The following is a 72,089-nucleotide window of genomic DNA, read 5'->3' on the forward strand; positions in this document are numbered from 1 at the left end:
ACTTTGAGTTCCCAAATCTACCTGAGCATTGCCTACCAGCAGAAGCAGTCCTTCCTCTCCTGGAAGAGGGGAATCATGTCCTTTTACCATCACCAGGGCAGTTACCTAGCAAGACAGGAGCTGTTGGATACTACCCTGAGGACCTATCCCCATATCTCATCCTCTCCAGGTCCACAATGAAAGTTGGGTCCAAGCATAACCCAAGAAAAAATAAGCCTGCTACAAAAGGAGATAACCTACATACCTAAAAAAAAAAAGAAAGAAAGAAAAGCTTCCAAGAGCTTTGTAATGTGAATCAGCAGACATCTTGGAAGCATACATAATAGTAGATAAATTCTATATACATGAAAATGTAGTAAATAAACTAATAATCATCCAGGATGTGAAATCTACTGTGTTTCCCCAGTTACATGCCAGTAACAGTATGCTAGGTTGATTAATGGAACCTAGACTCATCCATAGTTTATAATCAGTGATACTGAAATGCTAGAATGTAAGTCCATGACCTTCTGTAGAGGAAGGAGCCCCACACCCTCACAAAGATGAGAATTATTGGCTGGATCTGTTTTGCAAAGCCTGTTCAGTCATTCCCCTAATCATAGTCCCTGGGAAGGCTCAGGGGACATACTTTCACAAGGACATTAAGAAATGCATTGGTGAAGGAGGCCATGACATCCTTGAAAAGCTCCTTGAGGTCTGTCTTATGCAGAGAATGGATGATTGGAGAGAAGCTACAAAGGAATCAGGCTCTCTGCCTTAAATGGTGACCATGGGATCATGACACAGGAGACACCAAGTAGAAGCACCTGACCCTTGGAGCCATATCAGCTGTACAAACAGGGCAGTCATCAGAATTTTTTGACCCACAAGATCTGTGGAGATAGCCAATTGATTACGAGGTACCAAGAAACAAAATCATAGTAGGTACAACTTAATATTTTTTTATTTACTTATTTATTTTTTTGAGACAGAGTCTCACTCTGTTGTCTCACTCTAGAGTCTCACTCTACCCAGGGGTAGAGTGCCATGGCATCATAGCTCACAGCAAACTCAAACTCTTTGGCTTGAGCAATCCTCTTGCCTCAGCCTCCCAGGCAGCTGTGACTACAGGTGTGCACCACTATACCTGGCTCATTTCCTTATTTTTAGTAGATATGGAGGTCTGACTCTTTCTCAGGCTGGTCTCAAACTAGAGGTTAAGCAATCCACCTGCCTCAACCTCCCAGAGTGCTAGGATTACAGGCATGAGCCACCATACCTGGCTGGCTTAATATTTATAAGTAGAAAAATTTAAGGTAGAATAGGTAAAAACCTGACTCCAGTCACTCTAATTGAAATTCTTGGGCTCTTACCCTGTTGTCAAGCTTGTACAAATTCATGGAGCCTCTTGGATGAAGAGAACTGGTTCCACAGATAAAGGACCTTGCATATTGGATATAACCACCATCATCATTCTAGCCAGCAACTTTCAACTTTGGGTACAAATAAGACTCACTTCAGGAACTTTTTAAAAATAATTATGCTTGGGCCTTACTTTCAGATCTTATATGCTGCATAAGGAATTGATCAAAAGAAAAACTAAAAGTGGTTGAAATTTGAAACAATAGAAGCAACATTCAAAAATACCAAAAATACAAACAAAAACCAGAAGCCAACATAAAGTGCTCAATGCTCAACTTTCTTTTTTTTTCGAAACAGTCTTGCTCTGTTGCCCCAGGCTGTAGTCCAGTGGTGCACAATCATAGCTCACTGCAGCCTCATACTGTAGGGTTCAAGCCGTCTTCCTGCCTCAGCCTCCCCAGTAGCTGGGATTGCCAGGATGCATCACAGCACCCAGCTAATTTTGTTTCAATTTTTTGTAGAGACGAGGTCTTGTTCCTTTATCCAAGCTAGTCTCAAACTCTTGGCCTCAAATGATCCTCCTGCCCTGGCTTCCCAAGGTGCTAGGATTGCAGTTGTGAGCCACCATGCCCAGCTTTAGCTTTTCTCTTCTCTAGGAGAAGCAGTTGGGTTATATCAGTGTAGTAGCAATTTGCAGAAAAAAGAGACATGAACGTGTAAATGGAGGAGGGAGGATTTGTGGGGGAATCCATCCTAATGTGGGTAATGCAATGATACATTTTTATACTACTAAGAATGGAGTATGAATGTTTTTGCCACAACAAATAAGTAAGCAAGGAGACGGTGATGTTAATCAGTTAGATGTGAGCCTTCCACATTGTGTATCAAATCAGCACATTGTACCCCATGAATGCATTAACGTACACAGTTATGATTTAATAAAGAATTTAAAAAAAAATAAAAGGATGATCAGAAAAAAAAAAAGAACGTGTGAAAACATTTAACTCAACAGAAATACATGAAAAGGAAAGCCAGGAAGGAATTATTAGAATGAATCATACGATTGGTGCCTGAAATTTTCTATTAGATAACTATGAAAAAACAATAGAGAAATTTCTAAAAAAAAATTGTTTAAAAGTCCCTCCAAAGTAGAATAAATAAAGTAAGAAACATCCTGGGAATTCACAAGTTTGGACTACTGATTACTATAAATCCACAAATAAAGATAGAGATGCTACTTAAGAAATTAAAGATAAAATCACAAAATGCTAAAATTTTGACCAAAATTATTGAAAATATTATCAAAACAAAATTAGTATAAATGGAAAAAGCCCATGTGGTATTTAAAGATTTTATAGTTATTTTTCATTGACTTTATATTACAAAATACTTTTCCAAATGTTAAATACATTTTGAGTAGGTAAAAATACCCAATGATTTTAGCTTCTGCTAAGTTGAAAGTTTTCTGGTGGTACTATTAAATAATTGATCGATTAAATTTTATAGAAATAATTATAAGCTGTTAACATCGTTCCATAATTTACACAAATTTAAAAAATAAAAGTTTAGAAGAAACAACAGTTTAGTCAACTGAATATAATTAATAAATTTTGTGAATTGAGTTTCTTCAAATTTATTTTAAGCTAATTGATTTTCAGTTTACTGATATGGTACCTGCTGCTTTAAAAGATCTTATGATCTCTAAAAACCTCAATTTGGCCTCCATCCTTTGTCACTTTAGGCTGCATTTCCACAGAATACAAATATCTAGATATGCCGATATAAGAACTGCTCAACTCTGAAAAATGTCAAATTAATTTATAGATAAAATTTCAATAACATAGAGATTGCATAGCCCCACCCGGATGTTCACTGCCACACAGTTGCATAGCCCCACCCAGATGTTCACTGCCACACAGCTGCATAGACCCACCCGGATGTTCACTGCCACACAGCATAAATCCAATCAAAAGGCAGCTGGAAGTTCTGGTGGTAACAACTGCCACCAGAAAACACATGTAAAGGATGAAGGCGCAAAGGATAAGGAGGAGAAAGAGAAGACATGGTTGTGGAAGGGAGGAGGAGAAGAACCAAATAGTGACGGTGTTACCTGCATTGGATCATTCATGTAAGGTAGTAATAACTTTATTTTTCAGATAAGGAAACTAAAACTGGATGAACTTATCAATAACTATACAAAAAGGCAATGGCAAAGTCAAATTTTTTTTTAGAAACAGCCTTTGGACCTTAAATGTCAATCTGAGTGTATAGCTGATAGCCTAACAAGCAACACTCCATTTTTATCATTTTACCTTGAGTCAGAGTTATGGATAAGAAAAAAAAAATCCATTTTAGGCTTCCTACAAGCTCCTAAAATCACAGGATTTGTGGTAAATATTAAACATTCAGTGTTTCCTACAACTGTGTTAAATACTCTGGCTCTACTGCCCCCACTTTTTGCAGAACGCAATGGGACACCCACCTGCAGGTTGGATGTGAGGTACTTTTGCTCAGGGGACTTTTCAGCCACAGCTGATCTGGATTCCACCAGGGAATTAGAATTCCAGCAGGGAGTTAGAATCCCTGCTCCAACTATGTAGCCGGGCAAGTCACTATGCCTCCCCAAGTTTGTGTCCCAAACTCCAAATGGATAAGTGATAATTGTACCAACATCACAGGCTATTTCAAGAAGGAAGGAAGGAAGGAAGGAAGGAAGGAAGGAAGGAAGGAATTATCTACTTAGTATTTTCCTCTCTAGAATACAATTAAGTTCTCAAAAAGTGTTATCTGTTAGCTATGCTTTAAGGAGGAAATATTTTTGTATTCTTGTCTAAAAGACTCTAACCCTCTCAATGTGATTCCAAAAATATACGCCATTAGCAGACAGCATGCAAAGTTCATGCTCTTCCAGAAACAAGTAGGTAAATCTTCAATAACATCCTTATCACACTTGGCCCTCTTCGTACACATGGAGAATATTACTTAAGACCATGTTGGATCATAGGCCTTCTATTGTGTAAGACTGCCTGTGTATGTGATTATAGATAGTCCTTCTCTCTAATCCCATCTGCATTATAGTCTGGACACTGTCATTAGCGACACAGTCCAGAACTGGGTCCAGATGGAAGCAAGAACATTAAGTAGTCTAGCACAAAAAATGCTACAAAAGAAGACTATTTAGTGTAGGAGATGTCTCTGACACTAACCCAAGTTTAGATACTTTGCTGTGTAAGTTTCATGTCCTTTTTTTACTTCTTACCTTTCCAATTATTGTAAAATATCTCATTCCTAAGCCTAGTAAGGACAGTATTATTAAAAAATTAATAAATAACAAGCCCACGTTATCATTCTCACATCTTCATCAGTGGAAGAGAAAAAGAAAGTAAAAGTTCTTAGAATGTTTTCTGTAAAGCCAAGACTGGGGATTTTAATATGAATAGCAAACCATGAGATCTTGGATGCCAATAAGAAATACAGCCCAAAACTGAAAAGATGTTAAAATATCTAAAAATGATTATTCTAGCAATGGTGTCAGTAGCCTTTGGTGATTTCTTAATTTTTCCTCATTTTTTTTTCTTTTCTTTTTTTTTTTTTTTTTTTTTTTTGCAGTTTTTGGCTGGGGCTGGGTCTGAACCTGCCACCTCTGGCATATGGGGCCAGTGCCCCACCCCTTTGAGCCACAGGGACCGCCCAATTTCTTAATATTTTAATAAGTACTCAAACCACAGCACATAAAATTGATAAATAAAAAATAGCTACTTAAGTATGTGACTCTTAAATATGTGGATAAATAGCAGAAGAACCTGATACAAAGTGTTGACAGTATTTACCAGTGTTTGCCTCTGTTAGAGAAACTGCATGAAGGTAGGGTCTGGTGGGAGCTTTTGTTTTTTTGTCATAAATCTTGAAGCACCATCTGATTTCTAACTCTGCATTTATCTCTTTGCTAAAAAAATTTTTAGTTGTTGTACTGCATCAGATGGCTTAGACACCGGAAGATGTGCTTTGATGGAAAGTACAATGTCATCCTGGCTAATGAGGATAGATATACAAATATTAATTTGCCACAAACCCTTAATAGGATATTATCCAGAAAATAATTGAATTCATTAACTATTTGTATTTGACAACCAGGAAGATACTTTCTCTTCGATTACATCAGAAAAATAGTACCCATAACATTCTTTAAGACGCCACAGAGGTAACTCCATGAACATCTCAACCCATTTACTTTCACATTACTCTGCTGTGCAAGTTCATCGTGTGTGCTGGGATTGTTTGGGGTTTATTGCCAGTTATATCTTCAACTTAATAAATGCACATAGAATGATTCAGTACACATTAATATTTAATAATTGAATGAAAACATTTCGTGTATCATTTTCCAGAGATCCATAGGCAACTTTCTCATCGGAACACTTCACTTCTCATTAATGTTCTCAAAAAAATCAGGGTAGGATTCGGTAAGAGGAGAAGACATTCTAGAGATCAGGGTTATCCAAAACAGGGAAATGGAAAAGTGGGCAGCATTTAACAAAGGGTAAAGGAAGAGAGAAACAAAGTATCAATGTCAATCCAGCCTCGAACAACCCAGAATGAGAATCTAAAGCCCAGATCCAGTTTAAGGTAGAAAGAACATTAATCCCCCAGCCCTCTAGAGTTCAGAGAAAAGGCTAGTAATTTTTCATTATAGACAGATAGATGATAGACAGATTGATAGATGATAAGGACGCAGGACAGGTGGCGCCAAGACCTGCCGCCTTAGCCCTGGTGGTGTTGGTGCAGCTGTAGCTGGCAGTGGAACCAGTGAGCTAAAGGGTGGGCAGGGGATCCTGGGAAGCTCCAGTAGCAGGAAGGGCTGGACACCTGCATGGGAAACACTGGCACCTTGCTGTCTCCTCCCATGTACTTCTGACTGGTGAATTTCATGTGAGTTCTAAGGCCTGAGAGTTCACTGCACAGCTCACTGTAACTGACAAAGACCCAGGCCCTAAAAGTAAACATTGAATTCTGGCAAAACAACCTTGCAACTATATGTACCCCTGAGCAGAGAGCCAGGAGACAGACTTCAGAGAGGGAGCAAGAGAGCTTGTTCCCTACATGGGTTCTCTCTGCCAGGAGCTTTGGGTTTTGTAGTTTTGTATTCTTTGTTTCTGTGAATAAATCCTGTCCTACCACTGATCTGTGGTCCTTCGATTCATTCTTCAAATCGCAGAGACCAAGAACCTGAAACTCCAGTATCATATTTGGCAAGCCAGCCAGGAGAGAAGACAAAGTTCCGGTATCAATAGAGTAAAAAAAATCTATTGACATTCATATGTAATTCCACAAAAATGAACCACATAATTGACCTTCAGATGACTGTGGTTAACTAATGATATGAAGTTTTGCTTACATCATTTTATATTACGCTTTGTGTTCAAAGACTGGTATTAAGGATAATCTTTTCCCAAAGCCTTTTCAGGGTCTAGAAAACTTTGGGGGAGGGGGGAAGGCATAATATATAATCTCAGTAATAAATAGATAAATAAATCAGAGACGTTATGATGTGCTCCTGGTGGAATGCTAGATTAAAGCAAAACCCAGTTATTTAGAAATCACAGACCTTGCTTAAGAAATAGGAAGTTTGGACAAGTTCTCAGGGGTTTAGTATCTATTTTTTCTGCCCAGAAGCCTGCTGGCAATACACCCTGCCTTGACCACAAGCATTCACATGAAGGGTAAAGGTATGTCTTATCCACCCTCACCAGGAATACTTATATAAGGGCTGGTTAAACGAAATAGCATGTGCTTACACAAGTTTTCCTTAAGCAAAAATGTGACTTAGTGTTTCATATTTGAAAAATAATTCTGAGCTCTCAAAACTTTTTAACCAATTCCCATAAAACATATCAAAATAAAAAGTAATGATTATCAAGTCTGAGAAACGGCTTTGAAATTTAAAAAGAGAAACCTCAATTCTACCTACCACTTATCTAACTCACTGGAAATCTGTAAGTTCTTTGTATCGAGATTCTCAAATGATCAGTGTTGAAGATGATGCTAATTTATCTTTTATTTATTTATTTATTTATTTTGCCTTGTTCACAATGTAGATTTCCCTCAGAGATCAATAGGAACTCCTGGTTCCTATTTTATTTTATTTATTTATTTTTATTAAATCATAGCTGTGTACATTAATGCAGTCGTGGGGTACAATGTGCTGGTTTTATATACAATTTGAAATATTTTCATCAAACTGGTTAACATAGCCTTCCTGGCATTTTCTTACTTATTATGTTAAGACATTTATTCTACATATAGTAAGTTTCACATGTACCCTTGTAAGATGCACTGTTGAAATGGAATTTTCTGATAAGATTTGCTGTTGCTTTGAATGATACCCTTTAACATGTGTCAGTGAATCAAATATTGTCCCTTACGGTTTTACATAATCTAATTTTTGACTAAGTAATCTTGAATAACATAAAAGAAAATGTATATAGAAATCAGAAAAAGTCAGAACTGAAAGGGCCTTGTAGGTCACCTGGCAAGCTAATCCTTTAGCTCCTCACTTAGCCTTAGTCATTTGGGGAAAGTAGTAAGACGTGGGCCATGAAATCAGAGACCCAGACTCAAGTCCTGTCACCAACCAGCCATGTTACCTGGGTTATTTACTGTCTCTGAATATCCTCTCCTCATTTATAAAAATGGAAAGAATAATACTTGTCTTATAAAGTTGATATGACTAATAAAAAAGATGTTACATAATATATCTAACTGATCATTAGACCAGAAAATCTATGAGAAGTTATAACTGTTTCAATTCCAGCTCTAAATTACATTGAAAATAACATTTTGCCTGGTCTTGTCTTCAGTTTCCCAAACTCTTTTCCCCCAAATTTTTTCCTTGTAAACTTCACCCCTTTATGCTGTGATTTGACTTGAGGTTGTTCTTATTTCAATAAAAAGAGTTTCCTTATTTTCACTGATACTTAAAAGGAAAGATCATTAAAAGTAATAGGCTATAATAAATTCCACTTGAGATTATTATTACTCTTATATTTAATCACAGTACAAATGTTGTCTTTCTTTTTATGCAAAAATGATCCTTTTCACAGTAGTACCCATGTGTAATCCCATAGCTACTAACACAAATGTGTGACCTGTCATATTTTTCTCAAATTTAGCTTATAGAACAAGCCTGTTTTAAAACTCCAGCAAAAACTATTTACTGCTTTACCAAAAACATGTTTTGAATCACTGAGGTAAGATTCAAATATGCAGATCTGTAATTGTTCTGTATTGTTTGCTTGTTTTAACACTCCTTTCTATATTGAGGTTTTTACCCAAAACAAAATAAGATTCAGATGTAATGAAAGAATATGTTTTTGGTTTGGTTTGGTTTGATTTTATTGGGTCATGTGTGTGTTTGTTTTTTGTTTTGTTTCTAATGCATTTGGAACCATGAGAAAGGAGATAAGAAGCTTTCAATTTATCTATAGACAATTATCTACTGTCAATACCTTACATTGGGTGGGGGAAGGAGAGGTAAACTGTTTAGCAGCTGCCCCAGAGAAACTGGGCCCTTGACAATTAAAAGAGAAAGTAAGAGAATTTCTCAACGTCAAGCACAAAGGAAAATAAAGACTGTACCCTCGATTCTTAGTTGAATATTTGCTCCCGCAACAAAGTTTGGTGTGTTCAACAGCACTCCCCAAATGAGGTCCCTGAGGATGTGGAAAAGGAAAGGATTTACCCCCAGAGATCCTGGGAGCAAGTAGCTTTAATCAGAAAGTTTACTTCTTCTATTGAGAAGAAACGACGTTAAGGAGAGTTAAGAATGCAGGCAAGTACACGGGTGGTGGGAGAAGGACACGTGGATTATAAAGAAGCCATGGACAGAAAAGCCTGTAGGTTTTCACACAGGTAGAACCAAATACATCTCAGAGCATTTGTTTCTGAATAGTAACTATTTGTATTCATAACAGAGCCCCGTTAACGTGTGACCTGGCCACACTGTCAGAGCTCCAGTCCTCTCCCATCATGGGCTGTGTATTGCAGCTGCCCCCGAAGATGTGAGCTCTCCCACTTACTCCACTACTGCAGGGGAGTAAATCCTACCTTGGACCGTGTCCACACTTGGACCTCCATTTCTGCCATTCATTTTATAATCTGGAGTATTGTGTTGACATATAGTAGCTGATAAAAATATGTGAATATTGCAATACTGGACCATGATAAAGAAGAGCATCAAGGGAGAGCAAGATGGCGGCCGAGTAACAGCTTTCCTGCAACTGGGCACCGTGAGTCTGGGGAGATAAGACTCCAGGCATCTCTGGCTGGTGGGATCTGCCTATAATCATCCCTTTGAGGATAAAGGGAGTCAGAGAGAGACTTCTGGACCCCAAGAGGAGGACAAAAACAGTGGAAAACCGGCAAGTGGTTGCATGTGTTCGATCGGTCTAATCCCGCCGGCAGCTGTATGTACAGCAGCAGTGAGACTGCAAACTGGGAAGGCCTTACCTGTGAGCTGTTTTGGTGTTTTTGGACTTGGTACTCAGTTGAACTGCCTTGGGGAAAGCTTGGGCAGGAGTGCAGAGAACTTTGGGCATTGTCTAGGGCCCCAGACTGAGCTGCTGAGTCAGACAGAGCTAATAGTGTTCGGCTGTGGGCTGCAGGGAGCCACTGTGAGAGAACTGCCCCAGAAAGCTCTGCCCTCAGGGCCACAGAGCAAGGATTGGGCAGGAGATAGTAACCTAGTGACTGAGCAGCCTGAAGGTGGGCACTGAGCCGCCTTACAGCCTTAACCCTCAGGGGCATAGCAAAACTGGTTTTGGCACACTGGGTAAGTGGATAGCCACTCCAGCAGTGATCTCAGCAACAAACACTTCCTGGGAAAACTTCTGCCTAGCCAAGTTTAAAAGTTTAAAGTGCCTATTAAGAGGGCTGAAGAGAGATTTAGGGTCTCCACCCTGTGGGGTTTGAGAAATCAGTGGAGGCCTCCAGTCGTATCAGCATTGTGATTAACATCTCATACCTCAGAAGACTACCTGTTGCCTAGACAATATTCAACAAGATATATATACTGCTTGATTTTGGTTGCTTGTTTGTTTTTTGGGGTTTTTTTTTGTTGTTGTTACTGTTTCATTCTTTAATTTCAACTTTTTCCCTACAGATTTTTTCTTTTCTTTCTCCATTTTTCTAGTTTAAATACAATTTTCCATTGCTGCCTTTTTCAATAATTACAACTTTTGCTAGTGTTTCTACCCCTATTATATGGTTTTTCACCCAATTTTATCCCATAAAGTTTTCCGTTTGCTTGTTTTGGTTTGATTTATAGCATTTTTGTCTTTCCTATTTGGTGGAGGTGGGGTACTGTGTCCAATCAAGTTAGCGAAGAGCTGCTTACTTCAAGGGAACCACCCAAATGGGCACCCCCAGAGGTTGGTTTTTTTTTTTTAAGGTGGTGTCAAAGTACCCTACTGTACACCTATATTGCTCTGTCTCCCACTTTCTGTGCCTCTCTTCTTTTTGCCTATATTCCCTTTTACCCAATCCCTCTCCTTTCTCATTTTCTTTTCTTTCTTTTTCTTTATTTTATCCCTTCTTGCTCTTCAACCTTCTCATCCTTCTGGTCCTGTACCAAAAGGACTCATCAAAACCTTAGTCCACAAGCACGGGAACTTAAACAGCAAGAGGAAGTGAAAGGAAAATTAGGGCAAGGAAACAGATAAAAGATATCACTCATGAGGAAGAATCAGCAGAAAACTCCTGGCAACATGAAGAACCAGTTAATAGCAACCCCTCCAAGGGACCATGAGGTAGCTACTGCAGAGGATTCCACCTATAATGAAAAGTTAGGAGTAACAGAAAAGGAATTTAGAATACACATGACTAAAACAATGAAGGAAATTATGGAAATAATGAAGGAAACTGCTAATAAAGTGGAAAATAACCAAAAGGAAATCCAAAAAAAGAATCAAATAAGAGGTGAACGATATGAAGAATATAAAAAGGATATAGCAGAGCTGAAGGAACTGAAGTAGTCAATTAGGGAACTTAAAGATGCAATAGAAAGTATCAGCAGAAGGTTAGACCGTGCAGAAGAAAGAATTTCAGAGGTAGAGGACAAAGTTCTTGAGATAACTCAGATAGTTAAAGAGGCAGAAAAGAAGACAGAGAAAGCACAACATTCACTGACAGAATTATGGGACATTATGAAGTGTTCCAACATACGAGTTATAGGTATCCCAGAAGGGGAAAAAGAATGCTCCAGGGAAATGGAAGCCATACTAGAGAATATTATAAAAGAAAATTTCCCAAACATCACCAAAGATTCTGACACACTCCTTTCAGAGAGATATTGGACCCCAGGTCACTTCAACTCTAACCGAGCTTCTCCAAGACACATTGTGATGAACCTGTCCAAAGTCAAGACAAAAGAAAAGATTCTGCAAGCTGCCAGGAGTAAGCAGCAGTTGACCTACAGGGGCAAATCCATCAGAGTGACTGCAGACTTCTCTAATGAAAATTTCCAAGCAAGAAGACAATGGTCATCTACCTTTAATCTACTTAAACAGAACAATTTCCAGCCCAGAATTTTGTACCCTGCTAAGCTAAGCTTTAAAATTGACAGAGAAATCAAATCATTTACAGATATACAAACATTGAGGAAATTCGCCACAACAAGATCAGCTCTACAGGAAATACTTCAACCTGTTCTACACACTGACCATCATAATGGATCAGTCTCAAAGTAATAACTCAGAAATCAAAGTACAGAACCTATCTTCCACACTGATGCAAAAGATAAAACTAAGCAATGGACTCTCACAAAATAAGATGAATAGAATACTACCACACTTATCAATTATCTCAATAAATGTTAATGGTTGAATTCCCCACTGAAGAGACATAGATTGGTTGACTGGATTAAAAAACACAAGCCATCCATTTGCTGTCTGCAAGAAACACACCTGGCTTCAAAAGACGAATTAAAACTCTGAGTCAAGGGTTGGAAGACAATTTTTCAGGCAAATGGAATTCAGAAGAAAAGAGGAGTTGCAATCTTATTTTCAGATACATGTGGATTTAAAGCAACTAAAGTCAAAAAAGACAAAGATGGTCACTTTATATTGGTCAAGGGAAAAATACAAGAAGATGTTTCAATTCTAAATATTTATGCACCAAATTTAAATGTTCCCAGATTTTTGAAACAGACCTTACTCAGTCTGTGCAATATGATATCTGACAATACCATAATAACAGGGGACTTTAACACTCCTCTTACAGAGCTGGACAGATCCTCTAAACAGAAATTAAACAAAGATATAAGAGATTAAATGAGACCCTAGAATAACTGTGCTTGATAGATGCATATAGAACACTCCATCCAAAAGATAAAGAATATACATTCTTCTCATCACCCCATGGAACATTCTCCAAAATTGATCATATCCTGGGACACAAAACAAATATCAACAGAATCAAAAGAATTGAAATTTTACATTGTATCTTCTCAGACCATAAAGCACCAAAGGTGGAACTCAACTCTAACAAAAATGTTCAACCCCACACAAAGGCATAAAAATTAAACAACCTTCTGTTGAATGACAGATGGGTGCAGGAAGAAATAAAACAGGAAATCATTAACTTCCTTGAGTACAACAATAATGAAGACACAAGCTACCAAAACCTATGGGATACTGCAAAAGCAGTTTTGAGAGGAAAATTTATCACTTTAGATGCCTACATTCGAAAAACAGAAAGAGAGTGCATCAACAAACTCACAAGCCATCTTATGAAATTGAAAAAAGAAGAACAATCTAAGCCTAAATCCAGTAAAAGAAAAGAAATATCCAAAATCAAATCAGAGATCAATGAAATTGAAAACAAAATTCATCATTCAGAAAATTAATGAAACGAGGAGTTGGTTTTTTGAAAAAATAAATAAAATAGATAAACCCTTGGCCAGACTAACTAGAAATAGAAAAGTAAAATCTCTAGTAATCTCAATCAGAAATGATAAAGGGGAAATAACAACTGACCCCACAGGGATACAAGAAATCATCTCTGAATACTACCAGAAACTCTATGCCCAGAAATTTGACAATGTGAAGGAAAAGGATCAATATTTGGAATTCACACCCTCTCCCTAGACTTAGCCAGGAAGAAATAGAGCTTCTGAACAGAACAATTTCAAACACTGAGATTAAAGAAACAATAAAAAAGCTTCCAACCAAAAAATGCCCTGATCCAGATGGCTTCACACCAGAATTCTATCAAACCTTCAAGGAAGAGTTTATTCCTGTACTGCAGACATTATTTCAAAAAATTGAGGAGGAAGGGATCTTCCCCAACATGTTCTATGAAGCAAACATCACCCTGATACCAAAACCAGGTAAAGACCCAAACAAAAAGGAGAATTTCAGACCAATTTCTCTCATATATATAGATGCAAAAATCCTCAACAAAATCCTACCCAATGGATTAAAGCTTATCATCAAAAAAGTCATACATCATGATCAAGTGGGTTTCATCCCAGGGATGCAAGGCTGGTTTAACATACACAAGTCCATAAACGTTATCCACCATATTAATAGAGGCAAAAATAAAGATCATATGATCCTCTCAATAGATGCAGAAAAAGCATTTGATAAAATCCAGCATCCTTTTCTAATTAGAACACTGAAGAGTATAGGCACAGGTGGCACATTTCTAAAACTGATCGAAGCTATCTATGACAAACCCACAGCTAATATTTTACTGGAGTAAAACTGAAAACTTCTCCTCTTAGAACTGGAACCAGACAAGGTTGTTCTCTGTCACCTTTGCTATTCAACATAGTGCTGGAAGTTCTAGCCAATACAATTAGGCAAGACAAGGAAATTGAATCCAAATGGGAGCAGAGGAGGTCAAACTCTCCCTCTTTGCTGATGACATGATCTTAAAGTTAGAGAATCCCAAAGACTCAACCACAAGACTCCTAGAAGTCATCAAAAAATACAGTAATGTTTCAGGATATAAAATCAATGTCCACAAGTCAATAGCCTTTAAGGACACAACTCCTTTCACCATAGTTTCAAAGAAAATGGAATACCTAGGAATATACCTAACGAAGGAGGTGAAGGACCTCTATAAAGAAAATTATGAAATTCTAAGAAAGGAAATTAGGATATTAACAAATGGAAGAGGATATTAACAAATGGAAGAACATACCATGCTCATGGATGGGAAGAATCAACATTGTTAAAATGTCTATCCTTCCCAAAGCAATCTACCTATTCAATGTCATTCCTATTAAAATACCACCATCATACTTTCGAGATTTGGAAAAAATGATTCTGCGTTTTGCATGGAACCAGAAAAAAACCCGTATAGCTAAGGCAGTTCTTAGTAATAAAAATAAAGCTGGGGGCATCAGCATACCAGACTTTAGTCTGTACTACAAAGCCATAGTGTCAAGACAGCATGGTACTGGCACAAAAATAGAGACATAGACACTTGGAATCAAATAGAAAATCAGGAAATGAAACTAACATCTTACAACCACCCTGTCTTCGACAAACCAAACAAGAACATACCTTGGGGGAAAGATTCCCTATTCAATAAATGGTGTTGGGAGAACTGGATATCCACATGTAAAAGACTGAAACTGGACCCACACCTTTCCCCACTCACAAAAATTGATTCAAGATGGATAAAGGACTTAAGTTTAAGGCATGAAACAATAAAAGTCCTCAAAGAAAGCATAGGAAAAACACTGGAAGATATTGGCCTGGGGAAAGACTTTATGAACAAGACTCCCATGTCAATTGCAACAACAAAAATAAACAAATGGGACTTCATTAAACTGAAAAGCTTCTATAGCTAAGGAGACAACAACCAAAGCAAATAGACAACCTACACCTTGCGAAAGGATATTTGCATATTTTCAATCAGACAAAAGCTTGATAACTAGGATCTATGGAGAACTCAAATTAATTCACATGAAAAAAGCCAACAATCCCATATATCAATGGGCAAGAGACATGAACCTTCGCTAAGGAAGACTGATGAATGGCTAACAAACATATGAAAAAATGTTCATCATCCCTATCTGTTAAAGAAATGCAAATCAAAACCACCCTGAGATACCATCTAACCCCAGCAAGAATGGCCCACATCACAAAATCTCAAAACTGCAGATGCTGGCGTGGATGTGGAGAGAAGGGAACACTTTTACACTGCTGGTGGGACTGCAAACTAGTACAACCTTTCTGGAAGGAAGTATGGAGAAACCTCAAAGCACTCAAGCTAGACCTCCCATTTGATCCTGCAATCCTATTACTGGGCATCTACCCAGAAGGGAAAAAATCCTTTTATCATAAGGACACTTGCACTAGGCTGTTTATTACAGCTCAATTTACAATTGCCAAAATGTGGAAACAGCCTAAATGCCCACCAACCCAGGAATGGATTAACAAACTGTGGTATATGAATACCATGGAATACTATTCAGCCATTAAAAAAAAATGGAGACTTTACACCCTTCATATTAACCTGGATGGAAATGGAAGACATTATTCTTAGTAAAGCATCACAAGAATGGAGAAGCATGAATCCTATGTACTCAATTTTGATATGAGGATAATTAATGACTATTAAGGTTATGGTGGGGGTGGGGAAAGGGGAGAGCAGAGAGAGGGAAGGAGGGAGGGGGGTTGGGCCTTGGTGTGTGCCAGACCTTTTGGGGGCGAGACACAATTGCAAGAGGGTCTTTGCCTAACAAATGCAATCAGTGTAACCTGGCTTATTGTACCCTCAATGAATCCCCAACAATAAAAAAAAAAAGAAAAGAAGAGTAGGGAGGATATTAAAATTCCAATTTCATGGCACCTCAAAACACCTAAAAGGATCTGGTGGAGGTAAGACCAAAAGGTATCTATCTAGCAACTGGTGGTAATTCTTTTCCAATTGTGTTCCCAATTTTTTAAGTCATGTACAAAGAACCTCTTAAAATGTCCTCTTTTTTCTGTAGCATCGACGTGGCAGCTTTTTCTACCCACATCATCAGAGCAACAGTTGGGATTTCCCTTCTCATGAGACACAGCCTCCTTAGAAATGAAGCCCAGAAGTAGGTTTTCATATTTCTAACCTGTTTTTATGTCTGTATGGAATTCTCTTAACTAAGGACTTTTTTTTTTTTTCTATTTTAATACGGGAACCACACGGATACTGCTCAACAGGAAAGATAACAGAAAGATGTTAGTCTATCTCCAGCCTCAGGTTATTGCAGAGTTTAACCAAACCTTATGAAAAGCTACATGGCTATGTGTGTGCTAAACATGAAATCAAGGTATGCAATTAAATGAAGTTTAAGGCCCCCTGTAATTACTTTAAAACTCAATGAGAAAAAAATACATATATATAGGCATATACACACACGTCTTAGTTTTTCTTTTTAAAATCCAGGTTTACGCATGTCATCCTGGCACAATTATTAATAATGTCTCCTTGTCATTCCCAAAATCTCCAAATAATAATAAAAATAATAGCTACATCAGACTATTCAAGAACGTATCTTGGCTATTGAAAGAGCACCATATTTTTGCCAGGTATAAAGTGCACCCAAACATTTTGGCCCAAACTTTCAGGAAAATGCCCCCTTGAAAATGACACATCTGGGAAGGGCTAACACTCCCTGGGTAAATGTGCAGCTCACACCTCCCTCCTGTAGCCACCATCTCTTCAAAGCCTGCCCATTCCCTCTCTCCTGGGAGCCCCTCACTGCCCGCCAAGTCAGGGCCTTGGGGCCTCGGAAGGCCATGTACAGGTGGCAGGTTGGAAACTTCTGAGCCCTCTCCACCTACAATCAGACAGGGTGGGTCCCTGGGGCCTGTATAGGTCTTCCTGTCCCCGCCAAATGGCCCCACACAGCCATGGCCTGCCTCGCCAGCCCCACCACTGGCCCTTCCCCTGATTGCAACGCTAGGGAGAGTCCACTCCAGCCTGCTCCCACCGGATCCCAGATCCTCCCAGTGACCCCAGGAAGCCCAGTGGACTCCCTGGCTTTCCAGCCCTACTATCCATATACAGGATGTCCATAAAGTTTGTGTGCAATTTAAAACAGCCAAATTGCACACGAACTTTATGGACACCCTGTATAATGTGCATACTCATTTTTCCCTCAAAATTTTGGGCAAAATGTGGTAAATGTACCTGGAAGGGTCCTTGTTGTGCTTCTGTTCAAATAAATATCTTTCGTCTCTAACTTAAGATATTATTGAAGCTAAGTCTACATTGCCTGAGAATGCGTTGGTGCGCCCATGAACTTCCTTAGCACACACTCAGTTATTTTGCCCTTCCTGTGACCTGAACTATCCCTTTCCCACTCCTGATATTGCATAAGTTACCACAGGCTCCTGCAGATCCAATCTCTGAGTGTTCCCCAGCTTCTTTGTGGCAGAACTCTGTATGCACTGCTCTGAAGTCCATGAAAAGGGGGTTCGAAATTCTGAATTCTTAGAACAGAAGGAGCCTTGCGATACTACCTAATAATTATTGGTTTGTACCACAAATACTTTAGAAATTGGCTTTTTTTCCCAAGAAAACTCATTTTAATGGGATATACTGTGACAAGGAAGAGACAATAGAGAAAAGGGAATTATATTTAATTATGTTGTGTCATATTAAGTCATGATAAATGTGGAAAGTGGTTTTTATTGGAAAGTGTTCTTAATGATTTGAGCTTCAGAAAACATTTCCCCCCTAATCTCTGGCAAGTCAAAGTGGAAAGCTCAGCTATTAGGAATAATTTAACTACTTTCAACAATATTTCAGATAGATGTACTGTATCTGAAATATATATTAAGTCTAAAATTTGAGGTGCTTATTTCTAATTTTTATTCTAAATATGCCAGTTAACAAACTCGCTCCTACTTAGATTAATTTTTGCCAGTAAGGAAATACACAGCCACCCTTTTTAGGGGTAACATGTGCAATAGTATGAAGTCCAACAATTAAGTTTGTGAACTTGTCACCAGGCAGTTGACGTCGGCAGCACTGTCCGAAACATCTTGGTAAGGTTTGGTAACTTTGGTATGTTAGAGTCTCATGGCTGTGCTGGTGCTGACATGTGGCAGTGTCTTCCTGAGTGGTGTTCATTACTGTTGATAGTGGTGCATGTTTTTCTGTGCTATCATGATAACATCAGAGCTTGAATTAGAGCAATGAACAGTCATTAAATTTCTCGTTAAACTTGGCAGGAGTGGAAGTGAAATCAGGGACACATTAGTCCAAGTTTCTGGGGATAAATCATGAAGAAAATAGCAGTGTACAAATCAATTAAACATTTTCATCACTGCTGAAGAGATGTCAGGGAAGCCAGTAACAAGCAGAACTGATGAAAATATCGCAATTTTCCAATATGCCTATGAGCAAATTTGTGCATATTTTTTATTGGGTTGGATTATCACCGTAATGTATTATTTCATTTACATTCTGGATAAAAGTTCTTTGTCAGATACTATTCTATAAATACTTTTTCCCTGCCTGGTTTGTCTTTTCATTATTTTAATAGTGTATATTAATAAGAAGATATTTTTAATTTTGAGAAATACAATTAATGAATTTTTTATTTTATTTTATTGTTTTTATTTTGTAAGAAATATTTGCCAACTCCAGGTTTCAAAACTCTTCTATGTTTTCTTCTGAAAATATGAGAAATGTAGCTGTTACATTGAAGTAAACTATCCATTCCCCCACAGAATTTCCTTAGCACTTTTGTCAAACATCAATTGACTGCATACACATGGATATAGTTCTAGATTTTCTATTTGGTTGCACTGACCTCTTTGTCTCTAATTATGCCGGTACCACACTCTCTTGAATAAAGTAGTTTAAATTGTCCAATTTTATTACTTCTTAATATTATTTCGACTATTTCAGGAGTTTTCTATTTCTATATTAATTTTGTAATGAGCTCGATAATTTGTATAAACATTTTTTGGTCTGAGAACAAGGGTTACTGATGGTCTAACTCTCAGTCCAAGGTCAAAGACTTGAAAAATTGTTGGGGCTGCAAATTTGCCCTTCTTTCACCTTTTTTGTTTTATCTGGGTCCTCAGTGGATTGGGTGATGCCTGGCCCCATTGCTAAGAGCAGATCGTCTTTGCTTGGTTTACTGATTCAAACGCTTATCTCTTCCAGTAACATCTTTACAGACAAACCCAGACATAGTGTTTCACCAACTATCTGGTTATCTTTTAAAACAATCAAGTTGACATATAAGGTAAATCCTCACTGATTATTGACTGTGAAAGTGACATTAGGGACTTCAGACTGTTTATGAATAAATACCTAAGGGAGAAAATTCAAGTTTTGGTATCAGAAATATCTGTGCTTCTCATGAATTCCAAATTGGTTTCTGTCTATGGATGTTGACTATTAAAAATTACCTTTTACTTTGTGGAAGACATTATTCTTAGTAAAGCATCACAAGAATGGAGAAGCATGAATCCTATGTACTCAATTTTGATATGAGGACTATTAATGACAATTAAGGTTATGGGGGGGAAGCAGAAAGAGGGACGGAGGGAGGGGGGTGGGGCCTTGGTGTGTGTCACACTTTATGGGGGCAAGACATGATTGCAAGAGGGACTTTACCTAACAATTGCAATCAGTGTAACCTGGCTTATTGTACCTTCAATGAATCCCCAACAATAAAAAAAAAAAAATTAAAAAAAAAAAAAGAAAAAGAGGAAGTGAAGATTAAAGCAAAAAAAAAAATATTACCTTTTACTTTTTCTTTGGCCTCTAGGAAACTTGCCCACCACCAGCCATTCTTTAGGAGGGTGTGTTGTACATCTCTGGACGTCAATTTTTGTTACTGGCTCACTAATTCCTTACTATACTTTTCACCTGGCCCAGATTTGTTCAATTATTCATGTTTTTTGAGCTGTTCATGTGGTTGTCCAAAGTCTCCTACAAGTTGAGCTGGGAGGTGGATTAATTAATTAAGACTGGCAAAAAATACAATCGCCCAATAACTAAGAAAATGCCAGGAAGGCTATGTTAACCAGTATGATGAAAATGTGTCAATCGGTCTATAAAACCAGTGTATGGTGCCCCATGATTGCATTAATGTACACAGCTATGATTTAATAATAATAATAATAAAATACAATCGCCAAAACATGGAAACAACCTAAACGCCCACCACCAGGAATGGATGAACAAGCTGTGATATATGTATGCCAAGGAGTATTATTCAGCCACTAAAAAAGATGGAGATGTTACATATTTTTTATTAACCTGGATGGAGGTGGAACACATTCTTAGCAAAGCATCACAAGATGGAGAAGCAAGAATCCAGTGTACTCTATTCTAATATGTACGCAGTAGATGAGCTAATACAAGGGAGTGGCAGGGGAATGAGAGAGCGGGGAGAAGGAAGGCGGGAGGGGGGTCAGTGTATGGCACACCACTTGGGGGCTTTACCTAACAACCGCAATCAGTTAACCTAATTCTTTGTACCCTCAATGAATCCCAAACAATAAAAAAAAAAAGACTGGCAAGAAAAAAATCTCTAAAAAATATTGTAGCTAAATCACTAAGTAACTTCAGTCCCATTTTGACCCAATGTGATTGTAAGAAAGCTGTTTCCCAGGGTCCATCACCTCAGCTCCACGTGGGAATATCTTCAGAACTGCACTGTAAATGATTCCCCAGTCTTCTGTGGAAACAGCCCTATGAAGACAATTTTGCATGATCTGTCAAGCTGCCGATGAAGACACCGCCTGTTATGTTCTTCGGTAACAAAATCAGAGAATTCCACATTTTCTTTTCATGGCTACCTAGGGAGTTCCTGTGAGAGTTTACTTAGAAAAAAGGTTTCCATCAAGTAGAAATGGATTTTTTTTTTCTTGCCAGGAATCATAATACATACATCACTAAAATTGGATCTAAAGATAAGTGCTTCAGGATAGTTTCACAAGACTCAATCTAAACATTCCCTATTTATCATCTGTTTTCAACATTGCTGCAGAACCATTTTGGCAGCCCCGACAACATAATCTGGGAATCTAACTAAATTTTTAAAAGAACTAATATGTGGAAAGTCTTACCTTTGCAATAAATGCAGACTTCAGAAGGTTCATGATACAATGAAACCATAGTACTAAGAGAAATGGTGATTACAACAAAAATTGATTTATAAACCCTTAACTGGAACTTGGAAACTAAATGTTACAGTTGGGTAAATAACAGAGAATGAGGTAATGAAGTTCCTTATCCGGTGTGAAAAAAAATTAATAAAGCTACTCAACATGAAAAGTCTTGAAAAATTAGATGCTCATCAACTGAAAAAAGACAAAATATAAATAGAAGAGGCACTTAATGAACTTTTGGACATACTACCAAATAAGCTTTCTTTGTAATTACCATGTGAAAGGTTTACATTAAATTAATGATGAAGGGTCAGTAAGCATTAGAGGTGGGAAGACATGAGCGTGAACACTGGCTCTCTCATTCACTACTGTGTGACCTTGAACAATTGCCTTAGCCTCACTTAGCCTAATTTCTGCACCCAGCACTTAGAATTAATAATATTCCTAGCTGGTAGAGTTATTGTGATGCTTAAATGACATAATTCATGAAATTTGTTTAGTCCAGTGAATGAAATGCAGTGTGTGCTTAGTAAATGGTACTGTGCAGTGATCACTAAAGACCACTGAATTTCTAACATCATGACATTCCACGGTATTTATTTTCTTTGTGAGCTCAGAATTCCCTCCCTTTGGTAATGGGACCATAACAGAATATTGTATCTATATTTTAAGTTATTATGAAAACAAGCAAAAACTAATCGTAAAAGCAAGGAACAGCAGAACTGAATATTGTAGAAAATAACCACTTAAAATAAAATATCAGTAGCACAGTAGTTATGGCACCAGCCACATACACCCAAGCTGGAGGGTTCAAACCTGGCTCGGGCCAGCTAAACAGCAATGATAACTGCAGCAAAAAATAGCCTGGCATTATGGCAGGTGCCTGTAGTCCCCACTACTTGGGAGGCTGAGGCAAGAGAATCGCTTAAGCCCAAGAGTTTGAGGTTGCTGTGAGCTGTGATGCCACATCACTCTACCGAGGGCAACAGGGTGAAACTCTGTCTCCAAATAAATAAATAAATAATAAAATAAAATAAAATATCATAAAAACATCCAGAAGAAATACTTGAAATAAAACCAGTATCAAACATCACGAAGACGTGACATGCATTGACTTATTATTTTGGTAACTTAGAGTTGTTTCATCAGTATTTGAAAGATATGTGTAGTTCTGTAGTACTGTACATTTTAGCTGTCCACATAATTTACAGAATGCTGTCTTAGAAGTTTTACCAGGAACATAATTTGAAATATTCATCTAGAATGAAAGTTGTGGGAGCAGATCTTCCATCTCTATGTTGCCTGTTACTTTTCTCCTAACCTCTAACAGGTGAACACACTAACGCCAGCACATGCAAGAGTGGAGGGTTTTCTATTATGTGAGTTCAGCAACGTGGTTTTGGCTGATGGTAAAATTATCTCATCTAAGAAACACTGCAGTAGTTGTGATTTCTCCAACCTAGTTACGGTTAAATTTCCAGTTTCAAATTATTAGGGACAATAGAAAGCACCTATAATTTTTAAAATAATCTTTTGCTGAGCGGATAAATGCATTGCCGTTTAGTGAGAATATGAAGGCTGAGGAGAGGAACAGGTTTAGTGGTTAATCAAGAATAATGCCTTGAACATGCTATTTGGAGATCCTGTTAGCCATCCCTATGAAGCCTTATGTAGGCAGCTGTACATGAGTCCAAACCTTAAGAGAGAGATCTGGGCAAGAGATATAAATTTTAGAGTTTTCAGGCTATAACAACAGCTAGCTTTTGTTGAGTGCTTAGTACACTGTTAACGTGATCCTCACAATAACTCTATAACTAAAGTACTATTATTATAATTTTGTGGATGAAGAAACAGACACAGAGAGGTTAAGTAATCTGCCCAAGGTCACACAACTAGTCCATGTGGGAGCCAGGAATTGTAGGCAGATAGTATGGCTCCCCCACCCGTGTTCTTATCTTCTACTTTATATAGATATGTACAAACTCAGAACTTTAGGAGACCATATAAGATGATATAAACATCAGGCCTGAATACATAAGAAAAGTTAGTCCTGAAGCGTGCCCCAGTATAAAGGATGGGTAGAAAAAAAAAAAAAAAACTTTGAATGAAACCAAGCAGTTGTGGGGCCGGGTAGTAAAATAGGAAAATATTTTAAGAAGGAAAAATGGTTCCACTGGGTTGAATGCAACCACTGGATTGAAAGTGAAGACCAATCTAAAAGCATTGAATCAGGCTCCATGGACATAGACCTCAGCAGCAGTATTCTCGAGGTGTGGGATCCAACATAGGACTGGAAAGAGGTGAAAGGGAATAAATAGGAAGTGAGGAAGTGGGGGCAGTAATTGCAGGTTGCTATTTTAGACGTTTTATCAGGAACAAGAACAAGGAATCTCATGCGAGTCCTTTGCTAATGCAGCTTTTTGGGGTTTTGTTGACGGTAATGATCCAGTGAAAGATAACAAGAGGAGCAGAATCTTAAGGGAAATGGGAAAGGAATGCAAAGAACAAGTAGGCTTGGCTGTGATCAAAGGAGAAGCCCTTCCTTCATGGAAACCGGAAGGAAGAAAGAGAAGTGAGTGAGAAACATTTTGGTGGAGGGAAGATGAGAAAGTTTCCAAGTTAATCTGTTTTGTCTTAATTAGGTGTGAGCTGATCTTCAGCAGAGAGAGATTTAAAGGGTGTGTGATATAGGAAACATGAAGAAAGTGTAACAAGTCATCTCCCTGAGTGGGAAAACAAGCTTAACAGATCCCAGTACTGATTGCTGAGCAGGGGTGAGGAGTTCAAAGGTAACCTATAGTAGTTGTATGGTTTTCTGCAGCAATGTCTATTGCTTTGATGCAAGCTGGGGAAAATGAGGATGATGGTAATAACAATATTCATTGAGGACTCAAATCTATGCTACTCTTCTGAATGTTTTAAATATAATAAGTTTTCAACAGCCCTGAATGGCAAAGTTGCAATTTCAATACTAAGGAGGGAGGAGAGACTTGAACGGTTCATGCAACCAAGTGACTTTTGTGGTGAGAAGGTGGGACATGACCCAGCAAATGATACTTCAGAGGAGTTAGGAGAAATGACTTGGAGACAACCATGGGACACTAGGAACAAGGAAAATACTGCTCCACTGCCTGGCCTCAGATGCATGACTCGGGGGAAAGCAAGATCCTTGAGGACAGCCAGATTTTAATTTCCTAAAGAGGTAGAAACAGCATTCAGAGATGTTGAAGATGTCTGGAGTTTGCTGGACACAGGTGAAGAGTTCTAGAATTTACACACACAGGTTTAGGAAAAAAGGAAGAAAAGAGGATTGAATTCAGTTTGATGATAACCAGAACAGCGTGGAAAGAAAAGTCTGGATGATAATGTTTGAGAAGGATTTTAGACTTTAGGGGTAACCAAGTCACATATGGGTGTGAAGTTCAGTGGTGTTAGTTCTGAAAGTATCTCAGAAGACCAGTAGGATTAAGTTGTAGCAGGTGCTGATATGTAATGCTCGGCTTGATGGCTATATCATAAGTCAGAGTTCAGTCAGGAAAAGCAGGATTATTTTAGGTATTTTGAGCAAGAAGAGATTTAATTCAGGGAGTTAGAGACTTAAAAATCCATTGGAAAGTGTGAAAAGTATGGAAATTGCAGGGAGACAGCCCTGATGATGTCAACTATCTATATCACTGAAGGGGATCATTCAGAAGTAGCAAAACTTCAAGGCACCCGTGACTTCTCCAGTTGAAATAGTGTCTTTACTTCTCCCTGACTCCCAAATCTTCCATCAGTGCCTCTCACTAGCAGAATTTAAGCAAGAACAAGGAGTCTGGGAAATGCGGTTCCCTTCACATCACCCTTATGCTCACACCTCTGAATCCCCATCTATTCAATCACAAAGTTCTGTCGGATTCTCCATTTGTCACCTGTTCCGTCACTCGCTCAGGGCTCTGTCACACCTGCCTTCCCGCTTTCTGTTCCCTCTGCTTCCTCCTCCAACTTGGCACTGCCTCCCTGTGCTTATTCAGGCTTCTTCGCATATCAACGTGGTTTTATTTATTCCAGAAAGCTTTCCCTGCGATCCCCTCAAGCGGTTTCAACGCCCCAGCCCTGCTCTTCCATCATCCTTTCCCCACTGGAATTTGTATGACAGTTTTATTTTCGGTTGCCTGTTATCTCTCTCCCCACAAGCCCTGGAGGTCGGTGAGAACAGTGAACCTATCTTCTTTTTGCTCTTTGGGACCTCAGTGTCTAAGACCTTAGCGATTATCTGTGAAACAAAGGAAGACAAGAAGAGGAAAAAGAAGGAAGGGACAAAAAGGGCAGGAAGAGGAAAGAAAAGGAATAAGTCTTCCGTTTTCTTTCCTAATTAGAGTTTCATTGTGTCATATGCTCTGTGTTCAAAATTCACACATCTGTAATACATCATTCCAGAGAGATTTACTCATGCTGCTTTTGTTTATATTCCCAGTGATGGGAAACTGAACTATAAGAAAATACACTGCCGGTGACCAGAAAAATTGGCATCTATTTTATCTTTTTAAAATAATTTTATAGATTATTGGACTCTTGGAAATTGATATATCCAATTGGGAGAGAGTAGGAAATTTCTCTATTCTGAGTTTCTCCTACATGATCACATCCTTCCAAAATAAAAATAAAGTTATCGAATATGCTAAAACCTTTGTTTTAGGCCCAAGTGTAGGTTTTCTGAGAAAAAGCTTTTCATACCCCATGTTGAAATTTGATGAGACTGTGTATTAGCCTGCTCCGCCTGCCATAACAAACTATATTAGTTCCCCCCACACCAGCCCCCCGTCCACAGTTTTGCTTTCCACAGAGTCAGCTACCTGTGATCACTGCAGTCTGAAAATGGATGAGCACAGCACCACAGGTATTTTGAGAGGGAGGGGGAGAGAGATCCAATTCTCATAACTTTTATTACAGTATACTGAAATACTTGCTCTATTTTATCATTAGTTACTCTGGCTAATATGTAAATTAAACTTTATTATAAGTATGTGTGTATAGGAAAAAACATAGTATATATAGGGTTTGGTACCACCCACAGTCTCAGGAGGTCTTGGAATGCATGCCCAGTTAATGGGGGATTACTGCGTCATAGACTACATGGCTTAACGACAGAAATTTATTTTCTTACAGTTCTGGAGAACGAAAGTTTGAGATAAGGGTGCCAGCGCAGGTGGGTTCTAGTGAGGGCTCTCTTTTTGGCTTGCAGATGGCTGCCTAGCCAGTGTCCCCAAATGGCCTTTCCTTGGTACCTGTATATGCAGAGAGACAGAGACCTCTCTCTTCCCTTTCTTACAAAGTCACTAATTCCATCAGGAGGACCTCACCCACACTTAATTACCCTACCACCACCACCCTTAGCAAAAGCCTCATCCCCAAATACCATCACATTGGGGCCTAGGGCTCCAACATGAATTTGGAGGGAAGACAATTCAGAAAACCAACTCATTATTCTTCCAGCTCTTCTAGGTACTTTTATTTTAAAATGGGACAATCTACATTAGCTCTGTTGAATACAGTAGATACTAACTGCACGCAGCTATGTAACTTTACATTTAAATTAATTAAAATGAAAGGAAATTTAAGATTCACTATCTCACTACCTCAGTAGCAACAATTCAAGTACCAAATAGCCACAGGTGAGTCATGGTGACCATATTGGACAGTGCAGATACAGAACACTTCCATCATGGCACTCGTCAAGATAAACAATTTAACACAAAGAAGTAACTCCGAAGGTAGGAATTTCAGACAGGAAGATTAGTAGAGGATCTATTGAGAGACAGCATGAGTATGGGCCACCCTGCTCCCATCTCTTGTAACCCCATTTAACTATAAGGTAGATTTTTACTACATGTACCAAAAACTTCAACTCAAACTGGTATTTACTTAACGGATTTCATTTACTCACATAAGTTGAAAATACTAAAGAAACACAGATATGATTGATCAGAGTGCTTGGTTTTTTTCTCTAATTCTTTCAAAGTCTTCTATTAACAATTCATCCTTAGCCTAATTCACCTCCATGTTTACAAGTGGCCGCAGCAGTCCCAGGCCTCACATCTGGACCCCACGTCATTCTAAGAGGATTTCTCTTCATCATACCTTAGAATGGATATCTTTTATTTTATACTTCTTGTCCCAATCTTAAAAAATAACAATTTCCAGATAAATGACATATCTGGTCCCTGATCCAGTCATCATGGTGGCTGTGCCAAATTAGGCTGAATTGCTTAGGCCTGTGAGAACTCAGTCTGGGAACTGGGACTCCCCTCCCCACCCCTCAAAACTGCTCAGTTACCATGCAGTAGAGAAGGGTAGTTATTCCAAAGAAACTCTGTGCTGTTGGAGAGGGGAGGAATAGATACTGGCCAGGCACCCAGCATATGTGCCTATGCCCTGAGCAAAGGGCCAACTCTAGGGACAAAAAATGCTGTCCTCCTGTAGCAATGATTCAGAAGTATGATAATTCATAGCACAGAAAGCCAGAAATTCCCTAGGCTATGTTCTGACTCCTTCAATTCTCTTGTCCTATTGCTCCAGCCGAGAACTAGAACTCACTCATTTTTAACTTCCTGAGAACTGTTTTGGGATTTATATGCACTCTCCTTGTGATGCATTTCTTGAGATATGTCTCTAAGAGATGACAACCCAGGGCTTTAAAATTGAGAAATAAAAATAGAAAAGCAGGTTTCAAAATAAATACACCAAAATCAATAATTTTCTGAAATATCCACCACAACTCAATCAAAAAATATAATAGAATAAAGTTTATATTCAGCATAACAGGAAAACTACAAATCCAAGCACTACCATGTAGCTACCTTATACCCCCAGGCTAGTTACTGAAATCTTCTACAGGACAGTATTCTCACCTGTAAAACAGGATTTACAAACAATACTTACTAGGATTAAGTAAGATAATGAACGTAAAAAACTTTTTAAAAATGCCTGGTATGCAGGGAACACAAAATAAATGTTAGTTATTGTGATGATAAAATAATATTTATGTGATATAAAAATATCTTGAAATCCTTTGGACAAAGAGTTATTATGAAGAGACTATAAAAAGTCTCCCACTGAACATAAGAGAAGATCTCCACAAATGGCAAAGCACATCACATTACTGGATGGGAAGACTATTTATAATAAAGACTCCTTTCCAAATCAATGCAGAAAAGAATAAACCATTCAACAAATGCCATTGGGATAACTGGCTAACTGTCTATGAAGAAAGGCATTTATGTGCTTAATTTTTACCTTATACAAAACTAACTTCTGAGTGAATTAAACTTTTAAAATATAAAGAATAGTTTGTAGTTTTGTCAAACTACAAAAATTCTACAAGTCTGGTAATGAGACACCTCCAGCTTTGTTCTTTTTTGTTCAGGATTGCTTTGGCTACTGGGGCTCTTCTGTGGTTCAATTCAAATTTGGGAACTTTTTCCTTTTCTGTGAAGAATGTCATTGGTATTATGTTGAAGTATTTTCCTTCTATACTTTATTGAGAGCTGTTATCACAAAGAGATGTTGAATTTTATCAGACACTTTTTCTGCACTTACTGAGATCATTAGTTGGTTCTTGTCCTTCTTTCTACTGATGTGATGTATGATGTTACATAGATTTGTGTATGTTAAATCACCCTTTCATCCCTGGGTTAAATCTCACTTGATCCTGGTACATTACCTTTTTGATGTGTAGTTTGATTTAGATTGTCAATACTTTGTTGAGGATTTTTGTGTCAATGTTCATTAAGGATATCAGCCTATGATTTTTCTTTTTTGTTGTGTCCATATCTTGTTTTGGTATCAAGGTTTTCCTGGCCTCACAGGTAGAGTGACCGTGATGTCACACTACCCTTGGTAGAGTGCCGTGGCATCACACAGTTCACAGCAACCTCCAACTCCTGAGCTTAGGTAATTCTCTAGCATCAGCCTTCAGAGTAGATGGGACTACAGGAGCCTGCCACAATACCTGGCTATTTTTTGTAGCTGTTTGGCCAGGGCCAGGTTTGAACCCTCCACCCTCGGTATATGGGGCTGGCGCCCTACTCACTGAACCACAGGCGCAACCCAGCTCTTTATTTTTTTTTTTTATTAATTATTCTAGCTAATGGGTTGTCAATTTTATTGATCTTTTCCAAAAATCAAATTGGTTTTAATAATTTTTTGTATTATTAGTCTCAATTTTATTTATTTCTGCTATCATACTTATTATTTTTTTCTTCTATTAATTTTAGGTTTGGTTTGTTATTAATTATCTAGTTCCTTGAGGAGCATTATTAGGTTGTTTATTTGAAATCTTTCTAGGTTTTTTTATGGACACATTTATTGCTGTAAAGTGGCCTCTTAATAATTTTTGTGTCCCAAAGGTTTAGGTATGTTGTATTTCCATTTTCATTTGTTTCAAGACATTTTTTAAATTAAATTCCTAATTTCTTCCTTCATCCATTGGTTGTTCAGAACCATGTTGTTTAATTTTCATGTATCTATATAACTTTGAAAGTTCCTCTTGTTATTGATGTCTAGTTTTCTTCCATTGTGGTCAGGTAAGGTACCTGATGTGATTTTGATTTTTATACATTTTTAAGACTTCAACACAGTGGAACTGACTTTGAGCAAATGCCCACAACCCAGAAACCCTTATCGTGATGCTGCAGTTACCTCTGTGGAGAGACCCTGGGTAGAGGAATTTCCACAACACCAGCCTCAGTGAAGAGTATCATCTATCTTCCAACCTGAACATTCTACAACTATCTGGACAGTCGCCAGCAAGGAGCAGGAGTCTTACAGACCTATCAACTCAGAATTGAGAAAAGAAGCTTCTGTGAGAAGAAACCTGCAAAAGAACCCTGACAATATGAAAAATAAAAACAGATAAGCACCCCCAAAAGACCACAATGGAGTTATAACAATGGACTCCAACTACAAGGAAATTGTTTACATAACAGAAATGAAATTCAGAATATGAATGGCAAATAAGATGAATGGAATTGGAGAGAAAATTGAAAACCAACAGAAAGAAGCCGAAAAAGTATTTCATGAAATTAATGAAAAAGTCACTAAAGAGCTGGGCAAAATTAGGAAGGATATTATAGAACTTAAAGTAATGAAAGAGTCATTTGGGGATTTTTAAAATACAGCAGACAGTTTCAGCAACAAATTAAACCCTGCAGACAAGGCTCTCAAGCTAACCCAATAATTGTAACAGGCAGAGAGGAGAACAACAAGGGCAAAGCAATCACTTAGAGATATGTGGAACTATAGGAAGTGAAGAAACATACAAAGTATAAGTATCCTTGAGGAAGAAGAAAATGCTAAAACCATAGAAATTTGAGTGAATGGTTGTGGAAAACTTTCACCATATCACCAGAGAACCAGACATCCAGATAGAAGCTGTTCACTGAACTCCAGAAATATTCATAGGAATCAGGACATCTCCAAAACACATAGTATTAAACCTGGCCACAGTCAAAGTGAAAGAGAATATTCTAAAAGCAGCTAGACATAAGCAACAACTAATCTACAAGGGAAAATCCATTAGGATAGAAGCATATTTCTCATTGGAAACTATGTGTCAGAAGAAATTGAGCCTTATCTTCAATCTTCTTAAACAAAACAACTGCCAGCCTACAATTTTGTACTCTGCAAAACTGAGTTTCACATTTGATGGAGAAAGTAAGTCTTTACCAGACAAGCAAATGCAGTGGGAATTCACCAACTTCAGCCCTGCCAGCATGAAGTACAATGTATAGCTTTGAGTATAAAAAGCACCAAAGCTACAGGTTGTAGCCCAGTTACCACAATGGCACAAGAGGTAAAAGAGTAATAAAGTTCTACTCAACAAGAAGGAGAGAAAGCCACCCCACTCGTCACTTCTTTCTGTAAATAAGAAAGGCTTGAACTCCCTACTCAAGAGACACAGCTTTGCTTAATGGATAAAATGATACAAATGAAGTATCTATTGTCTCCAGGAAACACATCTAATAATAAGGACTTACTAAGATTCAATCCATCAATACATGAATGGATTAATAAAATGTGTTATATGTGTACTGTGAAATTCTGCTCAACAACAACAAAAGATTCTGCCAAGGGAATAGAGAAATAAATTCAGTGAAGTCTTAGGTTACAAAATCGAGGTATACAAATTAGTAGCATTCATATATGCCAACAACAGTCACTCTGAGAACCAAATCAGACTCAATACCTTTTACAATAGGAACAACAACAACAACAAAATATCTTATAACATATTTAACTAACGTGATGAAAGAACCTTACAGGGAGAATTATGAAACACTGAAGGAAGAAATGGCCAAGGACATAAATATATTGAAAAACACATGTTCACAATCAGTAGAATAATCATTAAAATGTCAATACTATCCAAAGTGATCTATAGATTCAATGCAATCCCCATTAAAATACCAACAACTCCAGGAAAAAATAATTTAAGCTTTCAAATTGTAAGCTTTGTATCAAATCAGAAAAGATCCTGTATAGCCAAAAAGAGAACCTTATATAAAAAGAGAACAAGTTAGGAGGCATCAATTTATCAGACTTAAAGCTATACTACAAGGCTATAGTAACCAAAACAGCATGGTACTAGCACACAGACATTGACCAATGGATTAGAACAAAGAACCCACATATACAACCACTTTCATAATGCCATCTGATATTTGACAAAGGAAAAAACACAGTGTGAAAAAAATCTCTATTCAAGAAATGATACTGGTAAAATTTGATAGCCATGCAGAAGATTGAAAAAGTATCTCTCACCACTCACAAAAATTAATTCATGTTGGGTAAGAGATCTAAAACTAAGGCATGAAACTGCAAGAATTCTAGAAGAAAATGTTGGAAAGTTTCTTATAGACATTGGCCTATACAAAGAATTTATGAAGAAGACCCCAAAAGCAATCACAGCAACAATAAAAATAAATAAATGGGACTTGATCAAATTAAAAATCTTCTGTACGACCAAAGAAACAATCATTAGAGCAAATAAACAACCTACTGATGGGAGAAAATATTTGCATGCTATATCTGATAAAAGGCTGACAACCAAAATCTATAAAGAACTCAAGAATATCAGCAAGAAAAAAAAGAAACATTAAAAAGTGGCCAAAGACATGAACAGAAACTGTACAAAAGAAGATATATTAATGGCCAGAAAACATGAAAAAATGCTCAATATCCATAATCATTAGATAAATACAAATCAAAACCACAATGAGATATCACCTAACTCCAATGAGAATGGCTCTTACCCAAAAGTCCTCAGACATTAAGTGCTGAGGTGGATGCAGAGAGATAAGAATCTCATACACTATTGATGGGACTGCAAAGTAGTACCTCTATCAAAGCAGTCTGGAGATAACCTCAAAGAACCACAGGTGTACCTATCATTTAACCCAGAAATACCACTACTGGGTATTTACCCAAAAGAAAATAAGACATTTTATGAAAAAGATACCAGCTTGAATGTTTAAAGCAGCACAATTTTCAATCACAAAGATGTGGAAACACCCAAGTGCCCACCAATACATGAGTGGGTTAATAAAATGTGGTATATCTGTATACCATTAAGTAGTACTCAGCCATTAAAAAAGAAAACAGATGGAACGAGAGCATTCTTCTAAGTGAAATATCACAAGAATGAAAAACAAACACCACATGTATTTACTATTGAATTGGAACTAACCAACATGTATATGAAAATATGGAAATAATACTCATCAAATGAGAAATCAAATAGATAGGATAGAGAAAGAGCTGTATAAAAACTATAGGCTACATTATGTGGGTGATGGGCCTATTTTATAAGCCCACCAATTCTGTTGATAAGGGTTGCATCCTGTCTGGCCTAATCACCTCTCAACAGGTTTTACTTCCTATACCATCACCTTGGGAATATGGTTTCAACACATGAGTTTTGGAAAAACACAAAAATTTAGACCATAAAAAGTTCTAATTTGACATTACAGATAAAGAGGTTCAATTAGTATCACTCAGAATTTCTTACAAATATTTTAATGGCTCCCATGAAGCATTTCCAGAAGGATGTTATTTTATTCAAAATTGATCTATGTCTTCTTCATCTAGACAATAAATGGTACATATTAGTGTCCATTTGAACAAATAGCAAATAATTTTTAGAGGACCCAAGTACTTTCAGGCAGTAATAAAGCCTCATAAACAAGTTTAAGGAAAGGTCAAACATGTTGTTTTTACTGTTTGTTTATAAGTTGGCTTAATTTCAAGATTCAAGGGCTTGGAACATAAAAATATATTGTCATTGACGAACTTTAGGTGTACCCTTTGAAATTAAGTTACACTCTAACCCATTGCCTATAATAACTGAATCAAATCCTGGGGGTGCCAAGTATTTCACTGCCAAAAGTCCCCAGATCTAATTAAATTGAGAATATATTGGGGAAAGTGGAATGAAGTTGAACATGGAGTTGTCAAATTAATTTTTCTTTCATACAAGTCCTGGGAAATCTTTAATCATTAAATCCAAGAATTTTCCCCAAATAGTACAGCTTATCTGATTCATCCAGGCTCTCTGTCTTTAATAGGGCATTTGGAGTATAGTTCACAAGTCTGAATGAACATCCTGAAATTTCGTTGTAAATAAAATATCTGCCACAATCATGGAAAGCTGAGATCCTTGGAGGCCCACCCAGAACTTTTACACTCATTCCAGGAACAAATTCAACTAAAGCCCTGAGCAGAACCAGATACAAAGGAGAAAATAAAACTCATCCTTTTCACCTGGTCAGGGATATGCGGCTTAATTTTCCCAAAGCTCACATCTTAGGTTTTCTTTAATTCTTCTCTACTGCCAAAGTGAATGGCCAATTCGGTACCCACAAATATACCCCAGGAAGGGTTTTCCAAGGAGATCTGAGCAACTACCCCTACCCTAACTCAATAGCACCACCATTATCTTCCCTCCCTCTCCCCATCACACACACACAGCCTTCTATTTTCCCTTCCCTGCAAGTTGCTTTGGAAAAGTAAAAACAAAACAGATGAGAGATGGAAGGAAACATGAGAGTGAAGTATTCTCTACTGCTGTGGCTGTCATCACCCAAGTGTGTTGATTTTTATCTGCTCATTTATGTGATGGTGGAAAATGTTTGGTTATGGGTGGGCAGAGCATAGGTGTTGGATATGATTGATTTTTATTGAATTAACACCAAAATTTAAATCATTTTAAAATGGAAAACCCATCATTTTTTGTAATATTGTTATTTGACACCTGCTTGACTCAGTTTTGAGTCTTTGGTCAGTCAGTTTTCCTTACTTCAGTAGTCAAATAAATTCACACCCAGACTACTCTCCTAATCAGGTTCTCACTCTCACAGGCCCACGATGTACTATCCCTAATTGCCCTGGGGCCATGTGGACAAGTATGGACAAACTCATACCCAAGAGTAGCCAAACCACAGGAAGCCTCAAACCAATTCACCTTGCTCTCCTTGTCCCATAACCCCCTTCAGTTCCCTACTCAAGATGCTACCCCCTCAGTGGTTCTGCCTGGCAGCCTTCTCTCATGGAGTTGTAAACAAAGGATCCTGACTCTCCTCTGTCCAGTCAAAGTGTCAATGTGTTGTTTCCTGCCACCAAAAGTATCCTTAAACCCAATACATCTCTGTGGTCACATTACTAATCTGAAAGGAAATATAGACTTTTCCCTATTACAGCAGGGAAGGACAGAGCCTCCTTTTTAAAAGAAAAAGTCATGGCTGATTTTTATTTTCTCTGAAATATAAAGAAGGGCACCAGAGAAAAGCTAACTGAGCGATCACATGTCAAATGGTTACTTTACCCACACTTCAACTCTTAACCTCCCCTTTACCAATAAATCTTTTTTAAAAAGGAGTCTCATTACGTCATCTTCTTCACCTGAAGATGACATGATTGTACGTTTTTCTTTGTGCAACTTTTAATTTATAATATATATTTTGCGTTCTAAAAATATAAAGAATGTACATGCACCAAGCCCACTGCCTTACTCCTTCCAGCAACAGCCCCTCCTCCTCTGGAGCCCTTTGGCAAGTGTCCACAGGGTGATGCAGCACAAGTATCAGACTCTGCAGGTGCTGATCCTTTCCACTTCCTCTGGAACTTTTAGTTTTTCCTTACACTATATTCTGTTCTAACAAAGAACCATTAGGAATAAGCATTTTTTTAAAACAACATCCTATAGTAAAATGTATTAGCTCATTTCTGCCTTTGGACACAGCCCATGCATTCAACATGAAATGAAACCCTGCAAAATCCCCCAGTGGGGCTGGCAGCCTGTGTGGCTCATCACAAGCAGATGAAACCAAATCACCTTCCCCAGGACCACAGAGACTAAAGAAATACAGAGCCAAAGTGTAAAATGTGTTCTCAAACTTTAGGGAAAGCATCCTCCCCTCATTTTCCTTCCTAGATACCACCACAAAGGGGAAAACAGCTGACCTTTTCCATAGGATATTCTCTCATATAAAGTCCTCACCATCCCACTATAAGTTTCTTCCCTAAAGGGATGGAAATATTAGGGAACTGGATTTCTCTGTTATTCCATTGTCAATATTCTTTAAAATTCCTTTTTTTTTTTACATAGTTTGGAAGGAATAAAAACTTATTTGACATGGTATTAACAGAGTGAAAACAGTGAAAGGCAGACTCCAAAGTGAAAATCCTAAGAACTTGGCTGCAATAAACTAATTTATGGCTTTCACATGAAAGCTATAACCCAGTTATAACCTAAGAATAGGGGGAAGGGGAAAAGGGAGGGAAGGGAGGGAGGAAGTGGGTAGAGGGAGGGTGATTGGTGGGATTACACCTGCAGTGCATCTTACAAGGGTATATGTGAAACTTAGTAAATGTATAATGTAAATGTCTTAACACAATAACTAAGAAAATGCCAGGAAGGCTGTGTTAACCAGTGTGTTGAAAATATGTCAAATGGTCTATAAAACTGGTGTATGGTGCCCCATGATCACATTAATGTACACAGCTATGATTTAATAATAATAATTAAAAAAAAGAAAATCCTAAGAACTAAATATTTAAATTTTTAGACTTTTACCCTATTCCAAGGGAATTAGGGACACTTTAAATGGTTTTTTCAAAAATGCTCAACATCCTTCTCTGCTTTCCCTAACAAAAACATGAAGTCAGTTAAGAGTGGTAGGCTCAAGTGTATAAACAATAGTGAATGTATAGTTCTAAGTACAGTACCTGAAATACAATCACTCTCATTTTGATGACAATGATAGTAATGATAATGATGATAATTATTTCCCCCAAATTCTTTCCCTACCCACCTACACTTTTGTAAATGCTTTATTTAGGTTTGATTGCATCACTCACACCAAACTAATCCTGATCTAAAAGTCACTAAGTTTTGAGTTTAGGCAGTGAATAGAGAAAATATTTACCATGGCATCTTTTTCTATAACTCTGTAATAAAAGATAGTTGTTCTGAACCCCTAAAAAGTATGTTAATAAGAAAAGAAAATAGGAATCTTTCTGACCCAGTATGTAGACTTTATAGTTTTCCTGTACAATTTAAGGGGAAAAATTCATTAAAAAAATTTTCTACACCTCCACCTACACTTGTTAGCATCTCTAAAATTGGCAATTTATTAGATGGCCTTGTGGCGATATAAGAAAAGGAACATGATTTGTACTCCCCTCCATGAGCAAATATAGTATGCTCTGCTACTGACAGACACTCAGCTATTGACAGTAGAGCTACTAAAACAGAAATGATGTTCCATTCCAGCTCTCCTTGAAATTATTTTGCCAAAGAAATGGAGTTGCAGTATCCTCAAAGGTTAGCTTAGAGGACACAAAGGAGAATGCAAAAAAAAGAAACAGAAAAACAATTTTAATTGTTATAAATCTGTCTTGTATTCAGCCATTCTTCTTGGGACAAATGTGTGTGACTATCCAGAACTGACCCTCTATAAACTCTAGCTTACTTTGTAGCAATTAAGGAATATATTCTCATAGATTATAATTCAGAACATTAAGCTGGGAAATACTCTCCCATCTCTCAGCCAAGATGGTGGGCATCATTCTTCTTCTCCACCCACAGCATTCCTTTATTTACCCCAGGAAGCTCCAGCCCTTCACTTTTCATATTACCTATTCCCATTTAGACAGTTGCCAACTCCTACCCCAGAGAATGTGTGTGATCCCAGAGCTTATACATTCCATATGGGCTTCCTTCCTACTAGGAGGGCTGGAGTTCTGGCTGTCCTCCATTAAGACTCTTTCCTCCTACCCTTCCCCCACCCTCTGCAGCTGAGATGGATGATTGAGCCAAGACTCTCAAATATGGCTGCCTCCCTACTGTTGGTCTGCTCACGAATCTGAGGTTTCCACAGACAGTGGAGCTAGGGGTGCTTAGTCTGAGAGGTCTATGCCTGATGGCTCTCTCCAGAGACACCTATCAACGGGACAGGCACACAGGCTAAATCCCACACCCCTAGACTCAGTCAGGTTGCTTAAGGGGACAGAGAGGAGTTTTGAGAACTAAAATCAAGAGGCAAGGGAGTCCGTGTGGGCAGAACCTACAGGAGTGCAATGTGGGTCCAAGCCACAGCAAACTGGTGGAGCACCCATCACCCCATAGGAAATCTGCCTTTTCAGACTGGGATAGGACCTCAGGCTGGGAATTTCCCAATCAATGGTGACATTGCTGGTAAACTCAGTGAGTTTGGGTACCCATTTGCAACCAGACATAAGAAGGAAGCTTATGGGGTAGGAGAGGAAGGAGAAGAGTAATACTCACCTGTGACAACCAATCCATGAATCCCAGCTGGCCCACTCCCCATGAGCAGACTTCCCAGTTTGGTGAATCTGTTTCAGCCCCTTTCCAACAGCTTTCCCCAGTGGCCTGGGAGTCAATCTTTGATTCCTGCTAGAATAGTTTTAAAACTTAAAACTCACAACTCTTATTAAAACACTAGTATAAGAGGCAAAGATAGAAGTTACTACTCAACATGGTGAACAGATCATCATCCCACATATCACTTAACATTAATGGTCTCAATGCTGTAATAAAAATATATAAGCTGGCTGAATGGATGAAAAAACATAGTCCAAGTATCTGCTGTCTCCAGGAAATACATCTAAACCACAAAGATGCACACAGACTCTAGGTGAAAGGATTAAAACAAAAATATTCCACACAAACGGAAACCAAAGAGAACAAGTATAGGTAGTCTTATATCAGATTAAATTGACTTTAAATCAACACTGAGAAAGACAAAGATGATAATTATCTAATAGTAAAGGGACCAATTTAACAAGAATTCATAACAATTCTAAATGTGTATGTGCTTAACTCCCAGATACATAAAGCAAATTTTACTAAAGCTAAGCCAAGATGGCAGTGCCTGTGGCTTAGTGAGTAGGGTGCTGGCCCCATATACCCAGGGTGGAGGGTTTGAACCTGGCCCCAGCCAAACTGCAACAAAAAAATAGCAGGGCATTGTGGCAGGCGCCTGTAGTCCCAGCTACTCAGGAAGCTGAGGCAAGAGAATCACCTAAGCCCAAGAGCTGGAGGTTGCTGTGAGCTGTGATGCCACAGCACTTTACCAAGGGCAACAAAGTGAGACTCTGTCTCAAAAAAAAGAGAAAAAAAAGCTAAGCAAAGAAATAAATAGCACCATTTTAATTAATGGAAGCATCAATACCCCAGTGTCAGTACTGGACAAATCATCAAAGCAGAAAATAAATAAATATTAGAATTAAACAGACTCCGAATCAAATGGACCTAACAGATATTTACAGAACATTCTACTCAAAAACTACAGAATACACATTCTTCTGAGTGATACATGGGATATTTTCATAATTGATCATATCTTAGGTGACAAAACAGGTCTCAACAAATTCATACCATGTGTCTCCTCAGACCAAAGTGGAATATAACTAGAAATCAATCACAAGAGAAACACCCAAATTTGTACAAAGTCATGAAAATTAAACCACCTGCTGGTAAATGGTTATGGGGGCAAGAATAAAATTAATAGGGGAATCAAAATATTCCTTGAACTGAATTAAAGGAAATGCAAGCCAGCAAAGTCTATGGGATTCATCAAAAGCATACCTCTGGGGAAGGAAATTCATAGCCTTAGAGGCCTACACCAAAAAGGTCACAAATTAACAACCTAATGTCACATCTATGGAACTAGAAAAGGAAGAGTAAGCCAAACCGAAAGCCAACGGAAGCAATAAATAACTAAGGTTAGAGCAGAACTAAGTGAAATGAAAAACAAATAAACAAAAAGCACAAAAGATCAACAAAACAAAAAGTTGATTCTTAGAAAAAGAAGAGCAAAATAGACAGACCTGTTTCTTGCCATAATAACTAGGAATAGAAGAACAAGAACAAATAAACTCAGTCAGAAATTTAAAAGTTGACATTAAAACAGATACCACAGATATACCAAACATAACTTGTGAATACTATGAAAATCTCTATGGACACAAACTAGAAAGCTTAGAGGAAATGAGCTAAATCCTCTTGCACAATCTCCCAAGAGTCAATCAGGAAGTCTTGAATCAACCAATCATGAGCACCAAGATAGAAGCAGTAATAAAAAAATCATCCCCCCCTCCCAAATCCTTGTACAAGAGGGATTCATAGCCATATTTTATCAGAACTACAAAAAAGAGCTGGTACCCCATACTATAAAAATTGTTATAGAACAATTATAGTTATAGTATGTTCTATAATATCAAGAAGGAGGGAATTCTCCCCAGCTCATTCTATCAAGCTGGTATCACCTTGATACCAAAGCCAGAAAAGGACACCACAACAACAACCAAAAAAAACTACAAACTACTGTCACTACTTCTATTCAACATAGTGCTGGAAGTCCTAGCCAAAGTGATCAGGCAAGAGAAAGAAATAAATGGTATCCAAATTAGAAAAAAGGAGGTTGAACTATCGCTTTTTACTGGTAAAATGTCCCTCCTACTCAAAGTGATTTACACATTTGATATAATCCCCATCAAAATACCAACGTAGATCTAAAAAAATAATTCTTTATCAAGAATGGACAAACACTACACATAGTCTCTACTCAGCTAGACTAAGCAATAGCACACAGGTGCACAGAGGAAAGTAAATGATTTGGAGAGGAGCAAAAACCTTCCGAATGGGTACAATGAACACTATCCAGGTGATAGGTAAACTTATATCCCTAACTCAAGCATTATAAAAGCTATCCATGTAACAAATACATTTATATGTCCTTAATATTTTGAAATAACAGTTTATAAAAAAGAGATGCAAAAAATAAAATATATTGGGAGAAATGAAAGAATTTTTCCTTAGGGGAAATACCATAAGAAAGACTAAAATAGAAGAAGCTGGAAGGCGGGTACCAACTGGAGGACTGGAGGCAAGATGGTCAACTGGAGACAGCTTTCCACAGAGGCTCCCTTCCAGAAGGAAGCTTACAGGACAGAAGTTTAGCAAGTAAGCCAATGGTTTGGAGCTGAGCCAAGAGAGAAAGTTGAAGAACGCACATCAACTCTGCTGAGGCAAGCTGCGACCACAAGGAAACAGACAATAGGAGAGACCCTCTAAAAACTGGAACTCCTTCCCTAGAGAGGACTTATTAATGTGCCATGGCACTCTTCTGCCAGTCATAAAACTGTGTATATTCTCTAACTGCAATTCTGAACTCCCAGAACTCCCCTCTAATCTCACCCCCAGGTCAGGAAGCCTGTTCCCCATGGAGTTCAAATTCTTGGACATTTTCTTGAAAGGTGTGGACAGGGTGTGAGCTGTAGCTGGTCTTTGCTGATTCTGTGGCACAGGAGTAAGAAGAAGACCGTAAACTGAGGCTTAGAGAACCCTACAGGAGAAGGAGAGGTGGTACCCCGCAGCTCAGAGTAGCAGCAGTGATGGTGGGAACAATAGGGCTCACACCCCTGGGGATATTTTGAAGAGACACTCCCTGACGCCCCGGGGAACCAGAGAAAGCTGGGCATCTTCTTCGGTGGCAGCCACTGGTGGAAAAGATCTGGGTTGGAAACTCAAGCCCCATGAGTAAAGGTATTCCTGAGGCAGTACCTGCCTGGGTGGGGTGTAGCGGGGACACTCAAAGAGACGGCATACTCCCAGGGCGGGGCTGAGCAGAAGGACTGCTTTAGTGAGCCTAAGACCCAGCTCCTAGGGGCTGAGCAGAAGGACTGCTTTAGTGAGCCTAAGACCCAGCTCCTAGGGGAACATAGCTGAGACAAAGGCAGGTGAGAAACCAAAACCTGAGTGTGAGCTCTAGCCACACCCAACTCAACAAAGACTGCAGCCAAGACAGACACGCCAGCTCTGGGCAGTGGCACAGACCGGGCTGAGGCACAGCTTCTGTGAACTCAAACAGCATCTGATCTGCAGGGGAATATAGCAGGGACAGAAACAAATTCTGCAAAATTATTCTGTCTGCCAGCAACATCAATCAGGGGTGGGGCTGGAACTGAGTGAACCACTCCAGCCTCCATTAAGCACCTTAGGTTGTCTGAGGTTGTCAGGCCTCAGCTTCCCCTGCCAGATGGTGGCAGAGTGTGGAGGCCTGGCTGAGGAGACAGATTTTCCTGTGCCTCAGGCAGGTACAAACCCCTGGAGAATATGCTAATTGGAGGGAACGGGGGGGGGGTCACAGCCCTGCAGGGATACCAGTGACTGGGTATGACAGAGGTGCAAGGTGGGGATGGAAGCATCAACCTTCCCAGATTAATCTATTTGCTGGGTGGTTCTTTCTGACCTCAGGGAGCACTGGAGAGAGTCATACTTGAACTGCCAGCAGACATCTGCTATTTAGTTGCCAGAGACCCCCAACCCCACTTCACCTTATCTGCTCATCTAGCCAAATGCTGTAAAATAATCATGGGGCAGAATCAGCAGAAAAACTTGGGTAACATGAATAATGAGAATAGATCAACTTCCCCAACGAACAATATGGCAGCCACAACTGAAGATCCCATTCATAAACAAATGGCCAAAATGTCAGAAATCGAATTCGGAATCTGGATTGCAAAGAAGATTAATAGAATGGAGGTAAAGTTGGAAATAGAAATTCAAGGAGCATTTCAAAAGTTGTCTCAAGAATTCAATGAATTCAAAGACAAAATCATCAAATATTTTGACACATTGAGACAAGAATTTGCAGCCCTCAAAGATCTGAGAAATACAGTAGAATCCCTCAGTGACAGAATGGAGCAAGCAAAAGAAAGGATTTCTGACATTGAAGACAAAGCTTTTGAATGCTCCCAAACTCTCAAAGAAGAAGAGAAATGCAGAGCAAAAATGGATCATTCTCTTAGAGAGCTCTGGAAAAATTTGAAGAAAACTAATATTTGCCTTATAGGAATCCCTGAAGGCAACAAAATGGCTTCGAAGGCACAGAGGCTCATCTTCATGAGATTATGAAGGAGAATTTTCCTTTCTTTTCTTTTCTTTTTTTTTTTTTTTGAGACAGAGCCTCAAGCTGTCACCCTGGGTAGAGTGCCATGGCTTCACAGCTCACAGCAACCTCCAACTCCTGGGCTCAAGCAATTCTCCTGCCTCAGCCTCCCAAGTAACTGGGATTACAGATGTCTGCCACAACGCCCTGCTATTTTTTGGTTGCAGCCATCATTGTTGTTTGACAGGCCCAGCCTGGATTCGAACCCACCAGCTCAGGTGTATGTGGCTGTCACCTTAGCTGCTTGAGCCACAGGCGCCAAGCCAAGAACTTTCCAGACATGACAAGAGATTCCGAAATTCAGATAGACAGTTTCAGAACCCCAGCATGACTCAATCGAAATAAGACATCTCCTAGGCACATTATAATTACTTCACCAAAGTTAAAATGAAGGAGAAAATTCTGCAAGCAGCCAGATGGAAGAAAACCATAACATACAAGGGGAAGAATATCAGAATAACTGCAGATCTCTCTGCTGAAACTTTCAAGCCAGAAGAGGTTAGCCATTGACTTTTAATCTCCTAAAACAAAATAACTTTCAGGATTCTGTATCCAATAAAACTGAGTTTCATTTATGATAGAGAACTTAAATACTTTAATGACATTCACATGTTGAAGAAATTTGCCATAACTAAACCAGCTCTCAAGGATATTCTCAGACCTATCCTCCTTAATGACCAGTGCAATCCTTCACCACAAAAGTAAACTCACTCAGAAACTTTTGATCAAATTCCAACTTCCATAGTGGCAAAAGGATTAAAAATGTCCATTGGACCTTGAAAAAACTCGATACCCAGAATTCAACTGGGCTTATCAATATTTACAATTAATGTGAATGTCTTAAACTGTCCTCTAAAGAGGCACAGGTTGGCTGACTGGATACAAAAACTCAGGCCAGATATCTGCTGATACAAGAATCTCACCTTACCTTAAAAGATAAATATGGACTTAGGGTGAAGAGATGGTTATCTATATTTCAGACAAGTGGAAAGCACAAAAAAGCAGGTGTTGCGATTTTATTTGCAGATACAATAGGCTTTAAACCAGCAAAAGTAAAGAAAGATAAGGATGGTCACTATTTGTTAAGGGTAACATTCACCATGATGAGATTTCAATTATTAACATTTATGCATCCAACCAGAATGCGCTTCAATTTATAACAGTGACTCTAACAGACATGAGCAACTTGATTCCCTCTAGCACCATAATAGTTGGAGATTTTAACACTCCTTAGGCAGTGTTGGACAGATCCACCAAAAAGAAGCTAAGCAAAGAAATTTTAGACTCCAGCTTATGATTCAACTTTGGATTTAACAGACATCTACAGAACATTTCATCCCAACTAAACTGAATACACATTCTTCTCATCAGCCCACGGAACATACTTCAAAATCAATCACATGTTAGGTCACAAGTCTAACCTCAGTAAATTTAAAGGAATAGAAATTATTCCTTGCATCTTCTCCAACCACCGTGGAATAAAAGTTGAACTCATTAACAACAGAAATCTGCATACTCATACAAAAACATAGAAGTTAAATAACCTTATGCTGAATGATTGCTGGGCCATAGATGAGATTAAGAAGGAAATTACCAAATTTTTGGAACAAAAGGAAAATGAAGACATGAATTATCAGAACGTCTGGGATACTGCAAAGGCAGTCCTAAGAGGGAAATTTATAGTACTGCAAACCTTCCTCAAGAGAATGGAAAGAGAGGAAGTTAACAACTTAATGGGACATCTCAAGCAACTGGAAAAGGAAGAACATTCCACTCCCCAACCCAGCAAAAGAAAAGAAATAACCAAAATTAGAACAGAATTAAATGAAATTGAAAACAAAATTATACAACAGATCAATAAATCAAAAAGTTGGTCTTTTGAAAAGGTCAATAAAATAGATAAAATTTTAGTTAACCTAACCACGAAAAAAAGAGTAAAATCTCTAATTTCATCAATCAGAAATGGTAAAGATGAAATAACAACAGACTCCTCAGAAATTCAAAAAATCCTTACTGAATATTACAAGAAACTCTATTCTCAGAACTACGAAAAACTGAAGGAAATTGACCAATACTTGGAAGCACACCACCTTCCTAGACTTATCCAGAATAAAGTGGAAATGTTGAACAGACTTGTATCAAGTTCTGAAATAGCATCAACCATAGAAAATCTCCCTAAAAAGAAAAGCCCAGGACCAGATGGTTTCACGTCAGAATTCTACCAAACCTTTAAAGAGGAACTAATATCCATATTACTCAACCTTTTCCAAAATAGAGAAAAAGAAGGAATACTACCCAACATGTTCTATGAAGCAAACATCACCCTGATCCCCAAACCAGGAAAAGACCCAACAAAGAAAGAAAATTATAGACCAATATCACTAATGAATATTGATACGAAAATATTCAACAACATCCTAACAAACAGAATCCAGCAACACATCAATTTATACACCATGACCACGTGGGTTTTATCCCAGGGTCTCAAGACTGGTTCAATATACGTAAATCTACAAATGTAATTCATCACATAAACAAAATAAAAAACAAAGACCGTATGATTCTCTTAATTGATGCAGAAAAAGCTTTTGATAGTATCCAGCATCCTTTCATGATCAGAACACTTAAGAAAATGGGTATAGAAGGGACATTTCTTAAACTGATAGAGGCCATCTACAGTAAACCCACAGCCAATATCATATTGAATGGAGTTAAATTAAAATCATTTCCACTCAGATCAGGAACCAGGAAAGGTTGCCCACTGTCTCCACTGCTTTTTGACATTGTAATGGAAGTCTTAGCCATTGAAATTAGGCAAGAAAAGGCGATCAAGGGTATCCATATAGGGTCAGAAGAGATCAAACTCTCACTCTTTGCAGATGATATGATTGTATATCTTGAAAACACCAGGGATTCTTCTACAAAACTCTTAGGAGTGATCAAGGAATACAGCAGCATCTCAGGTTACAAAATCGACACTCATAAATCTGTAGCCTTTATATATACCAACAATAGTCATGCTGGAAAAAGTCAAGGACTCTATTCCTTTCACAGTAGTGCCAAAGAAGATGAAATATTGGGAGTTTACCTAACAAACAATGTGAAAGATCTCTATAAAGAGAACTATGAAACTCTAAGAAAAGAAATAGCTGAAATTGTTACAAATGGAAAAACATACCATGCTCATGGCTGAGAAGAATCAACATTGTTAAAATGTCCATACTACCCAAAGCAATGTACAATTTTAATGCAATCCCTGTTAAAGCTCCACTGTTATACTTTAAAGATGTCAAAAAAATACTTCATTTTATATGGAATCATAAAGAACCTCGAATAGCCAAGATATTACTCAGAATTAAAAACAAAAGCAGGAGAAATCACACTCTTAGGCCTCAGACTATACTATAAATTGATAGTGATCAAAACAGCATGGTACTGGCACAAAAACAGAGAGGTAGATGTATGGAACAGAATAGAGAACCAAGAGATGAACTCAACTACTTACTGTTATTTGATCTTTGACAAGCCAATTGAAAACATTCAATGGGTAAAATATTCCCTATTTAACAAATGTTGCGGGGTGAACTGGCTGGAGACCTGTAGAAGACTGAAACTGGACCCGCACCTTTCACCATTAACTAAGATAGACTGTCACTGGATTAAAGATTTAAACTTAAGATATGAAACTATAAAAACACTAGAAGAGAGTGTAGGGAAAACACTTGAAGAAATCGGTCTAGGAGAATATTTTATGAGGAGGACTCCCCAGGGCAATTGAAGCAACACCAAAAATACATTATTGGGACCTGATCAAACGAAAAAGCTTCTGCACATCCAAGAACCCAGTAAGTAAAGCAAGCAGACATCCCTCAGAATGAGAAAAGATATTTGCAGGTTATGTCTCCAACAAAGGTTTAATAACTAGAATCCACAGAGAACTCAAACGTATTAGCAAGAAAAGAACAAGTGATCCCATTTCCAGGTGGGCAAGGGACTTGGAGAGAAACTTCTCTGAAGAAGACAGGCTCATGGCCTACAGACATATGCAAAAATGCTCATCATCCTTAATCATCAGAGAAATGCAAATCAAAACTACTTTGAGATATCACCTAACCCCAGTAAGAGTAGCCCACATCACAAAATCCCAATACCAGAGATGTTGGTGTGGATGTGGAGAAAAGGGAAGACTTTTACGCTGCTTGTGGGAATATAAACTAATACATTCCTTTTGGAAAGATGTTTGGAGAACACATAGGGATCTAAAAATAGACCTGCCATCTGATCCTACAATTCCTCTAGTAGATATATTTCTAGAAGACCAAAAATCACATTATAAATAAGATATTTGTAACAGAATGTTTATTGCAGCCCAATTCATAATTGCTAAGTCATGGAAGAAGCCCAAGTGCCCACTGACCCATGAATTGATTAATAGATTTTGGTATATGTACACCATGAGATATTATGCAGCCTTAAAAAAAAGATGGAGACTTTACCTCTTTCATGTTTACATGGATGGAGCTGGAACATATTCTTCTTAGCAAAGTATCTCAAGAATGGAAGAAAAAGTATCCAATGTACTCAGCCCTACTATGAAAGCTATAACCCAATTATAGCCCAAGAATCTGGGGAAGGGGGATAGGGAGGAGAGGGGGTAGAGGGTTGGAGGGAGGTTAATTGGTGGGATAACACTTATGGTGCATCTTACAAGAGTACATGTGAAATTTCCTAAATGTAGAATATAAATGTCTTAATACAATAACTAAGAAAATGCCAAGAAGGCTATGTTAACCAGTTTGATGAAAATATTTCAAATTGTATGTAAAACCAGCACATTGTACCCCACGATTGCATTAATGTACACAGCTATGATTTAATAAAAAATAAATAAATAAATAAAGAGGCTGGGAGGCAGGGACTTCTGTCCCAGAATCATTTAGAGGTTCGCTCTGCAGGCTCATGCTGTGCTTTAGTCCATAGTTCAACAAGGCAGAATCAAACCAAAAATATTGAGATACTTACCTTTTGTGGTGTTTTTTTTTTTTTTTTTTTTTTGGTCAGTACATTAATAAAGAGCAGCATCAGTTTACTCAGAAAAAAAAAAAAGACTAAAATAAATAAATTAAATAGAAAACAGGTATAAGATATATTTGTGGCCATGTTGGGAACTACCAAGAGATGCGTCTGGATAGATGATGATAAATGGAAGTGGAAATTAGAGCATCTTGAAAGCCAGTTGGGACTTTATATGCATCATAACTAATAACAGAAAACCATCATACTTTCCCAACTAAGAAAGAAATATAATAGCATTCTTGTAGGATGTTTTTCTTGTAATTAAGAGTAAAGATCAGCAGTATCTGGATTAGAGATGTTGAGATTCAACATAGAGACTCTACAGGAAGTTGATATTGCCTACAGAAGAGTGATGTTATGGATACAGGGAAAACATAATTCAGGAGGACTCCTGAATTATTCCAGAGGAAACCTCAGATATATTTGGTGTATAATAGGATTTATGCACCAAAAGAGAGTAAATAGTCAGAAATAGGCAGAGGTTATGAGACTATGGAATGTTTTTGCATTGTGGTAGTATAAGAAAACACATTTCTTTTTCTTTGATCTCTTTATAGAAAGTTGAAACAATCATAATCACAATTTTTATCATAATTTTCATCTCTTCTTAGGCAGAATGGCATGCAGTCAGCATTCTGTGAGCTCCACATCCACGGATTCACCAACTATTGATTGAAAATATTCAAAAAGCTATGCCTGTACTGAACAGGTACAGATTTTGTCTCATCATTATTCCCTAACCAATACACTATAATAACCATTTACAAGATTCAGAGGGGCACGAAAACCTTCCTAATGGGTACAATGAATACTATCCAGGTGATAGGCACACTTATATCCCTGACTCAAGCATTATAAAAGCTATCCATGTAACAAACAAGGCTTTTATATTACTTTAGGTATTATAAGTAATTCAGAGATGATTCTGGCAGATGTGTCTAACCTTTTGGTTTCTCTGTATCACATCGGAAGAAGAGTTGTCTTAGGCCACACATTAAATGCACAACACTAACAAAAGCTGATGAGCAAAACAAAGGTCCATGCATAATTTTGATATCTGCCACCACAGATAAGCAAAAAAGTCCTCAGATAATCCACATGTGACCTGTGGGTTGTCGATTGCACACCCCTGAAAGTATACAGAGGTTGTGCATAAACTCTGTGCAAATACTACACCATTTTATATGATCGACTTGAGTATTCATGATTTCCATATCTTCAGGAGCCTCTGGAACCAATCCCCAATTGAGACCTTTTAATAAAGGGACTTGCTCTGTGAAGTTTGGATTTGGTCAAGGAGCTGCACTTGGGCAGGCAGACCTCTTTGTTCAGTCACCTTACATCATCTTTCTACATATACACATACACATACCCACAATTCTTTAAAAAAAAAAAAGGGTACTTGAGAAGTGACATACATGGTTTTCAAATGCAAACAATAAGCAAGTTCCCACGTCATGCAAGGTTAGCTAGCCTGTCCATACCATCTTCCATTCTCAACAACCACAGGCACAGTAAGCTCCAACCTATCAAGTGACTCGCTCCTTCCTGAACGTGTGTCCATGCCTCTGTGCTTAACACATGATACTAGAATACGGTCTTTCCACAAAATACCCATCCTTCCCCATGTTCACCTGGAAAGGGCCTGCTCATTCTTCAAATCTCAGATCATTTATTTCTCCCTATAATGCTTTCCCCAAAGGCTATCTACTCTACAACAAGCATTTTTGGTACCATTGAGTTTGATGAAAGATTCTTTAGTACTTTAAGAGAAAATGTCATTGCCTTTCAAGGACCTCAGTCTAATGGCATACAAACATACAGACAAGCAACTACGACACAATAGGAGACATTCCATAAATAAGGACAGAGCTTAAACTTTATAAGATAAACTAGAACACATAGAGAAAAACTCATCTAAGTCTCTTTGTGGAAGGCAAGAGAAGTTTCCTATAACACTTGGCATGTATTCCTAATTATAACAATTGCCACTTTTCTTTTTTTTTTTTGCAGTTTTTGGCTGGGGCTGGATTTGAACCCACCACCTCTGGCATATGGGGCTGGTGCCCCACTCTTTTGAGCCACAGGCACTGCCCAAGGCTTTTATTTATTTATTCTTATTTTACCTTTTTTTTTGGCTAGGGCTGGGTTTGAACCTGCCACCTCGGTATATGGGGCCGGCACCCTGCTCCTTGAGCCACAGGTGCCGCCCTCAATTGCCGCATTTTTAATAATTATTTTGTGTGTTGTTAGGTCAGGCCATCTGACAAGTAGATGTCAAGATGGAGTACATGAAATTTACTGGGGGTGAACTTTATGAAACAAAAGGGAAGCAGCAGCAAGAATAGCAGAGGAAGCCTGTACAGCAGGGTACAAGTCTGACATCTATATGAGAAGGAGAAAACAACAGGGCTGGGGAGGAAGAGCTTCACCCCACAGGGAAACCCTACGAAAGTTTTGGCCAAAAATGAAAAATTAAAAAAAAAAAAAGAAAGTCTTATCCAGGCTAAAGTGGAATTTAGCACAAAGATTACCAGTAGAGCATTCCTGCTTAGATAAAAATGGTCAGGCTTGATACCTCCGGTATGCTCAGTCACTGGCTGGGCTCCGTGTGGGGAGAGCATGACCTCCGCTGAACCCACAGGCACAGCAGTAGGCGGAGAACTGCAAGGAACACCAAGTTTTCTTGAAGGGACAGCTGAGAAGTGACCTTCGCGGCTGTCCCAGACTGGCTAAATCCTGAATCCTCCTAATCCAGAGACCAAGTCTTGGTCTATTTACCTATGGTGCCAGAAACTCATTAAACGCACAACCAATGCTCAATGAAATGACATTTTAAGTGCAGTATGCCAAGTTAGGTATTACGGGGTGCAAAATATATAAAAATATATTACGTATTTGATAATAGACATCCCAAGAAAGATTAAATGATGTTGTAAGGTGAAAAACCCTGAGTGACAAAGAAAAGGTACAAAAAGAAAGTGCTACAGGGCTATAAATCTTACATACAACAGACCCGCTGGCAGTTCTAAAGGCCTGCCAAATGTCAGATTCCCAAAGACATCTGGATAATAGGTTCCTGTCATAGCTCCACTAAAATTAAGTTAGAAATATGTCTGGCCCCAGCTGGGATCACTGGGGATGGAATGATAGATAAGATGTTCTGGGCTAAGTGTACTGGACGTACAGTGCTCTGCACCTTTGCAAGTACATCGTACATTGTGCAACTCTGCAATTTATGAGACCTGATAAGACTCTTGCTCACTGGAACTTAACATATGCAACTTTGTGTCCACGGGTAAGTCCCATTTGAAGGTTTAATAAGCGTATTTCTCCATCTATCAGTAAACAATGCTGCAGCATCTCTATTGTGTGATTTCCTCATGTTTGTTTTAAAAAATTAAACTTTGATTTCTCCAAATAGTGTCTGTGTAAGATTTCATTCAGCAATCTAAGCCTATTAATATTTTCAATAAAGCAGGTGTGCAGATTGATGGCAGCCACGGGATTTATGCAACAGCTCTGAAACCTATCATGTCTACATTTCAGAGAAGAACATTCCGGGATAACGGAAGGCAGGGGAATACAACTGTGTGCCTAGTTGCTCTGCTGACCTGCCATGGTTTGAGATGACTAAGACCTTAACACAAGTGATGCAAGGCAAAATTCCCCAATGGAGAATGAGAAAGATGCCATTAATTCTCAGAGATCTGGCCCTCTGGGTAAAATAAATTAAAAATAAAAATTCTCAGTGGCCCAGCAATTTCTGGATGCAGTGATAAGGGACTCATTAAAACTTGAGAAGTGATGTGAAACAAGGGTAAAAGAGCAAAGATGACAACAATATAAAGATTTGTGCCACATTAAGAGTCACATAATAGCCTGGAGAGTCAGAAAATGCTTGAAGTGGTGAGTTTTGAATCTAGTTCCTGAAGGCAGAAAGAAGGAGACAGGAATTGCCTGGGACATGGTGATAAAAAAAATACTTGCAAATATCCAAGGGAGCTTACTATGTCCTTTATAAAGAAATGTTACCCAATGATTTGTTCATTTATTTTTGACAGTTTATTAAATTATTAGATTGGTATCAAATTATATAGGACTCTGAATTTTAGGCAATAGCATATCTCTTTTATTCATGAAAAATGAATAGTGACAATCAGAATTGTATTTGATGAATTTCCATCTTTCAGCTAAGTGTGGAATTACTGGGTATGAAGATAGTGTGTACACATAAAAACAGATGCTCAAATATTAATTTTATAAGGATCATCTTTAAGAAATATGAAAATATTTTTAATTCATATCACAATAAAGCAAATATATTTGTGCACATCTGTTGTATACTTGTTTACTTTTATGCCATAATTTGTAAGAGTTATAAATAACTGTGTATAAAAATAAAGACTGGAGAGAATGGGTATGAGTGGGCTGCCTACTAACAGCATGATGTCAAACATATGGGCCCACTAGCAGGACACCTGAGTGTGGCAAAGGGACCTCAGGGAACCACACCAAGAGACAACCAAGAGAACACACCTTCCTACACCACTTTTATATTCCTGTGTCCTTATTCAACTAGTTCACCCAATATCTTTGTTCCTTAGAGGCAAGTAGTTGACGTGTGTGTGATCTTATAACTGCTTTTCACAAGCTCAAATTCAAATAGTATCCATGGAGAGATCCATTGGAAAACCACTGACTTGTCCAAGCAGGAGTAAATATGGAAGTGGGGTAGGACATTGGAAATAGAAAAACACAAATACCAGAAACACCATGAAGAATGGACAGGATCTGGCAACTGATTGGGAATTGAGAGAGAAGGTGAGAAAACTCAAAGGTTTTAGATGATGTTGATAATAGTGTTATTGACAAGAATAAAAGCTTCCAGAGTGAAATTTATGTGGAAAGGTACAATAGACAGATAGAAATAAAGAACCAGAGAGAGTTTTGCTTTGGGCTTGACTGCCTGGGGTCTGCGCCTTAGGTGAATCTGCCACAACTGCATCCACCTGATACCTGAGATAGACCGTGGCGACTCCAAACCATTTGCAGAAAAGATTCTCGATGTTCATTGCTTCTTTTAAACTTCTCATTCATCCTTTTTTGTTGTTGTTTTTGTTGTGGACCCCTGACTTGTAGCTCGAGTCTTTATTTACATTCCTATGTCTAACTTAAGCATTTCACACGATTTTTGGTGTTCTCAGCTTGATACCTAATTCTCCTTGAAAGAGTTAACTTGAGATAACTCTTAGCAACTTTTTCTGCTCCAAAGAAACACCAATTGGCAAACCCTTCAAGCACAGCCCTCATCCTGGCCCACTCTCCTGAACCCACATTGTGTCCATACAAACAACAATGATGAAAGAATTTATAAAGAACTGGTTATAAAGAGCAGTTTAGAAGTCATTCAAGAGTCAAAACCAATGGGCATGAATGAGATTACCATGGGCAAGACAGAAGAGCAATAAAAGCATCATATAACTTTAGAAGGTGTCCACTTTTAGGAGTGGGAAGAAGAAAGTGAAACAAAGGGGGCATAAAAGAGCTATCAACAGATAGTAAAACAGCCAGCATTCAGCAGTCATGAAGGAGAGAATTTCAAGGAGTAAAGAAAGAGAAAAGTCGTGAAAATCATAGACAAGGCATGAACTCGGAAGATAGCGAAGAGAGTACACATACATCAAACTCTGAAGAATTTGGGAAGTGTAAACAATGTGAGAAGTAGGATAGAACTTCAGGAAGAGTCAGGTTTACAAGAAGGATTTCTCTTTTCTGTGAATAAGGAAACAGAACCATGTTTTCACACAAATGATGTGGTCTTACAAAACTGAAACATGAAGATAAAAGGAATAGAACAAGTTCACAAGGTTGACAGAAGGGGAAGAAATAAAAAAATAGTCATGGTTATATGATAAGAAGAAATAAGACGATATTGCCTCATGAAGAGTCAAGAAAAAGACATTTAAAAATAGATTAGCAATATCAACAACTGTAAATCCTAGAAAAAAGATGAAGAAGGAAATCTGGAAAAAAGCCATTGGTTGTCTAAGAAGAGGTCAAATTGTGCCTTTGAAGGGAATGTATTCAACTGGTTGTTAGGAACAGGAGCCAGACTGCACACAGATAAGAAGGGAAAGGTAGACCTAGAGGCTATAAATGTGATCATGCTTTAGATGTTTTGTCAAATATTTTGAGAAAGAAAGTGACTTCAAATTCTCCCAAAGTCTTCATAGTTGCTGTTAATGAATCAACTACGTCAAGTATAAATCATGGGTAATAAACTTAATGTTTCATTGGAACTTTTTGTTTAAATGGTTTTATTTGAATTCAGCTTTGTGTCTAGTGCCTTGTCTTTATGCTTTAAATTGAGAGGCTGGATAGAGTCATAATAATAAACTAAAAATACAATAAGATTTAAAGAATGACCAGGGTGGTGCCTGTGGCTCAAAGGAGTAGGGTGCTAGCCCCATATACCAGAGGTGGAGGGTTCAAACCCAGACCTGGCCAAAAAAAAAAGCAAAGAATGATCAACTGCAGTAAACAAAGCCATAAGGAACAAAGACTTTGTCTCCTTCCTAACAAAAATAAAAGGAAAAGGAATGATGAGGACCTGACCCATATTCTCAGAGATGCAAGTCACAAACCCCTCTGAGCAGTCCCAGGCAGTGAGAGCACTAACAGAGGCTGGGACAGGAAGCCAGCAGATGTAGGGAACAGGTGTGTTCCACGTGGACTGCTCTTCTCATCAGCTCTCTGTATTCTGCAGACTGAAAAGCTAAAAGTTCTCCTTGTCTGACTCCTAGCAGCTACTGTTCTGGGTGTGGCTGCCAATCAGATGCATGTACCTGGGACTTAAATTCAGAGTTAAATTAAATGGAGAGTGAGGCAGAAGCACTGGAGACATAATTAGCTAATGCTGATTAGCACACAGCAGACATAGTCCTGATAGCAGCTTCTGAGTCCCTCATCAGAGGTAAGATGGTACATTTCTGGAACCAACAGACCTTCCAGAGGCAGAAGGACAAAATACTGGGAACAAGAGAATGGGACAGCAGCTTCCCTGGCAGGTCAATCGGGCATGTTATCCTAGGGCACATCCTGGAGGTCTTGTGTGAAATCTACTCCTTCACCTATCCCAGCAATTCTATAAGCACTTAAGTCCATATAGTATATCCCTTTGGGCAATTGGCTTCTAGTCCTGCAACTGAACAGCAGGCCAGGGGTCAGCAAACTACAACCCTGGGCCACAGCTGGACAGCCATCTGTTTTTCATGGCCTGGGAGCTAAGAATGGTTTTGATATGTTTAAGTGGTTACATTAAGGGATTTTATAAGTTAGGGTTGTCAGACTTATTTAATAAAAAAATAAGATCTCAAATTATATTTTAAGTTTTGATTTAAAAAAAACTAACTTTTAAGTATAAGTATGTCCCAAATATTGAATGGGATATACTTATACTAAGTGATGTTTTATTTGGCAACCCTATTATAAGTACTTGCATAATATCCTCAATTTTGCCTCTTTGCCTACAAAGTCTAAAATAGTTGCTATTTGGCCCTATAAGAGAAAAGTTTTAAAGGGGTTTATGGACCCCTGCAGTAAATGACCTCTCTGCACAGGCATACATCATGATCCAGGGCTGTGGACCAAGTTCCATCAGCATCAAACGAACATATAATGAACATCAACTACGTACAGTGCCTTGAAGAGAATACAGGGACTATGTAAGAGCTTTCATAGAGGAAAGCAAATATCACAGTAAAGCCAAACAAATGTTTTTATTTCTCAGTCTATGTAAAAGTAATGTTTATGTTCTATTAAGTATAAAGTAGCATTATATCTAAAAAAAATGTACATACATTAATTTTAAAATACTTTATTGCTGAAAATGCTAATAATCATTAATCCTTCAATGAGTTACAACCTTCTTGCTGGTGGAGGGTCATGCTTCAATCTTGATGGCTTCTGACTGATGGGGTGGTGGCTGAAGGCTGGGGTAGCTGTGATCATTTCTTTTTCTTTCTTTTTTTTTTTTTAGAAACAAAGTTTTACTTTGTCACCCTCGGTAGAGTGCCATGGCATCACAGCTCACAGCAACCTCCAACTCCTGGGTTTAGGTGATTCTCTTACCTCAGCCTCCCGAGTAGCTGTGTGATAATTTCTTATTAGAAGACAACAGTGAAGTTTGCTATATTAATTGATTCTTCCTTTCATGAAAGATTTCTCTAAAAAAAAAAAGATTTCTCGTAGCACATGATGCTGTTTGGTACCATTTTCCCCACAATCAAATTTCTTTCAAAATTGGAGTCAAATATTTCCAAACTTGCTGCTAATTTATTAAATAACTTTATGTAATATCCTAAATCATTTGTTGTCATTTCAGCAATGTTCACAGCATCTTCAGGAGCAGATTCCATCTCAAGAAACCACTTTCTTTGCTTAGTCATAAGACGCTACTCCTCATTTGTTCAAATTTTATCATGAGATTGTAGCAGTTCAATCACATCTTCACGCTCCACTTCTAATTCTAGTTCTCATGCTGTTTCCACCAGATCTGCAGTGACCTCCTCCACTGCAGTCTTAAGCCCTTCAAAGTCATTCATGAGGTTCAGAATCAATTTCCTCCAATCTCCTTTGAATGCTGATATTTTGGCCCCCCCCCACAAATCAAAAATATTCTTAATGGCTTCTACAATGCTAAACCCCTCCCAGATGATTTCGCTCAGATTCAGCACAGGAATTGTTATCTATGGCAGCTATAACCTTATGAAATGTATTTCATAAACAGTAAAATTAATATCATTTTATTTATATTTATAAAAGGAATGTCAGAATTACTTCTTAATTCATGGCTTTAGAACGAACATTGTGTTAACAGACATAAAAATAACATTAATCTCATTGTACGTCTCTTGGTAACCAGCTGCATTGTCAATGAGCGGTAATATTGTGAAAGGAATCTTTTTCTGAGCAGTGGTTCTCAACAATGAGCTTAAAATATTCACTAAACCATGTTGTCATTCAGGTTTTCTTGTTTAGTTTATCGAGCCCAGGCAGAGAAGATTTAGCATAATTCTTAAGGGTCCTAAGATTTTCATAGTGATAAGTGAGCACTAGCTTCAACTTAAAGTCACCAGCTTCACCAGCTATATTATCCTTTAACAGGAGAATCAGCCTGTCCTTTATAGCTTTGAAGCCAGGCATTGATTTCTCCTCTCCATCTGTGAAAGTCCTAGATGGCATTTCTTCAAACGAAAGATTATTTTGTCTACATTGAAAATCTGTTATTTAGAGAAACCACTTTCATCATTGATCTTAGCTTGACTTTCTGGATAATTTCCTGTAGTTTCTAAGCTTGCCACTTCACCTTGCACTTTTATGTTATGAAGAAGGCTTCGTTTCTTAAACTTCATAGAACAACTTCTGCTAGCTTCCAACTTTTCTTCTGCAGCTTCCTCATCTCCATCAGCCTCCACAGAGTTGAAGAGATTGAGGGCCTTGCTCTGGATTAGGTTTTATTTATTTATGTATTTATTTATTTATTTATTTGAGACAGAGTCTCACTATGTCACCCTCAGTAGAGTGCTGTGGTATCATAGCTCACAGCAACCTCAAACTCATGGGCTTGAGCAATTCGCTTGCCTCAGCCTCCCAAGTAGCTCGGACTACAGGCACCCACCACAACACCCAGCTTTTTCTTTTGTTGCAATTGTCATTGTTGTTTTAATAGGCCCAGGCCAGGCTCGAACTAGTCTGCCTCTGTGTATGTCGCTGACGCCGTAACTGCTGTGCGATGGGCGCCGAGCCATGGATTAGGTTTTAGATCAAGGGAATGCCGTGGCTGATACTAGCTTCTATCCAGACCACTCAAACTTTCTCTGAGGCTGTTTTGTTTTCTTATCATTTGTATGTTTACTACTGTAGCACCTCTAATTTTCTTCAAGAGATTTTAATTTGTATTCATAAATTGGCTAACTGGTGCACAAGACCTAGCTCTTAGCCTATTTCGACTCTCAACATCCTTTGCTCACTCAGCTTAATCAGTTCTAGGGTGATTGAAAGTGAGAGACCTGTAGCTCTTCTTTTCACTTGAACACTTTAGAGTCTATTGTAGGGTTATCAATTGGCCTAATTTCAATATCGCCACATCTCAGGGAATAGGGAGGCCTGAGGACAGGGGGAGATACAGGGAAATGGTTCATCAGTGGAGCACTCAGAAAACTCACAACATTTATTAAGATTGCTGCCTGACATGGGGACAGTTTATGACACCCCAAAACAATTACAATAGTACAATCAAAGATCACTGATCACATATCACCATGATAGAATGTAATAATGAAAATGTTTGAAATTTAGTGACAATTACAAAAATGTGACACACAGACATCAAGTGAGCACATAGTGTTAGAAAAATGGCTCAGACAGAATTGCTCAACACAAGGTTGCCACAAACCTCAATTTGTAAAAAAATGCATTACGTGCATAGCTTGATAAAGCATAGTATAATAAAATGAGGTATGTCTGTATTTTTTGGTTTGCTTGTGACAAAACAAAAGAATGTAAGCTTGTCTGTTTACAGCTATTTCTCTAATACTTGAGATTATGTCTGCCACATAGAATAGATACCATAATAACTTTTCTAGTTAATGAATGCCCAGGAGAATAAATAAGTAAATAAAGACATAAAGTAAGTGCCTTCTGCTGCTTTTTATGTTACCCAGTTTTATCCTTTTAGGACCTGTATTCTAAAAAGTATTTCTTACTTGCAAGTAGAAATGCTCACTAATAGAGTTCCAGGTCATTGAAGCTGTTGCTGTAACAAGAGTAATTGATTTTAATAATATTTTAAACTCCCATTTGCTTATTATTTTAAATTTCACAAGCATTATCTGAAAAGTGAGTGAGTAGGTGATTAGATGGCTCCCCCCTTTTCAGGATGTCCAAGCACTTACCAAAAGGAGTTGTCTCCCAACCAGCATCAGTTACTTTTCAACAAAATACAAATTCAGATACAAATGTTTAGATATAGTCTTTTTCCCTTGCATTATTCTTAGTGCAATAATCTCCACCAGTTTTTATAATGGATTACTTAATAATTTGCAAATCAACGTCCTGCAACCTTGAACTTTGCCAAAGTTATCATTTGTTACCTGACAGAGAGAGAGAACCTGTCCTCAGAAGCCTGTAAATCATATTCTTTGATAAATGTCTTCTTGTCCATACACTTAGGACACAACAGTGAACATCTCCCTTTTTAAAAGCAAAACTACTTTCCTAGTACATTTAGACCCCAGAGCAGATGGGCATAGTAGCTACACTATGAACTGAGTTTTCTCATTTTAAGGTAAGGAAGCCTGACGGTATACAAAAGTCAGTGTGTTTTCCTGGCAAATGGCTTTCCTGAGACCATCTGGGCACAAAGCAAATCTTTCCATTCCAGGCTCATGGGAGTTTTTGAGGGAAATAGCTTTCATCATCAAACTCTCCAAAAATCCCAGAACTTCAGGAAGCAAGAACTGAACAGGTAACCTTTAAACTTCATGGGCATTATTTGCAAAGCTAGTAATTAAATAGAAGCATCTCTACTTTTTTGGATGCCTAAACACTTAGTAAAGGCACTGCCTCCCAGCCAGCAATCTGCTAGTTTCCAATAAAATAGCTTCTAAAAAATAAGTTTAACTCTATCTTTGAAATGGAAATCATTCTGTACTCAACAGAAAGCAATTTACATGTGTAGCCTCCACTAAAAAATAAAGGAGGAAAGCTGGAATAGGATGATTATGAAACAATTAATTGGCAAGATCAGTGTTCTACTTGTTGCAAATATATAACTTTCTTTTTTTTATTATTTTTTTTATTTTTTTTTATTAAATCATAACTGTATACAATGATATGATTATGGGGCATCATACACTCACTTCATAAACCATTTGACACATTTTTATCACAGTGGTTAACATTGCCTTTCCGGCGTTATCTCAGTTACTGTGCCAAAACATTTACATTCTACATTTACCAAGTTTCGCAAATACCCCTGTAATATGCACCACAGGTGTGATCCCACCGATTCCCCTCCCTCTACCCACTCCCCCCCTTTCCCACTTCCCCCTATTGTTAAGTTGTAGCTGGGTTATAGCTTTCTAAATAGACTATGTCTTTTATAAGAAAAGTCTCTCCTGTTTATCTCATGCTGCTTACAAAATATGACTCTCCAGAAGTAAACGTGTTCCACTATTACAAAAATCAAATAAATGTGAAGGTAATTTTATTGCTCAACAGAAAAAAATTTTAACTTTTCTTTCAAAAAACTATATGTACATCTTGTGCGTTACTTTGCTCTCAGTTACGTATTTGCCACAGGATACTATACAAAAACCTGGGCTCAGTGATTATGGAGTATGAGACTTCTGATTTTATTTTAGTTAACTCGAGCTATGTATTTTATGTTCGATTTTATGACAAAATTGTGTTTTATAGCTTTGTACATGCACTGATCTTTGGTTTTCCCCATATTTCTTTATTGTGGCATCATCTTACTAAGCTTGCCACCTGCTGTTCCTTCCCTTCTCCATTCATGTGATCTCTTCTTGAGATTCTACTATATACCAGGAGCTATACCACATATTGGAAATATACTCTCAACACTAATCAATGCCCTTAGGGAAGTCAGTCCAGTTATCTAGTTCTATACTGGAATGCCTAGAATCAAGCATCTCTGAGAACATTTTCTAATAAACACATATACTACATTAATTATTTCCTGTGCTATTTGTCTCCCCAACCAGATTGGGAATTTTTGAGGCCAGAAACCATATAGAATCTTCCTCTTGCTTCCTCATAATCTCTCACATTGCCAAGTATATAGTTTGTGTTCAGAAAATATGGATAGCAGCTTCTCATCCTAGACTCGGTCATCTCTAAAATCTTAAGAATATCAGATAAAAGAAAAGATAAATATCCATTGTACTTCCCTCAGTCATTCTTGTTTGGAGAGGGTCAAAGAGCCCTGAACTGAATTAGAACATGTCCGTGGTCATCCAAAGTAAGTTAAAATGTTAAGTAGAGTTGGAATTTGACTGACCCGGAATCTTAACAATATTACTTAGAGTTACCTGATTGTTCATAAAACCAAGTTTATAGAGATTGCTCAAAGATACATTATACTTCTCTAGTTTTCTAAGACCAGTCAGTTGGTAATTGTGTCTCTGAGGGACAGAGATAAGCTCAGAAGCTCAAACCCTCAAATCATTGGCTAACCATTCACTACAGCACAAAGTCCCCCAGTGAAAGGGACATCATTCATTCATCCAGTCACCAAATACTTGCCGAGCACTTACCATGTTCTAGAGAATAAGTTGACAACTGGACTCAATACTGGACAGTATGTTTAGTATTTGTGCAATCCCAGTTGGCACCCCTACTGTGCTCACAAGGGTGGCTGACTGAGCCTCCAGAGAACCAGTTTCTCGGTTAGCACAGGACTCAGAAAGGAGCAGGCACGCAAACTGCCTATGTTTAAATACTGCTCCTGTAACTTCCGTTCTGTGGAGAAGGGTAAAGTAGTGACACCCAGAAAAGAGATTCCCCTAAACCAAAGAGTTGAGCCAGTGAAAGTGACCAATTCCATTTTCACTGTTCTCCCCTTGGTGCTGGTCAGGACTTAGGAGGGTTAGGTTATCCCCTCACTGAGAGATGCCCTGACGTCTGATACTGATCCACCCACATGGTTGGCGAGAACAGACTGAAAGGATGGCCCTCACCAGCAAGTTTCTGTACAAAGGTTTTGCTTATAAACCCTTACTCTTCCCATCAAATACTCCTCTCAGTATTTTAGAGAACTTCATTCTACCTCCTTTTGGGGGAACAGAATAAGGAAAGGAGAAGGCTCTGAGCTTATCCACTAAACACCCACATCCTACAAATATTGGAGAGTAGGGCCAACACCACCGTCCTCAGACTTCCGACCAGCCACGGCCTGGTGGTGCTGCCACTCGGCTGAGTCGGGACACACTAGTATGAAGACACAAGTCCTGTTGTCCTTGTTCCTCCCCACCATTTCCCATAGAATTTCTTTTTACTGTCACCACAAAGCAAGCCATGAGTTTGCTGCTGTCACCATTACAGCTGTAGTCAGATTTTCCATTACGGGAATGACAAGCTACATAGATAACATGTTCTCATTGTCAAAAGTGTACTAGTAATATATTTTTCTCTTTCTCACAACCATACTTTGGTATTTAAAAAGGCAGAGCTTTATTATCTGATTCTCTCACATCCTTTACCTTTCTTTCCCCATCTTTTGTCCCACAAGCCACAATACCACCAGCCCTGTCACTGACCTCTAGTCAATGCTTCTTGAGTTTCTTAAAAGTCCTTCATCCAGGGCGGCTCCTGTGGCTCAGTCGGTAAGGCGCCGGCCCCATATACCGAGGGTGGTGGGTTCAAACACGGCCCCGGCCAAACTGCAACCAAAAAAAAAAAAAATAGCCGGGCGTTGTGGCGGGCGCCTGTAGTCCCAGCTACTCGGGAGGCTGAGGCAGGAGAATCGCTGAAGCCCAGGAGTTGGAGGTTGCTGTGAGCTGTGTGAGGCCACGGCACTCTACCGCGGGCCATAAAGTGAGCCTCTGTCTCTACAAAAATAATAATAATAATAATAAAAGTCCTTCATCCAGTGCTGTGGTTAACTGTCGGTGGACATATTTATGGATTCCCCATTTGACAGAAAGATGCACGACCGTGGTGTGCTTGTTTTTAGCCAGCCACCAAACAGAATAATTCCATTGAGAACACCAGCATTTGTTTATGGGAAGTTTTTTCCTTCTTCTTTCTGTATACCTCTACTATCTGGAGATGATTTTAAAATTTCATCTAATAATTTTGTTTCTGTCTTGCAGCTCATGGCAATTGCTCCCTAAAGGATAAAAAGGGTGTCATCTGTGTCTTTTACCTACATAACATCACTTGGCATTTATAGGGACTTTAATCTATTTATTTAAAGATACTTTAAATCTCTACCATTGAAAATCTAACTTGTACATATTTACTAGAGTAAATAAGAAACCACAAAATCAGGTGGTGCCTGTGGCTCAGTGAGTAGGGCGCCAGCCCCATGTACTGACGGTGGCAGGTTCAAACCCAGCCACGGCCAAACTGCAACAACAAAAAAAAAATAGCCAGGAGTTGTGGCAGGTGCCTGTAGTCCCAGTTACGTGGGAGGCAAGAGAATTGCCTAAGCCCAAGAGCTGGAGATTGCTGTGAGCTGTGATACCATAGCACTCTACCAAGGGCGACAAAAGTGAGTCTCTAAAAAAAATAAATAAAGCAAAAGAAAAGAAACCACAAAATCTTGACAGATGAATCAAGTATTCAAAGCTCATATGAATTTTCAGAGCATATATACAATATCTTCTATGAGAATACTTCCTGGATATCCATTTCCTTTAGATGATTCCTGCTACAAAACTTAAAGTGGTTTTTCTTTATTTGGCTTCTATGGAAGTTTCCGCTTGCTTCCAGCAAGCAGGTCTGACACATACTTAGTATCCATAAGCTTTCTCTGCCAGTGTTTTTTGGAAACACACAACCATTTTTTGACTGATTTCTATCCTAACAAAACCAAATTCCTAATTTAAAAAAAAATCTGAGTAATTACCTAAAACAAGACTTAAGACACTTGTAATAAATGTTTATACTTTTTTCTCCCTAAAATATGTATATATATTCCCTCTTTCATAGAAATTTTTGAAATTGTTTTGAAACAGCAATGAGTACTTTACATAAGTGTAATACTATTATGCCCTCTTCCCTAAAGAATGCAAATATTCATATTAACTTGAATTCAAAATTTACTTGAGTAAAGCCATTGATCAACACCTAAGACACAGACCAAATTGTTCTCATTATTGCAGGCTGCACTTCCTAATCATTAGAGCACTAAATTTATTGTTGAGAAACAAAAGCCAATATTAGGAGCACACAGCATATAATGCTACCTTAAGAGCAATTGTTCACTTAGAATCAGAACTTAGAAACAGAATCTCAATCTCCCTGCACAAAATAACTGTCTTCTCCTTTACTTTTCTCTGTTTCTCTTTATTCTCTGGAATTATATACCATTCAGTAGTTTTGGAGATTTGACTAATCAGAAAAATTATAAACTCTTCCATAGGTCTTCTGTGCTTCTTCATATGACATTAACTGTCTTTTTTTTTTTTTTCTGACTGTCTTCCCAAAAATGCATATACAGCAAACAGCCTTGTAGGATGGAGATGGCGTTTCTCTCCTGACCAAAGAGCAAGACATGCATGTGGTCTTATATAATATTATTATATAATATTCAAGTCCCTTAAACTTAAGGTTCCTTTCCTCTAGTGCCACTCACCCCATGTGCAGGTGTCATCTGGCCCTCTTTTTGTTGCCTTCAGGATTCAGAAAACTGACACAAATACGCTGATGCCCGGGCTACTTGCCATGCCATAAGTAATAAAGTCTTTTGTTTCTGACCCAGAAGGCTTGTGTCATCTGCCAGCAACAATGAAATTATAACAAACTAACTCATTAGCTTATAAATAAGGGGAAATCATGGACCCTTCAGAATACTTCATAGTTTTTAGAGGTACTGGTCAGAAGAATTGGTAAGTCTTTGTTTCTCTAAAATTTCTTTTAAAAAATAAAAATTTGATGAGATCTTGACCTCACTTAATATGCACAATGTAAGTGTGCTCAGCACCCCCAGATACTACAAGTTGAACTTTACCTTAGAAGTGAGAAAAACATAACCTAAAAATTTGTACCTTCATGTTAACTTAAAATTTAAAAATCAATATTTCTACCATCTATTATCACTTGAAGAAAGTAGAACGCATGAATATCAGTAAAAAAGACACCATCTTGTCATTAAGGACAGAGTGAGAAAAACTTGGTCAAGAAATGGTCACTTCCCAGGCCAAAGACTAATAGGAGTTTGGACAATGAGTCCTATTTAGACGTAGTGTTGCCTCAATTTCAACCCACTAACGGCCTTGGTGGATAGTGTTTCACAAAGGTAAGAAAGCTGTTAAGAAAAATTTTTCTACATTACTTGTAGTCAAACTTTACAGCTCTCACAGGACCCTTTCACATTCATGATGGTAGATTCCTATAACCGTGGAGAAAGGAGACACAAGAACAGCCTGAAGATCAGGAAAGACTTGCTTCCCAACCATAAAGCTCAGTCATCTCTAAGACGGAAGACAGAAAGAAAGGCTGTGGGAAGGGACCACCTTCCATCCACTTCTCTGCCACAGTGGCAAGGCCAGGCAGTCCTTCCAGGGAGCTGCATATCAGGAGGCAAAAACTCTCCAACTTATGCCAAACCTAACATTTGGTTACAAAAGAATAGCAGCTGGAAATACTTTTTTCTTCTACTAGAAGGTATTCCATATGGATAGTCACTTCAAATATATATTGAAAAGCCAAAGCTGAAGTCTACATCAACATTAGGAAAAAAAGAAGAAAAAGAAAACTTGGCAGAATAGTTTTCCCTAAAATAAGCATTCTATATTCTAAGCCCCTAGAAGGAAGTTTGGAACTTGTCTCAGTTGCTCCATCTCTCTGTGTAAACTGGGCTCCAATGTCCTTTGGAACCAGCTAGAGAGCTCCTCAAATCAAATTGGTGTTCTTCAAATTACGGCCATTAGGGAAGAAATGAGGCACAGGCTCCTGCTGACAATTCAGGTCCTTCCTCGTGATGCTCTGTCTCTGATCATAATGATCTACAAAATTCAATCACAAGGGATTTGAATCCCTGATGGTTAAAAATAGCAGGGAAAATATCTAATTATAATCATCATTACCAAAACTCCACTTGAAAACTCTTTCTTTTCTTTTTTTTATTAAGTCATATACACATAGATTATGAATATATTTATGCGTATGTGAGGTACAATGTGCTGATTTTTTTTATACAATCTGACCTGGTTACATCAAACCAATCAACGTAGCTTTCACCTCATTTACTTGATTATTGTGTTAAGATATTCATATTTTACACTTGACAGATTTGACTTGTACCCTTGCAATACGCTCCATAGGTGTCATCCCGCCTTTTACCCTCCCTCTATCAAACCTCCCCCCTCCAGATTCTTGTACATTATGACATTCATTGCTACCAAGTCTCAGGACACGCATGTCTTGTCTTATTAAGGAATTCTGAGCCTCATATAAGCGATATTTTTCCTGCAAACAAGAAAATATTCCTCCAGGGGAGAGAATGATCTGACCCCAATAATTAACCTAAAACTTAGGTCTCTGGCAAAGAAGCTACCAGGCAAAAAAGCAAATAATTACCAGCAGTTTTGCGCTGGCTTCTACAAATGTATAATTAGTCCCTTTTGGCCTCACCTACCCAGGAATTCATTGCCCTTCTATTGACAGGAGTAGCCTCCACCTATTTTCCCCTAGAGCCAAAGGAATAACAGTTGGCATAAGCTAGCCTCTACTTCATCTCTCCTAATTATCTAGTTATCAAATTATTTTAAAAATTAAGAGATATTAATTTGTCAGAGTAAAACATTGTGAATTTTCATATGCCAAAAATTATACTACAGGCCAGGCATAGTGGCTCACGCCTGTAATCCTAATCCTCTGGGAGGCTGAGGTGGGTGCATTGCCTGAGCTCACAGGTTTGAGACCAGACTGAACAAAAGCGAGACTCTGTCCCTAAAAATAGCCGGGGGTGTGGCAGGCGCCTGTAGTCCCAGCTACTTGGGAGGCTGAGGCAAGAGAATTGCTTAAGCCCAAGAGTTGGAAGTTGCTGTGAGCTGTGATGGCACAGCACTCTACGAAGGGTGACAAAGTGAGACTCTGTCTCAAAAAAAAAAAAAAATTATGCTTCAAAGATATATTTTCCTCTTCGTATTCTGAGAGGATTGTTCTCATCTGCTGTAATTAAATTTTAGATATTACGCAAACAACCTAAAGGATGATTCAGCTCTTAAATGGGACCTGATATATCCTCCCTCCTACTGTAGAAAAATGCCTGATTTTTTTTTCCTTTCTCTTGTATGTTCATGTAGCATTGCCACTTTGGGGGAGCACTGGCAAGGGAAACAAACAAACAAAAATGCTCTTTCTTCTGACGAGGGTGAAAGTCGGAAGCCAGAGCTCACTCCTCACGGGTATTGTGCATAATAGAAACTCAATGACTGTTTTTTAACTTAGTAAATTGACAGTTTCAGAAAATGTTTCTCTGACTGAGCACTAACATGAGCCCACCTAATTGATAAATAAACTAATAAAGAACACATAGGACTTAACACTTAAACAGAAATTACTAAAAGGACTGAAAAGGAAACCCTGATGAGAAAGACTGCTGGAGTCTTAGAGCCAAACTCTTTAAGACTTAACTAAGAGATCAGAAGAGAGAATTAGCATTATCACATTGCTACCATCATCATATCACTGGAACCTTAGTCCACATCTGTCTCTGTTCTAGTTGTTTTACTTGCATGGTTTGAGTTTTCCAAATTAGTCAAAGAATTGGAACCTCTGACTAAACACAGTAGCCAGGTAATACAAATTTTCAAAGAATTAGAAAATAATACAATGTGCTATAACAAAAAAAAAAAATGCATCTAATATAATCTAATCTACACTTGATCCAGACTTCCTCAGAACCTTCCCAGGTGCCATGACAGCATTCAGAATTCTGTTCGTCATTACCTTTTACAGGTCAGAAGGATATAACCTCACCCCCTATGACATCTGGAGAGCTTTACGATTGTTTAATAAATACCCATCCTCAAAATGAGTTATTTCCGTATTTGTCTCTTTCTCACTTTGCAGGTGACTGTTTCATATGAATCCCCACTTCTGGTTAATGAGTCATGTGGTCAAGAAGTACAGATTGTTGTCCTGAGTCTACCATGACCTTTGTGACCTTGAGCAGATCAAAAATATCTCTTTGTAAAATAAGAAAGCTATTGAAATAATTAATCAAGGTCTTTTCCACAATAAGAATCCATGATGGTAAGAACAGTTATTCTTAAAAAGTTCTGTTAAAGAGAATCATCAATGTAACAATAAAAAATAAGGTTTCCCCTTTTATGCCTAGAGACTACAAAAAGCAATGGGTGAATGCAGCTGCCGCTCTACTGTGGGAAGAACCATGAGCTCCAGCAGGGCAGTATTTATCTCTCCTGGAATTTCCTTGTGATATCTGATATATGAGAGTTAAGAATGGGCAAAGTTGGGCCTGGGAGAGGCTTCAGAAAGAGCGGAAGATAGGTGGGAACCATCCCCCCGGAGGGTCACTGAGCCCCAGTGCTGGCCCCCTGCCTCTCAGCTCTGCACGGGGGACTGACCCATGCACTGTGGCTCTGCGCTTTTCCTGCCTACAAGTCAGCGTTTCTTGGTCTTCACCCCCATCCTGATATCTAACACCTTTTACTGAGACTATAATATGTAGTCTCTCACCCAAGCTCTTTTGGCGGTTGGACCTTCTCACACATTTTTGCCACCTCAGCTCTTTTCTATCCTCTTATCCCAGGCCAGGGTTGACAGCTTGTATAAGCCACCCCCTGCCACAAGGTCCCAGACAGGGAAGAATCTGTCTATGGAACGTATTTCCAGCCAATGTGTAAAGCATTCTAGTTTCCCTAAGTGAATGCTCTTTCAACAAGCAATTCTTAGGCTCCCAGCTTGTGCCAGACGCCATAAACAGACAAGGAAATAGTAGGTAGGAGCAAGTGCTGAGAGGAAAAGGATATAGGGTGTTTTTTATAGGAATGTTCTAGGCCACTGTAGGTTGCATGGTCAGGAAAGTCCTCACTGAAGTCGGGACATTTAAGCTAAGTACTGGTGGATAGGAAGCAGGCAGCCCAGCAAAGACCTGGGGGAGAGAGAGAGGATGTTCACAGCAAAGGGAAATGCTACGGCAAAAGCCTTAAGAAAGGAATGAGGCTGCTGAACTGAGAAACAGAGAGACCACTGGGGCCAGAACATGGGGAGCTGAGTGGAGAAAAACCGAGATGAAACTGGAGTGTTAAACTGAGTCAAGGAACGGAGGACACCATAGACCTCAGTTAAGGAGCTTCAGTTTTATGTTAAGGTAGTAGAGGATTTTAAGCAGTGAAGTGATAGTACATGATCTACATTTTAGAAGATGTTAAAAGAACAATGGTAGAATACAGGAGGTCCACTATGAATCAACCCATTGCAATGGTCCAGGCAAAACGCCCTGGTTGCCTCGAGAGATAACTAGAAATACAAACAAAGTGGATGGAATTTCAACACAGATGTGGCGAGAGACGTCTATTGATTAGATTAAACCATGAGGAAAAGAAATATCAAAGATGACTTCTGGATTTTTAGCAGAAATCCAGGGTGGATGGTCATACCACTTACTGAGATGGATAAAAGTGTGAAAGCGAGGGTGTGCTGGCAAATGTTTAAAAACAAAATCTCAGGAGGAAAAAGAAAAAACCCTGATTTGTAGTATTTGGCATATCAGCAGTATAAATATTCCCACCCCTGCCTATTCAATCTACAGACGTGGCATCCTTGAATGAGAGATGGTCATAGTTGGTTTTCAGGACCTGGTAGGAATTGGCTTCCTCACATCATTGGGAGGGCTTTGAAGAGAGAATAAAGTCAAGAATCCTATCTTCATGCAGACTAATTTAAAAGTGCTATTAGATATCCAGGACTCAATGAGTTATTGTCATTTTCCTCAACTGCATGCAACTCCGCAATTCTATTTATATGAGTATATGAGAATTAACTTGTATCTTTGCAATCAAGCTACCTAGACTGCATTATCCTAATTCCCTGCAGAAATATTTTCACTGATCATTTTTTCTTTTTCTTCTCTTTCTTCTTATTCTGTCCTCTTTATTTTAGTTGCATGTATGCACAGATGTATGCACGTGTGTTCATTTTCTATTGTTGCTGTAATAAATTACCACAGACCGAGTGACTGAACACAAATTTTTTATCTTACAGCTCTGTGGGTCAGAAGTCTGACATGGGTCTCATGAGACTAAAATTAAGGTGTCATCAGGATGTGTCCCTTTCTGGAGACTCCAGGAGAGAGTCCACCTTCTTGGCTTTTCCCGTTTCTAGAGACTGCCCTCATTCCTTGGCTCCTGGTCCTGTTTCTCCATCTTCACGGCCAACAAGTTGAGTCCTTCTACTATATCACTTTGATCTTCGCTGCTTCCCACTTCCACTTGAAAAGTCCACTGTAATCACATTGGGCCAACTTAAATAATCCAGAACAATCTCCCTATTCTAAAATCAGAAGATTACAAACCTTAATTCACAAACTAATTCCTCTAACCTATTAACAAATTCCAGGGACTAGAATGAGGACTTCTTAGGGTGGCTGCAGTCTGCCTACCACAATAAATATGTATGTTTGTCACACCAGGCTGACACGTACAAAGTTACATTTGTATATCTGTGCATGTATATCTATACATGTACATAAGGACGGATATTCCTATAACACAAAAACTCACTCATTTCTTCTATTACAATTTTGTTCCAGAAAGAATTCTCTGTACAAGACCAAGCTGTAGATTGTCATCCATCAGTGTCTGTGGGGGACTGGTTCCAGGACCTCTCAAGGATACCAAGCCCACAGACACTCGAGTCTCTGGTATAAAATGCATTTGTACATGTACTGAACAACTCACATTCTCCCCTGGATGACTTATAATAGCTAACATGACAGAAATGCTATGTAAATCATTGTTAAGTGATATTGTTTAGGAAATCATGACAAAGAAGAAAGTCTGTACATGTTCGATACAGACATAAATATTTTTGCCAAATATTTTCAACCCACAGCTGGTTGAGTCTCTGACCAGAGAATACAAAGGACAAACTGTACTTCCTTTTTTAATTCAAAAAGACTGTAAAATTCATTGTTGCTATTAATTTGTTTTCCAAGAAACTTCGCGCTAAATTTAAAACTCAAATGTAATATTTTGCTAATCCCTGCTAATCATATTTATTTATCACCTTTTAATTAATATATTGAATCTGTATTTGAATGTTTGTAGTTTGATCATTGTTCTGTATTATATGTATTTCATACTGGAAACTATCACAAATGCTTTTTTGGAAGAGAAGTAAGCTCTAAATTACAAACAATAACAGCTCTGAAAGAAATCCCAGGAAAGCTCAATGCTAGTGTTACACATTCCTTAACTCCGTGGAGACCACGACGTTGAAATACAAGCCTTGGAAAGCTGAAACCATACAGTAATAAGACTCCAAATCCCTGAGAAGGAAAAAAACGTTCACACTAGCTTTCCATTTCCCACAGGTCGGAGCTCTGAGCCATTCCAAGAAAATCAAAACGTGATAATCCCAGTCAGATAGAATATCTGAAAGAAAAAAGAAAAGAAGAAATGGAGCCTGGGTGGCTAGATGCTCTCACGGCATGGAAACCTCGGAATATCCCCCTGCCCTCGCCACTCCCTGGGTCCCTGCCTCCTGCTTCACTTCTAGAGCTCAGAGACGCACGGGCATTTCAGAGGCTTTCAGAGGAGCCACTGGGTGTGAACTACATCACACATATTAAAAAGCCCAGCCCCGTGCCTGGAGCTAGTCCCAGCAACAGCAGTTCCACAGCCCAAACCTCAGCCCCATGCCTATTCCTGCTAGCAGTGGTATGCTTCATTAATTCCACCCCACCTGGAACAGGAACTCGTGGGTCACAGCCTGGACACCTCCTCCTGAGTGGCAGCTCAGGACTTCCTGGAGCAGGCCTACCCCCTGCCCAGGTGGATCAGGAAGACACCTCCCTCACTGCCTCTCCTCAAGGACCAGTTACTTCCTTGAAGTTATTTCCTTTGGAGGCAGAACAGAGCTCAAAGCCTCTCACCCAGGTCTACCGGTGTGTGCCCTTGGGAAAAGCACTGAAGTCTCTACGTAGCTACCCTACGTAGCTCTATCTCTAAAATATGATTTTTTATTTATTTATTTTTTTTTTTTTGGCCGGGGCTGGGTTTGAACCCACCACCTCTGGCATATGGGACCA

This window comes from Nycticebus coucang, chromosome 9, assembly GCF_027406575.1.
Source record: "Nycticebus coucang isolate mNycCou1 chromosome 9, mNycCou1.pri, whole genome shotgun sequence".
NCBI lineage: Eukaryota > Metazoa > Chordata > Mammalia > Primates > Lorisidae > Nycticebus > Nycticebus coucang.